A 72,089-nucleotide genomic window follows, 5' to 3' on the forward strand; every position below is an offset into this window, starting at 1 on the left:
GTAGCAATTTTAATGGCCAGTAGTGTATATTTATGTTCCACTTGTGATCTATAGTTAACAATGTTACTGTTATTTTCTAGATAAATTTTGTGAAAAGATAGTACAACCATGAGCGAGAAGTGTATGAGCTGCCATTGGAAAGTTAGTTCTGGGGTTCTAGCCAGCTGTTGTGACAGATGGTTACATTTGTGAGTATGTAGTGGCATGTGAATTGGGGAAGTAAATGGATTTCTTTAATGGTATTGCAAAGTATGTTCAAGGATAGGAAAACAGTTGTACAGGAAGGGACGATTGGAGCCCTTACGCCTGAACCTGATAGTGCTGGGAAGGTACTGATGAGGTGAAGACAGGTGGGAAGTGGTAGCAAGGAAAAGGGGTGTCAGAAAGGGAACAGTATCTGACTGGTTCATCATTGGTATAAGTAACAGATTTGCCTCTCTACCTCAGGTATGTGTGGAGGAGGCTCAAGTAGATGTAAGTGAAGTTAATACTCAATAGAATTTCACAGGAAACCAAGTAGGTGGAAAGTTCTGTTGTTAGGTAGTAGCCACAGAAGAGGTGTGGGCCAGATCTCGCAGGAAAAGTTAGGTGACAGATACCAGGTCTCAAGTTTCTTCAAATCCAATGCATGTCTTCGCCAAGTGATAGCAGATGTAGGATACTGTGCAAGGATTTTACAAAGCAGGATTATGTTGTAGTAGTGGGTGGAGTAGGAAACAGTATTGACAGGGATCAGGGCTACAGTATTGAGTATGGCAGGTAAAAATAGTATCTGCAATGAACCATACGAATGTTTGCTTGGTTCCTGCTTATCCTGCGAAATGACCAGCCCCAAATGAACATCTTTGTCAGGAGGTTCAATATGGAGTTAGATCAGTTGCTTCAGATGCCTGCTTTGTCCAGCATGGATTTAGTTCCTGTTAATACTATTGGTAGGTGGGACTTCACAAGGCATGGTCTACATCTCGATATGAAAGGGAAGGATAAATTGGCCAAGAGGATAGCAAAATCTTTAATGGGGAGGGGGAGGCACTGAAACTCAGGGGAGTACCTCTTACTTAGGATAAAATCAGTGTCCAATGATTCAACAATGAAAGAAATTAAGTTTCATGGAAAGCTCAGATTGGCAGGTCCTAGAGATGTTAAAATATCACATTCTCATAAAAGTACAGTGAAAAATAATGACAGTATATCACAAGTTCTCATAAAAATATGGTGAAGAATAATGTTATTATATTGCATCAGAACATCAGGGGATTGAAAAACAAAGTGGATGAGCTTCTTTTTTGTTTAGAAGATTTAGAAACGGAAGGTGTAATAGTGTACTATGCCTGTCAAAAGATATGGAGAAGGTAAATGTAGATGAATATAAGTTTTCGTCACATGTACTTAGGGACACTATGGAGAGAGGAGGAGTTGCCATAGATCTTAAAATTTGTTTTACTGTGAAAATGTTTGGAAACTAAAAAAATTTATATAGGGCAACACTCAGAAGCATGTGCCTGTGAGCTTAAACCACACAATGGTACTTTTATAATTGTTGTGTATAGGTCTCTATTGGGAAATTTTCAGCTATTTCCAAAAGTCTTCGATTCTTTGCTGTGTCATCTGTCAAAGAGAGGGAAACAAATTCTTGTTTGTGTGGATTTCAATGTAGATTTTCTGAAATGGCTGATAAAAAGAAAGACTTTGAAGTATTACTTGGTTCTTTCAATTTGACATCTGTTATTGATTTTCGTATACAGGTAGTACAGGAAACTAGCACACTGATAGATGATGTTTTTATAGACCAAGATAGCCTTAATTGGATAAAAACCTTTTCTGTTAAGAATGGTCTTTCTGATCATTATGAAAAGCTAGTTATAGCATATGACATAGCTTCATACAGTCATGCAAAAGAGTCTTCCAAAACAGTGCATTCAATTAAAGTTCAATTAAAGATTTAAGTAGAGCAAATTTTAGAGAAAGCTTCGAGTTAGACTGGAATGAGGTGTACAGGGAACATGATGCTAAAATTTAACCTTCTTTATGGTACCTTAGTGAGTATATTTCAAAACTGTTCCCCTAGGAAAATGGTGAAACATAATAGTAAGAAACCACCTAAAAAGCCATGACTTATTGAAGGGATAAAAATATCTTGTAAACAGAAAAGAGAAATGTGTTTTATAGCTAGAAGGAGTGATACCCAGAAACAGTCCAACATTATAAAAGCTACGACACTGTATCAAGAAAAGTTACCGAAAAGTCCAAAAGTCTGTTCATTATGTCTGAGATTAGCACCTCTGACAATAAAATTAAAATAATTTGGAATATTGTTAAAAAGGGAAGCCAGGCAACCGAGAGCACAGGAAGACCGTATTTCTATGAAACTCAATGAAGAGCTTGTCAAAATGTTTTTAAGTGTGATAGAGAAAATAGGATGCAGCTGCTCATTAGAAAAATGCAAATGGAAGAGACAATACCTATCCAATTTGATAAAACTGAAATTCAACCCACATCTCGTACTTAAATTAGGAGAATAATAATAAGTTCATTCAAAGTAAAAGCTTATGTAGAATTGATTCATTTCCAAGACCTTGTACTCAACAAATAAGTAGGATTCTTAGCCACATATGTAGTAGCTCACTGAAACAGGACATTTTTCTGGATAGACTGAAAAACGCTATTGTTAAACCATTGCACAAAAAGAGGAATAGGACCAATGCCAATAACCCCCTCCCAGTCTGTCTTCTCACAGTCTTATCCAAAATTTTTGAAAAAGTAATTTATTCAAAAGTAGCTTCACACGTTTCTACAAACTGAATACAAAAAACATGTCAGTTTGGTTTCCAGAAAGGCTTTTCAACAGAAAATGCTATGTATGCTTTCACTGATCAAATATTAAATGCTCTGAATAACTGAAATCACCCATTGGGATTTTTTGTGATTTCTCAATTGTTTTCACTGTGTGAATAATGAAATTCTTCTGAGTAAGATTAAGTACTGTAGTATGAGTGGGGCAGTGCACAAATGATTTCATTCATGTTTAACTACAAGAATGCAGAAGGTTGAAATTAATAGTACAGACAGTGAAAAAATCAGCTGAGTAACTGGGAAGGTATTAAGAAATCTGTCCCACAGGGTCCAGTCCTGGGTCTCTTACTGTTCTTGATATGTGTTAATCATTTACACACTTCATATTCATGAAGATGCAAAGCTGTTTCTTTTTGCTGGTGATACAAGTATAGTAATCACACCCAACAAAAAGGAATTAACTGCGGAAATTGTAAACAATGTCTTTCAGAAAATTATTATTGATTCTAGGCAAATGGACTCTTACTAAATTTTGGGAAAACATGGAATAAACACTTCTGTACAGTAAATGGCATAACACCATTGAGAAATATAAACTTTGAACAGAAGCGTGTTGCTAAGGCAGAATATCCAAAATCTGTGTGTGTGAGCACTGATGAGAAATTGAATTGGAAGAAACACATTTATGATCTGCTGAAATATTTGAGTTCAGCTACTGACACTGTTAGGGTACTGCAAACTTTCGTAATAAACACATCAGTAAATTAGCCTACTGTGTCAGTTTTCATTCACTACTTTCGTATGGAATCGTATTTTGTTGTAATTCATCATTAACAGAAAAAATATTCATAGCATAAAAGTGTGTAATCAGAATAATAGCCAGAGCCCACCCAAAATCAGCTTGTGGGCATTTGTTTAAGTAAACAGGGATATTTACAGTACCTTCACGATACGTGTACTCACCTACCATATTTGTTAGTGATAAGCCATCCCAGTTGAAAAATAATAGCAAAGTGAGTAGCTACGACGTTAGAAGAAAGTATGATCCATATTATTCAGGGTTAAATTATACTGCCACAAAAGTCGATTTTGCCGTCGCATTTCTAGCTTGGAAGGTTGAATGTGCTGTCAGGCAAAGGGTGGCATGTGTGCATGGAATGTTATGACATCGACGAGACCATGGCTGTCAGGCTGGTGCTGTTACCGCTATGTTGCCTTTGCTGCTGGCTGCCGCGGCGACGCGATCCATTGACACCAGTATCTCTCAGTTGATCGTGTCCATCAGGTTGAATAACATTTCATTGTGGCTGGTCACATGTAACAATCGTATGGCAGTATCATATGTCTGTAGTACAAAGTGTGTTTTACGGTTAATTGAAAACCGATAGTGTTAATATACCAATTCTTTGGTTTTCAGTACGCTAGAATGTTAGCTCTGGTGACCTCACAAGCAATTTTTAAATTCTCGTTCGGTGAAAAGTTTTGGGAACTGTTTTCAGTTGGTTTAGCTTTGGTGGTCATGCACATACATTGAAAATGTGAAATTAACTCTCGCTGCCATCCGAATTCTCATGGCCAGAGAAGCAGTCACAGGCACACTGCATTGCTACTAGTGTACGTGGGTGTTCACATCTAAATCTACCTTTACTGTGATTGTGGGCATATGTTATTTTCGTTGAAGAGTTCATTCACTGCAGAATCTACTATCAGATCTTATCTGTACTCCACAGTTTTAGAGCACAAAGATAAGTGATTACTTCACTAATTTTTCAGTCACTATTCTCAGAACCACTGCACATACATGACTTCATGAGTGTCACTCACAGGAGAGTCTACAATTGTCCTTTTCGATACAAATACTCCACTCCCAATGTCAAGTCATATTGTTCCCATCTCTCTGCACACCTTACATCCTACACATTTTATGTTGCCAAGTCCTATGTAGTTTTATCCCCAATGGATCAAAATTTCATTTTTATTAAATTCACTATACATAGTAGTTTTTCATTAATATTCACATCAAAATTTTAAAATCTTTATAATTATTTCTTTGATTCTCATGTATGACCAAGGACCTGTTACATACAAATTGGTTTTTGTATTCTTTTTTACTTTTAATATTTGTTTTAACTATACATATACACATATTCTTACAGTTACATTTACGAATCCATCAGGATATTATTGTTCATTCTCACATTTACCAAATCCCTACTCTTATGGGAATGATGAAAGCTGATACATGCAAAACGTACCATAGCCAGCTCACCTCGTTTCTAAACATGTTAAATTACGTATACATGAAAATAAACATAGAAAATGGCTTACTAACTACTTCCAAAATTCTGTCCTCTTATACATTTAAATGGTTTATGTACATATTTATTTATAGTTCCCTGCATTTGACTGCTATTTTACAGAAAATGCCTTTTTCATTAACTGCCTTGCTGGTTTTTCTCAATTGACAGCACCTAATTATGTTAATTTATGCCAGTACCTTGAGTCTGAGTTCATCAACTTCCATCTTTTATCTACAAATTAATGAGTTCACATCTTATTAGTCTTAACTGTGCATCTCAAACTTCACTCATTATGTGTGTCGCACCCAAAAACATTGCAACCAGTATGCCTGTTTACTTTTAGTTGTTGTGCTTCATGCACTAACTCCATAGTTTTTCGTATACTTATGTTTTGAGACATACGCTGCCTTAACTTGCATGAGAAAAATATTCATTAAATGGAGAAACATTAAATTTTTCTCACTTTATATACAACATAAGTAATGTAGTATGGCATGCCTAACTATTACTCTCACTTTTAGTATGTATACATACAGTAAAGTCATTATGTTTAGCAAAATATGTGCAGTAATTCTTGGTAAAGCATATACATGTTCACTTTTTGTTTTCTTTATAAGTGTCACTGACAAGGGAAATTCTGATGTATAAAGCTATACTATACTATAAAGTTTCATCTCTATTTTTAGAAATATGTCTGACTACAAATGTATCACACCATACAAAACACAAAAAGTCCCAGTGAGAATACAATCCTTTTATTTTTTTAGTGTGGGTACATTGTCAGGTAAGTCCTCCATGAAGAATTCTTAGCACTCTAAATGGCTCAGTATACATCAATTGTCACTTCTTGTTGTATTTCATCTTTAGTGAGGTTTTTGGATGAGTTCTAAGGAGTACCTTGTTCTCTACCTTAAATTCTTATGTTTTGTGTAACTCTTTGTCATGTGCTTTGCTTGTTTTATGAGTGCTCTTGGTCAGTGAAATCATGTTCTGCCTGATCTTTTCCTCTCAAGATTTGTCCTCTCACTGTAATGGTGACAACAGGTTTAACGATTTGTTGTTCACGAATTTTACCAAAACTATCTCTACTGCTGTTGTAGATGTGGAAATGTGTGGTGGTGTGGGGCGGCGGTGCATAAATTGTTATATTAATGTTTGAATGTTGAAACACTGCATTTCCTATTATTTAGAATGTTATTTATGCTGTCTTTCGCCTTTCTCAACACTGGCTCTCTAACGAAAATATTGGCAACCAGAAAGTGATTAGCAAAACGTGAAGCCTGTAATTAGAATTCGTAGTGCCCACTTCATCTGAGAATACACTTATAGTTACAGCTTACAGCTCTGAGGAATTAAGAGATTGTCCAGGATTTATAATCAAAAACGGTAGTGAAAAAAAAAACGTTCTGTATTCTGAAAGTCACAGATGAAAACAAAAGAATCCACACAATCTAACTAACAGAGCAGTTCAGAGTCTAATGCGCTGATGCAACTATAAATGTCCAAATTAAATGTTTAAATGAACGCTCGCCATAATTTGATGATTAGGTTCATCAAACGCCACGCTAAATAATGGTAGAATGTTTGTTCCGCGACGGCACGTGAAAATACGACAATACGCAAACAGAAGATCGATAATTAAAGTCAACCCAGAAGTAACACTTCACTCGACAATGATTTCATGGTTACGCGTATCTCGAATAACTTAATACGGCATCCGAGGCTGTTTGTAGCAATGATACCGACGCGACGCGACTCCCGACACATATGGCGTGTTATTCAGCATCTGGAGAGAACTGGGGCCTTCCTTCCTCGCGCAGCGTTCTTATATATAAAGCCGCGGTGCGGACGGCTAAGGGAACGCCTGATCAAATCGGCTCTCCCGACTAACCAATGGGCTAGTAATGCACCACTTTAAGTTACCTAATAAATCATAGCTTCTTTTGCTGATGGCCGATGAAGCTCTTAATTTATATGTACATTCAGCACGCAGGTAAGTATTGATAATAAAATTTTGACATGGCTAAGTTAAATATTTTGTGCGAGAGAATTAATTTAATTACACTGCACGCAGTAGACGAGCTCTGAACTGGCCCTTTGGAGATACACTATCGCTATAGTTTTATAGGTATTCAAATGAAACTTCTCACATCTTTATGGTGATAGCGGATCTCCATTCTACATAAATATAAACATCCTAGCCTTATTTATTAGCCTACTTAAGCTATCTTGCTTCCTTAAGTTTTGAGACGAAAACCAGAAAATCATGAATTTCGACTAAAATTTTAATTTGTGAAATCCAAAGTACTGTTTTATTAAATAATTATGAAAAATGAATCTAATTATAAATTTTGAATTCTCTAGCTCTTTTCTGTTGCGCCAATGACTTTTACAGAAAACGTCCAAATTTCGAAAATGGTTAAAGTTATCGAACTGATATTCAACACATATTAATTTAGTATTACTCCTGACATGCTAGAAATGTTTTACGTTATTTGCTTGATTTTTAAAGTATTGCGCAACATTTATGACGTCAGAGCTAGAACAGCGGACTGGCTGGCACACAATGGAAAGACTGATGTGAATTTATTACGGCATGAGTAGGCTGCTTCCCTACAGTGGGTTGCTGATTATTTGTTCAAATGTTGCTAGTTATTCTACCCACTTTGTTTATTTGGTCCTTCTTTGCATCAAACATACTTAATTCTGTGATCATTCTTTCTTGGGTTCTTCCTGGGTGAAATTTGGATATCAGAATTTATAAATTTTCCTATAGGAAAGGTATCAATTTTTTGTATGTGCAGTTGGATGCATTGTCAAACAGAAGCACTAATGGCTTGCCAAATGGAGGTTTGTAGCCACCTCCAATTCTTTTGATAATGGGAGTAGCTGTCACTGATATTGTGGTGTACATTCTGGCATATTTAGAAAACAAATCGTACATGACTGCCTTTGTGTTAGTGCTTGTTTTATTTCGAACCACCTGATGTCGATGTCTTGCATTCTTCCCCTGCTACACCGCCTGTCTAAATAATATAATGTGTGTTAAGCATTTCTAATTGCGTTTTTCTGAGCCATCAATCTTCTGACTGGTTTGCTGTGCCCCACCACGAATTTGTCTCCTGTGCCAACATTTTCATCTCAGTGTAGCACTTACAACCTACACCCTCAACTATTTGCTGGCTGTATTCCAATCTCTGTCTTCCTCTACGGTTTATACCCTCTAAAGCCCCGCTATTACCATATAAGTTATTCCCTGATATCTTAACAGATGTCCTATATCCTGTTCCTTCTTCTTGCCAATGTTTTCCATATATTCCTTTCCTCGCCAATTCTGTGGAGAACTTCCTCATTGGTTACCTTATCAGTCCACCTGATTTTCAACGTTTACCACCACATCTCAAATGTTTCGATCGTCTCCCATTCCGGTTTTCCCACAAACCATGTTTCACTACCATTCAGTGCTGTGTTCCAAAGGAACATTCTAATAAATTTCTTTTTCAAATTAAGAACTATATTTGATACCAGTAGACGTCTCTTGGCCAGGATGCCCCTTTCGCCTGTGATAGTCTGCTTTTTATTTCCTCCTTGTTCCATCTGTCACGGGTTATTTTGCTGCCTAGGTAGGAGAATTCCTTAACTTCATCTACTTCATCACCACCAATTTTTATATTAAGTTTCTCACTATTCTCGTTTCTGATATTTATCTTTACTTTCATCTTTGTTCGATTTACTCTTGATCAGTGTTCTGTACTTACGAGTCTATTCGTCTCATTCAACAGAACCTATAATTGTTCTTCGCTTTCACAGATGATAGCAATGTTATCAGCAAATCTCATCGCTGATGTCCTTTCACCTTGAATTTTAACCACTCTCTTGAAACTTTCTTTTATTTATGTAATTGGTTATTCGATGTGTAGACTGAACAGTAGGGGCAAAAGTTTACATTTCTTTCTTACACCTTCTTTTTCGAAGCGCTTCATTCTTTGTTTCCCAGTCTTATTGTTCCCTCTTGGTTCTTGTACATGTCCTATATTACTCGTCTCTCCCTATAGCTTACCCTTAATTTTTCAGAATTTCGAAAAGGTTGCGTCATTTCACACAGTCGAACGCTTTTTCCAGGTCGACAGATCCAATGAACGTGTCTTGATTTTTCTTCAGTCATACTTCCATTATGAAACACACTGTCAGAACTGCCTCTCTGGTACCTTTATCTTTCCTAAAGCCAAATAGATCGTCTTCTAACAGATCCTCAATTTACTTTTCCATTCGTCTATATATTATATGGATATATGAGTTGTTAAACTGATTGTGCGATAGTTCTCACTTGCCGACCGTCACAACCTTTGGAAATGTGTGGATGTTGTTTTTATGGAACTCTGGTTCTACATCACCAGCCTCATACATTCTACACGCCACTGTGAATAATTGTTTTTTTGCCGCTTCCTCCAATTATTCTAGAAATTTTGATGAAATGTTTTCTGTCCCTTCTGTTTATTAGATTTAAAGTTTTCCAGACCTCTTTTAAATTCTGATTCTACTTCTAGAGTCCGCCTGCTTAGCTGACCGGCAACGTTCTTGCCTCCCATGAAGCAGGCCCTGGTTCGATTCCCGGCTGGGTTGGAGATTTTCTCCACTCGTGAACTGGGTGTTGTGTTGTCATCATCATCATATCATCCTCATCATCGGCATGCAAGTCGCCCAATGTGGCATCGACTGAAATGACTTGCACTTGGTGGCCAAACCCGAATGGGGCCTCCCAACCAACAATGCCATACGATCATTTCATTTTTTTTCTGGTTCTGGATCGTCTCTCTCTTCCCTATCGATTCCTGTTTCTTCTTTTATCACGTCAGTAAAGAAGTTCCCTACCTCATATAGGCATTCAACATACTATTTCCACCTATTCACTCTCTCCACTCCATTTAACACTGGAATCTCCATTGTGCTCTTCATGTTACTGCCCTTTCTTTTAGTTTAACGAAGACTGTTTTGACTTTTCTATATACTGAGTCAGTCCTTCCAACAATCTTTTTTTTTCGATTTTTCATGCAGCCATTTCGCCTTAGCTTCCCTGCACTTCCTATTTATTTCATTCTTAAGTGGCTTGTATTTCTGTATTCCTGAATTGCCCTGAAGATATTTGTACTTCCTTCTTCCATCGATCAACTGAAGTGTGAAGAATTTCTTGTGTTACTCATGGTTTCCTCACAATAATCTTCCTTGTACTCATGTTTTTCTTTCCAGGTTCTGTGGTTGCTCTTTTCAGAGATGTCCATTCCTCTTCACCTGAATTGCCTACTGAGCTATTCATTACCACAGTATTCATAGCCTCAGAGAACTTCATCCATATCTTCTCATTCATTAGTACTTCAGTAGCCCAATTTTTTGTGCATTGAGTCATCCTGACTAGTCTCTTAAACTTCAGCCTTCAATGAAGCATACCTTAAAATTTGGCTCTTGTGCCACTATATATGTAAATTGTGGTAGACCTTAAGGTAATGCAGACAAAGCATCAGCTTTAACGTTATCTTTGCTGCTTATGTGTAATATATTAAAGTTGTTTCGCTGCAGTGATAACGACCAAATAGCTAAGCATGAGTGTAACAACTTACAACTGAGTAGGAAGCTTAAAGCTTAGTGATCACAGTATACTTTTATGTGTCTTCCATATAAGCGATAATGAGTCTTTTTTTTTAAATCCAGACCAGGCTATAGCTCTAATTCTGTGGCCGAATATGACCTTTCACATTCTGTTAACACCTTGCTGGAAAAAATTATTATGTGTACTTCAGATGTTCCATTTATTATAAAATTTGAAATAGACATGATCCAAGAACATGAAATGTCAGGAGCAAGACTCTTTGTTCATATTAGGTTTGTTTAGTGTTCTTGAAAGGTCAGGTGCCTTAAATCTGTTGAATGCTACCTGAAATTCCTATGACCTGTAACACGGAATATTATTTCTTAATACTCTTAATAAATTATCGTTGTTTAGTAGTTGCTGCGACACAACTCTTCTAAAGAATTAGTTGAGACTGAGGAAAACTTTCACTTGTTTCCTTGTTGATGATGGTGGAAAATTCTTAATGGCTTTGACTTCAGATTTTTCTAGATTAACGGTCACTCAGAAATGTAAAAATTTATGTAGCTTTCTTTCTATTAACTCCAGTTGCCCATCCCATGTAGATGTAGCTGTTAGCAAGTCATCTAGATAGATAGTTGCTTTGACCAACAATTCTGGTCCAATGCTGAAATAAAAACTCTATTGCTAAGGTTTAGGCCAAAGGGTGTACTATAAATTGCTACCTTATGCCTCCAAAAATAAACTTTGTGTATTTTCCAGAATTATCTGATAAAAGCATCTGCCATTGTGAGGTCTCAGACTGATATGAGTTAAATACCAAACCCCATGACATTTTTGGACATGCCCCTCGAGCATCTCAGGTCTGGGTTGTACAGGCGCAATTATTTTATTTATTTCCCATACATCTAATACTAAACACACTTGGCCATTTGGTTTGCCAATTGCCATTAGAGGACTACTTGTCTGATTTCTTTCTTTATGGCTTCACATTTCGTGTGTGTAGAGAAAATGTTGGAGATATAGGATGCAAAGTAGTCAGCTCTGCTCAGGTTGTTTGGTAAGGGATGGTTGTTCCAGAAGACTGGGTAGCGAGGGGTCAGGTTATTGGCAGTGAGTTAATGCAATACTTTGTAATACTTAGAAGACTTGTTGGGGAGAGTAGCATTGAGCTGGGCACATGTCTGGCGCCAGCTCCACTGTGTTTTGGCATTCAGTAAATTCCTGGTGTGTCTCTGTGTTTGTTGGTAGTGTTTGAGTGTATACTGGTCATAAGTCCACAAGTGATGGGTTTCTCAGACAAGGAGTAGGGCTTGTGGGGGAAGAATGGGGTGATGAGAACATGTGGTCTTTGTAGGAATGTGGGTGGATATAGCATCTGGCATGGTCTGCTGCAGGAAAGACATGGCATGAGGGATATTTTCAGGTTGCTGGAAGGTCAGGGAGTGGCTTCCAATCTAAGATTCTATGGATTTCCAGTAGGCATACTAGTTGGCACAGGAGTAATATTGGATAAGTTTTGGACAGAGATTGGGATGGGGTGCGTGGGGAAGAGATGGTGAGAAGTAAAGATAGGTGGTCACTTCCAGTCAGATTGAGGACTTCTTTAATGAGACATTCTAGGAGATTGGGAGATGCTAGGATGGCATCTGATATGGTGTTGTTTCTAGGACTGGTGTGGTGTGGGATGGGGACAGTGTCATCTACCAGGGAGTGTGTAAACTGACGCTACTGCTGGGCCTATGTAGGGGGTAGGGGATGTACTGTGGATGATGAGGACAGTGGCAGTATAGGTGGACCATATGATGTGGGCCAGGAACGCATAGGTGTCAGATGATTAGGTTGGATGTAGATAGCAGCACAGGTCATGACAGGGTTTCTGAAGAGGAGAGTAATTGTAGAATGATCAGTGGGAGTATTGTATAAAGGTTGTGGCAAAAATAGGATGTTGTTGCGATGGCAAATTGCAGGGGGAGAGGATTATCTGAATTGTGAAAGATACAGGGAGAGGTTCTGATGTTGTGATAGGCTTGGAGGAAAGTTTCATTCATGTTGAAGGTATGAACCTAGTGATGGGACAGGGTATGCATTAAAAGATGTTTTTTGGGGTAGGAAGTGGATTTTGTGATACAAGATGTTGTAGTGTGGGGAATAAGGGATAAGAGTGGTTTGTGTGAGTGAGGACTAGAGGATGCCGAGACTAGGGAGTCAAAGTCGATGAAGATGAAATGGATGTGTTTGTGGAAGGAGGTAGCTTGGGTGTAGAGATTGAAGATGGAGCAACGAGAAAGGCAGATTTGATGGAGCATTTGCGGTTGTTGAAGTGGGTGGATGCTTTGGAAGACGACTGTCATGAATTTTATACCTTCAGCAGCGTGAAGTGGGCACAGGGAACTGTGGGGGTGAATGAGTTTATCAGTGGAACAGGTGGGACAGAGACTTCAGATTTAGTTTGACTTTGCATTTCACAGAATAGCTGGGGCTTGTTTCTTTGCAGGTGTTGTAGGTAGGAGGGGAAGCAAGGTTGTGGCAATGTCTAAGAAAATGAGAGGCATTGCACTGCATACAGATGCATCGATTTTTACAATCTGCAGTCAAGTGATCACTTTAACGGAGGCACTTTTGGCAGCAGTAGGGTTGAGGATGGGATTTGAAAGGTTTGACCTTGTGATGTTGGTCATGTATTATGACTCCCTCTTTAAGTAAAAGATTTATAGTTGAGGCAGAGTTGGGGAAAACATGGGATAGGTGCGTGGGGCCAATTTCACTACTGATCTGAAGGGCTCTTCAGACTCCTAAATCCATGTAGTGTCCAGTTGAAATTCCACTTCATCATCCACAATCTCTAGATCAACCTTGGAAATCACTGGGCGAGCACACTGGACTTGCATTCTATAGGGAGACTGTTCAAATATGCATTCGGTAATCCTGATTTAGGTTTTCTGTGACTTCCCTAAATCGTTTCAGGCAAATTCTGGGATGGTTCATTTGGAAGAGCACAGCTGACTTCCTTCCCCATCCTCCCCTAATCTGATAGAACCGATGACCTCTCTATTTGGTCCTCTCCCCCTATATCAACTGACCAATCGACCCTGGAGAACACTGTGGTGAGGGTTGGAGGATGGCAGGAAGTTTAGAGTGGTCTGTTTTCTGACCAGGAGGTGGTGAGAGGTGCTAAGGAGGCTTTGAGACGAATGGTATTAAACAAAATTGTGGAAAGGAGGTCAAAATGAAAGTTAGGCATCAGAGACTTCAGTAAAACAAGTCTTTTCCTGGGCTGATTTGTTGGGTTTGGAAGTTTGGAATGTTTTTCCTGATTTCGTGAGTGAGGGATTTGGGTTTCGGGAATTTTGGGTCTGAGTTGGAGAAGAAAAAGGTATGAACGGCAGGGAAGATGTTGGAGGGTTAGGAGCTGTGTCCATACACTGCATGTTGCGGTTTTTTAGGTGTAGGGTGGGAGAGATATCGGTATTTTGGTGTTTTTTTGATTTCTTAGCAACTGTTGGAGGGAAGAACGGTAATGGGATTGCAGGGGTTGCGGCAGTATATGGTGTTGTTGCAGGTTACCTTGGTGTTGAGTAGGTCTTTCAGCATGGCTTGCATTTGATTGGAGCAATGAGGCTCTGGAAGGGTTGATTGTGATGTCATTTGTTGCTGCTGTTCCTTTGCGAGTTGTTAGATGTACAGCAGCGATAGATGTGGTGGCATTTTAGTCACAGCTGAAAGAAAAATGGTATGGAGATTTGGAAATGGAGAGATATTTATGTGTTGCTGTTGTGGTGTGAAAGGATATTGTAGGTGGGGATGGACAGATGTAGGGGGCTAGGCAGGATAACGTGCTCCATGTGGTGACAATGGGAGCAGGAAATGAGTTATCATGGAATGATCAAGATAGCAGTTCGTAGCTGGCAGTGTTGAGAGATGTGAGCGGACGCTGTAATGGCGCTGAGGATGATGATGACGAGTTGTGGTGGATGATGAGTCGGTAGCCAGCGATGAAATGTCTCTGATGAATGTCTCTGATGTGATAGGGAAGACAGCAGCGATGTTTGGAGTGATGTGGTGATGATGGAAAACTGATGAAGGTGCCAGCGACGAGAAGATGGAGGTGGTGAGAAGACTTCAGCAGTGGTGGTGGCAGTGAGACAGGAGTGGCGAGACGACTGTTATGGCATCAAGACGAATGACAATGGTCCACAGGGTGAGATGAGGATAAAGATACATGCACACACATAAGAAGACTCAAAGATACAACGTAGACACAGGCAACAGATCCTGATATGAAGAATAGGGGAGTACACCCACCAGCCCACACATGACAAGAAGGTGGGTGAGTGCCAGTTATTGATATGGCACCAGGGAGTCCTGACCTGCGGTTCTGAAACAAGTACTGGATCTTATGAAAGCAAAGACAGAAATAGTCAAACCTCTAGAGAAAATATAAGTCCTATATTTTGACAAGATTAATATAGATGGTCGCTTGTGCTACAACTCATCAAATGATGTCATTTTGGGACCTAACAAAAACGTTATGGTAATCATGGGTCATGGTTTTGTTGTCAACATGGAAACAGCCTGTATATTCTGATCTCGGTAGCAGAAAGACTGGTTACTTAATACAGAACATAACAAAGCAGCTGGAAGCAGCTGAAACCCAAACTGCAGCAGCAATCTGTAATATGGGAGGGAAGAACTCGAAGGACTGGAAAGGGCTCCGAGTTTCCACATCAAAAACCTATTTTCCAAACCCTATCGATCCAGTGAGAAGAGTGTGGATTCTTTGTGATGTCCTGTAATTTGCTTAAATTGCTTAGAAACCATGTTTCAAACACGTGATGTCTGTTATTTTTGACATGTCTGAAAGAACAGTCACAATTTCGACCCCACCAGCCATTATGAATCAATAAAGGCGAAGAGAAATTAATGACATTAGCTACCAGTAGGCATCGATTTAAATCAATGGGGAAAGTAGAAAATTTGTGCCACCAGGAGTGATGTGGTGATGATGGAAAACTGATGAAGGTGCCAGCGACTCCTAGTTATAGGCTGAATCAGTGACCACTGCACCATCGCAACTGCACAGATTACTCTAACACACCTCCCATCAGACCCAAATCCTCAACTTATCCACACTATCCTCATTACTTGTAGCATTTTGCCGATTCCCATAAGCGTTTGGGCATGGTGTGCATTCACACTGGAAGTGATCAATTGGTTGTCCTCACATTAATTATATATGTGGTGTCTGTCCCTTCAGACATGTCAGAAAAAATAGACAATACATATATAATAAGGTGAAGGCAACAAACTGATCACTTCAGTGCAGATACACACCATGCTCAAACTCTTTATGAGTCCCGCCAAAATGCCGTGAGTAATGAGTATAATGTGAAAATGGCACTATATCAGCTGTGTCTGGATAAGTTGAGTTTTTGAGTCTGACGGGAGGTATGATGGATAGTCCGTGTAGTTGCGATGACCACTGTGTCCAATGGTGCAGTGGTAAGCGTATCTGCCTAATAAGCAGGAGACCCGATTTCAGATCTCAATCTGGAACAAATTTTCAACCTCCCTCTTTGGTATAAGTCAATGCCCAAGCCCACTGGCAGGTAACATCATTAATTCCTTTGTTTCATCATTAATTCATGTTTTGGATGACGGAGTAACTCTGTTCAACATCATGACCTTCAACAAGATGCTTTTTGGAAATCTGTTAGCAACACAGAGCAGTGTTTCAAGCATCGTATACCACATTATGGAGACTCAAGTTGACAATGTTAAATTTCTGCTATCACAACCTGATAAAAAATTCAGTTGGGAAGGGCATACCACAGAATTGCTGCAACACCTAATTAAGACTGTATTTGCAATGCGAATGATGTCAAATGTAAAAGATATAAATCTAAAAAAACTTACATACTTTGCTTACTTTCATTCTATTATGTCATATGGGATCATATTCTGGAGTAACTCATCAAACTGAACAAAAGTTTCTATAATGCAAAAGCATGTAATAAGATTCATTTTTGATGTAAATTCAAGAACACAATGTATAAACCTTTTTGAGAAACCAGGTATTCTAACCATTGCTTCTCAGTATATTTAATCCTTAACGAAATTTGTTGCAAATAGCACGTCTCTATTTCCAACCAATAACTCAATACATAGTATCAATACTAGGAATAAGAACAATCTACATAGAGATTTAAAATCATTTATCTTGGTCCAAAAAGGGATCCAATATTCAGGAACACACATTTTCTTTAAATTGCCAGCAACCATTAAAAACTTGGTTTCAAATAAAGTACAGTTTAAACTGAGTTTGAAAGACTTTTTGATAGGCAATTCCTTCTATTCTGTAGATGAATATCTTAGCAGAGACTGTTAGACCAACTTAAGTAAAAATGTCTGTTACATTTCAGTTTTGACAGCATTTGGTCATAATAGCCAATATTAAGTATTTTGTGTATGATAAATTTATTAAAAATGTATAATTATGATTCATTCTTACAGTGAATTAATTCTGTAAATTTTAGCAGCTGCAGTTTACTATAATGTATTCACCTACTTTGACAAGCTCCTTACAAATGATCAGGGAAGTGAGTATTATATTCCAATGTTCTGGACTGATGACCTTGCTGTTTGCTCTATCCCCAAATCAACAATCAAATGTTCTATGTTTTTTATGTTATACTTTCTGACTTGTTCCCACCCACTAGAATCATCTCACTTTTGTGTCTATGAAATGAAAATTGAATCTAATATGAATCTAATCTATTCCTGATTATTTCGTACATGTTAGATTAGATTAGATTCAGTTTTCCTTCCATAAATCCAAAAATGGGTTGATTCTCGTGGGTACAGAACACGTCAGAAAATATAACATAAAAAACATAAAACTTTATTTGAATATAATACCTGCTACCTGGATCATTTGTCTGGAGATTCTCAAAATAGGTGAATACATTACAGTAAACTGGAACTGATAACACTTACAGAATTAATATACTGTCAGAATGAAACATTGTTATGCAGTTTAGTAAACTTATCATACACAAAATACCTGATCTTGACTGTTGTGAGCAAGTGCTGTCAAAAATGAAACCTAACAGACATTTCTACTTAAGCTTATCTAACTGTCCCGATTAAGATATTCATCTGTAGAGTAGAATAAGTTGTCTATCAAAACGTCTTTCAAACTCGGTTTAAACCGTGCTTTATCTGAAACCAAGTTTTTAATGGTTAACCACTAGCTGCACGAACCTCCCTCCCAGTATGCCTACCTGATTATTTCTAGTTGCCCTGGGCCTGTATTTTGCACATCGATAGTAAAATGTCAGACGCTTTTATATCAATGTTTCCAGGAGGAAGTTACCACCACCGACTTGTTATCAGTACAGACGTTTGGGATGTGCATGTGGTCATTTTATTTTGTAAATGAAAACACACACACACACACACTCCGAAAAATCTGTTCCTTTTCCCACCTTTTACATTGCATTACTAAAATCTGCACTTCTTCAGGTGAAACACATGGCCTCTTCCTAAGGACTACACAAGTGTATAGCCGACTGGTACATTTGTAACACGAAAGGGTTTCTGTCTCTCTTATACTCATAGCAAAGGCCTTCTCTATCACGTAGTAATGCCACCGAACAATTTGTCATTAATAATGCGTCCCTGAAAGCTCTCTATGGCGTTTTGTTTGTGCCCTAAACAGCAGTTCCGATTACGTTGTCATCAGTTATGACAATCGCATTGCATGCAAGCATTTAAATTAACATTTATGGCGTTGAAATAAGTAAAATATGTCTATATATACCGAAACAGAGGAAATATTCTAATATGTGAATATGTTTTGCGCCGGGTTATTGGTGCCTATAGCCATTGGAAAGAATTATAAATGAACTTGTTCGCTCTTCGAAGTGCGACTGTTCAGTTACATCACGACAATAAATTTTACTTGTCGCATTAGCTGTGGAGTCCACTGTTAGCAGTGGATCTTTGGCGTGTGGGTGAAGATGTAGGTTGTAAACAAATCGATATTCAAATACGACGTATAGCAGTGTAGTGTTATTAAAATGGAGTTTATTTAAGTTTGAGAGTGCTTTACCTGCCCATGAGAAGAGTATCAGTTCTGGTAATATAAGTAAATGTACGTAAATGTATATATTGTCCTGGAAAAGTATTTTGTCGGCGTTTGTTAGCTTTTGTTAGCGTGACCTGTGTAGAGTGGGAGGCTCAATTCATGTTTTTGAAAATAGTACCATTTATTAGCGATATATGTTCAATAAAAGTTGTTTCAACTCTTGCAGGAGTATCAAAATGCCCACGTACAGAGTTCAGAACCTTTATAACATATGTCTGAATAGCATTGTGTGTAATGTCAACTTTTGGTTGAAACTGAAGAAGGACCTTGACAAAAATGGGAATAAATACAGCCCATTTAGCGTCTTGCGTAAGTACTGAAAAAATTGTCTCTTAAGTCTCGTTATACGTTGTAGCGTAAATATGCGAAAAATTGCCTACCAATACTCGTACGTTGTAGCGTAAATATGCACGGTGAACACATCGTACCCGCTGTAAATGGTTTAAAGTCCTGGTAACAATAGAAATGTTTCACACTTAAGCGATTCTACTGGTAGTAAACTAAATGACAGAAATTTATATTTTGAGTTAAATATGGCGCCGAATGAGTATGTAGACTGTAAAACTTGCCAATTCTATAATTTACTCGTGCAATTTGTTAAACAATGAAGTTTTCCTCGGAGGCTGTGTTGTATTCAGAAAAAGTAGCTGACTTATTTTATAGAATATTCATGGAAAAAGACGCCATGTAATGACAATTTAATTAATGTGGGAGGATTAAAAGCAGGAAATTTATTTTATTCTGAACTATTGTTCAAATTTTATAAATCCACACATGTAGAACTACTTTAATCCAGCAGTATGCATGTTAAGAGTTTCTATTGACTAACGAATTTTTAAATCAGTATGTTGTCTTTGAAAGAGTAACCTTGATTAGGATGAATGCAGTATGGGGAGCTCTATGTACAATAAAGGGAAAAAGAAACAAATTATTATTATTATTATGCAGACTTGGTGTAATTTTGTGAGGTTATCCTTCTATTATTTTGTATATTTTACAATAAATTCCTCAAGAAATTGTTCTTATATCAGAATTTAAAGCTAAAGTTACATGTTGGAGCTCACACCCCTGAAATCCTGGTTGTGGCGACAGACTGATCTGTAGTGCAGCTCAAAGTCTTAATTAGGTTGGAATGTCACACTTTGGTACGTAGTTGGCCAAGCCAGCAAATGTGAGAGCAGAAGATTGGACTGTCGTAAAAAAATTGAGTAGTAGTTAAGCCTAAAGTTTGTGTGTGCCAGAGTGCAACAAGTTGTTGTGGACAATTGCATTACTGCCATATCAAGTGATACAATATTGTCTTTATATTGGACACAAAAATCGGAAGCAAAAGCAATGTCTAAATCTCTCAAAATACTCGGTACTCTGTTGTCAGATAAGTGGATTCCATCATGATAAGATACAACCACGTACAGAGTATTACATGGCTTCAGTTTTGATTTTATTTAAGTTTCGGTTTCGGGAGGCAAAAACTACCTCCTCCCTCTCTCCCTGACATTCCCCTCCATCCCAAAATGTCATTGGCAGTACTGAAATTTTGTTGCATTGCAGGTAAGTATTAACAAGTAAAATGAATATTAATAATACCCCTGTTAGTTACAGAAAGTGTAGGCTGGTAAGGCATAAATCTGTGGAGTGCGAGGACCTCATTATTGATATTTGCTTTAAATGGTTTATATAGTCCAAATATTGCTAACTGCCCAACTAAGCACCTGCCAATAAACAATCGTCTTTATGCTAGGATTGCAGAAGCTTCAGATTCCACCTGTCTTTGACCCATAGCATCATCAGTACGGCAGCTTCAACATGCACCAAATGACGACAATTATAGAACTACACACACACACACACACACACACGCCAACAAACGTGGACAAAAATAAAAACGCCACAATAACATCTACACCAAAAATAAGGTGAAACTAAACAGGATATCCATGGAAAATTGGGCGGGGACAAGCTAAACGTACAACAAGAAAAACAAATAACATAAAAAAATTTAAATTACAACATTCCGCTACACTAATTAAACCACATGAATCAGACATTTCCCTTGAGCTATATAGCTCAACCATAGCTATCGACACCAAAAAATCAGCATCTACAACTCGGAAAAGTGGAACCAACAACTCAAAAACCGAAATATCCCATAATCATTACATCGGTTAAAACACAACCAACCTACCATCACAATTGCTAGAAAATAAAATCAAACAAAAATTACTTACCAACAAAAGCATCCGGCAATACAACCTAGGATACACACGCGAGCTCACACACACACACACACACACACACACACACACACACACACACACACTGACAACGCCACATATTCATGTCCTTGGTCCGAGTCATTGGAACTCTCGTCAACCGCATGTTGTTGCCACAAATGTGACATAACATATTCAGCAATAAGACTGTGTCAGACATAATATCGTCACCCATCTCAGATTGTAATGAAACACTTGGGAACTTCACTGTCCTAACCATACCTAACAAAAAATCAATAAAAGTAATCAGACTTCTTTCCGCACAACAAACACCAAACTAATCAAACCTAACAAAAACGCTTAACACATAAACAAAAAACCTTAGTAACTCACTGAAAACACTTCCACAACCCAAGCTACCGCAACAAGTACCTAAACTCAAAACCAAGTTAGCGCGATGACAGCCAAAACTCAAATAAACCCTATACCACATGTTAAACTCAGTATGTCCACATCCACCACCACAAGGCAGATAAAACAATATAACATCTACAAACGCAACCAACTCATAAACTCCATGCCTTAGTTATGTCGCACACCACACCAGTATTACGTCACAGGTTAAGGGGACACAGTCGCGAGGGAACTCCCATAAGGAATCAATGCTAAAACGAGCAAACGTCAGGTACACTTTCTGAAGTAACTAATGGAGATAAAGTCCTGAAACTTTTACAGTGTACAGCTGAAGCACCATTCTCAAATCACACAAAAAATGATTAATGTATTTTATATATTTCATGAGTAATCTTTTTTTGTTCTATAAGACAAAAAATTAAAACTTCTCTAAAAACACCTTGGAGCTTGTAAATCTGTTCTTTTCATCACTACTGGTCTATTTTTTTATCTAATTAATCATCGTTGTATTAACAAGAGATACTGTGGGTCTGATGTCTGTAGCAGTCATAGTTTCTGAGAAAAGTGTACCAGAAGGTCAAAAATTGTAGTTTTGAGAAAAATGGTATTAAAGTTTTACGTGCAAGAAAGTAATGTACAATGTCATACAGACACACTTTTAAAACATTCCAGGGCTATACTGTGGCTCAGCTTCTTGATCTTTATCTTCTTTTCTTTGATATTCTGGCCTCCTTGGTAGCATTTCCTGCAGAAATATCAGCATAACAGATACGGTCCATGTCAATCTTTTTCAGTCCCCTTTCAGTATTGATACCATCCTTTGTTGCCAAGAGTCTTAATACATCAGTCTTCTTTGACACATCAGCATTGAAGCACATCACTGCATCATGAGCACCAAATTTTAGTTTTTCTTTTTTAACGAAAACAGTTTTTGGTAGACTTGTCCAGATGACAGAATTCAAACTTTCATTTGGGTTTTGAGTTTTTCCATGGAGACACTTTTTCAAGAGCACCTGTTGGCTAAGATCTCTGAAAATGGGTTTCACAGCTAGCACGATTTTTTCGGGAATTGAATGTTTGTGCTTGTAGCTGGAAGATGTAGCTGGGTTGTTGAATTTGCACCAGCTGTCAGGTCGCCATGGGCAAAGGTTATGTTGTGGTTCCTCATCTGTTGAAATTTTATGAAAGAATATAGCCCAGATGGCTCTCCTCATTGCTTCTACATTGTTGCAGTTATTTCTAATGGTCATACCATAATAAGTCTGGATCCTGTCTATTTCAGCCTTTGTCAGGCCCCCCTTTACCACCTAACATTTTTTCCTTACATATCTTTAGAAGTCGTGATCCCATTCTTTTCTGTACATGTCCTATACATTCCAGTTTATTAATTTTGACTCTAGGCCCATAAGGTTTATCTTCTACCACTTTCTGATAAGCCTTACTGTCCCCGTCCCCAAGATAGACCTTTTGAAAATGTTAGCAACACCAGCCACTTCCATGACTCCACTAGTACCATCATAGTCCTTTTTCCACAGACGTTGTATAGTGGGATTTTTGCTGCAGATGTCACAGAACTAAGTAATTATTTCAATATCCAGAACATTCCCAGTATCGAAAGAAGTTGCTGACACAATGCCGTTTAGGGATGTATGCCCACATTTCTGCCAACTGCCATCAAAACCAGCAGAAATTTGCCTTGGGTCAGATTTCGTATCATTCAACTGAACTGCTTCTTTGGCTGCTTTCAACATTGTAGATTCACTTACCTCAACTACGACTGCACCAATAGTCTTGTTGTAAACATCAAACTTTCTTGGAGGTGGAGGAATGTTCATCACTGCACAAAGAACAGCACCTGCACTTCGCCATTTTCCAATAGATCTAAGTGCATACACTAATCTTATATTGTTTTCATACAATCTGCTTCTTGTTACGTGGGATGACATTGTATTGGCAGTACAGCTACATTCCAAACATGTCAAAACTGAATTACAAACAATTCCCTTGGTTTTCACCACATCTTCGTGCAAAGTAATATTTCCACCACAGTTTTTACAATTTGTGTGTTTTTCGATAAGTTCACGTGATAACCTCATGGAGATCAGAATGTTTGTGTCAGTAACAACAGAAACATTGTCCACACCACATATTGCATTGTCATGCATTTGAGAGGCACTTGGAAAACCGGCAGCACCTAGAAGCTTCTTGCTTGAAGCACTGAAACTCACACTGACTTCACTTTCAATATTATTTTCTGCCCTCTGTTCAAAACTAGCAGTTTCGTGGTTTATTTTTACATATTTATTTCCACGAAACTTAGGCTTATATCCAAACTTCCTTATTCTACTCATTGTGTTATACCGTTTCACAAAATCATTACATTTGTATCGCCAAAATGTAAACAACTAAGATGAAGAAACTGACAAACGATAGTCGACAATGCAGACAGGCTGGCAAACATTAGAATAACAATTCTCTCTTGCAACCCAAATAAAGAGTATTTATATCCGTGGAACATAAATGATTGTTGTACTATAGTCAATGCTGACTACTACACAAGACACAGCAAAAATGGACGTGGCGCTAGTTACCATGCTTCATGAACAAATTAATAACTCCAAATCTAATAATCAGATTTGTATGAAACAAACGGCATTTTGTAGCCAAATAATTGGAGCATAGATTAAGATTTAAAAAAATTCGATTTTTTTAGCCTGTTTGCGACTGTGTCCCCTTAAAGCAGACTGGTGGAATTGCATGCTTCCGTTGGCTGATCTGATTTTATTATTAAATCTAAACCAAATGTATTGTAGCACCAGTATATTTAGTTAATTGATTTCAGATTCTCATGTGCAATTGTTCATTAATGGAAATTACCCATCTGCCTGATCTTGCAGTATATTGATCTTTAAAAAGGGTATCATTCAGAGGCAATAAGAAGCTTGAAGGTCTGAGAAAGTAATTTTCGCTGTATCAAAACAAAAATTCACTTGAGAAAGCTATAGACTTACAGAGAGATGGGATGGATACCGAGTCCATACCTTCATGAGGCGAAAACATCTCCCCCCACCCCCATGACAGTCTCAATCCCCCCCCCCCCCCTCCAAAATGTCATTGGCAGTGCTGAAATTTGCCTCTTGCAAGTAAGCATTAGCAGTAAATATGGTTTTTTGTAGTTTTATGAGAAAGTAATATGGCAGTCTAATTACCAGTTACGTAAACAAGGTCAACTCTTTCTTCAACAGTTGATACATTGACTGCTAAAAACTAGTAATGGTAGAAATTGAAACATTATTTTAAGTAAATGAATTAGCTTACACAGTATCACAGTGAATCACATAAAATATAACAATCTCCACAAAAATAGTTGAATATGAATATCTCTTTAAAATGCATTATTTTAAACTTTGTGACTAGAAATTCAAACTGATAAGCTGTCAAAGCTGATACAGGTAACTACTTGATCATAATGTTTGAAAAACACCATACTAATTTAACCATGGCTTTTAAATAATTAAATACTGAATTAGAATTTGACCACATATCAAAGTCCCTGGTTAAAGAAAAGGGCACTTACCAATGTGAATATATCCGTGTTAATTCCATAGTACTACTATTTCAATTACAACTCAAAATACATAACTAAAATTGTTCCTTCTGGTCCAAGGATAGAAAAAAAGGGTTCCCAGTGCTTGGCTGCTGTATTTTGAATTGGTAGAAATTGAAAGCCTTTGGAATGCCAGTGTTATCGTACTTTCTACTGCAAACATTAGCAATGAAACAATAGTGTTACCTAATAGTGTTGTGTTGTCATTTGTAAATGGTGGTGTCAGTTTCTTTGTGTTGAAATGAGTGAAGAAGTAGCTCTTGCACAGTTGTGGGCAATAAATGCAGGTACACAAACTACTTATGCAGTTATTACACAATACTGATACAGTTGCATAGTTATTCTAATTTTAATAACAAAATTCATAAACTGAAAGATGGCCTGGCTTGTCCAACTTGGTAGCAGGCATCTATGTTAATAATTTAGAGAAATCATTTTTCTTAGTCATGAAGTATGTTAATACCTATATGAAACAATATAAATTCCAGGATGGAATATCAACAATGTAGGAAAAGGATTGCTACTTGCCATAAAAATGACACATTAAGTTGCAGACAGGCACAGTTAAGTCACAAATTAGATTTTGGCTACAGCTTTTGTCAGAAAAAGGAAGAGAAATACCATTCATTCACACAAGTAAGCACACCTCATGTGCACATGGCCACCAACTCAAGCAGGTGTTGGCAATCATGGGTGTCCAAGCTGCTGGAGTTGGCGGTCATGTGTGCCTGAGGTTTGTATGCTTGTTTTAGCACCTATATGGTCTATTATAATGAATATCTACAAGATACAATAACATTTCTTGTTGGCACAAACAATAACAATGGTAGGACAGTGATCAGTCCCAGGGGGAAAAAAGCTGGTGACAATAAACATATAACTGATGTGATTCATTAACACATCTTGACATCCATACTAATGCCAAATAACAGGCAATAAAATTTATTTTGTGTGAAGATAATACGTGACTTACAAAGCTGAAGACTATCTAACTTCTTAGGCTATGCTGCTGTGGTGCATTCTCTAGTTGTCAGAAGAAATGTTTTCTTAGGTTGGTACAGAGAACAGACTCTCTCTGCCAGGGGGGCATTAAGCTGCTCTGGATGCTGTACAGATATGTTAGGAAATTGGAACAATGTTCATGAATCAGCATATCATATTAAAAATACAGTCAATTGGAATGTTGAAGTGTCCATCCCACATTCTCCAGCGCAACTGGTGACGCCTTTTGTTCCCTGTTACTGATGAGTGTTGTTCTAAAGACAAATGAAGGTAGTGGACAGCATAGCAAGGAGACAAAGAACCACACAAGTGACACAAATCTCACCTGAAGTATTACATAACTTCTTGATGAACTGCACAGGTCATGAAAAACCTGCTACACTGGAAATAGATAAAAATAACTTGTAAGTTATTTCAAGTGGACTGTTGTTAGTTGCCACATTGTATACTGAATTTTATGCAAACTTGATGACTCACATAGTGAGGATATCTTTTGGGTTTGTCAGACTTATTCAAAAACATAATGATATTAACTTATGGTGGCTCCTGACTTAACTTACAAACTGCATGTTTAAAGTTAGAAAAGTCCCTGATAACATGAAATCCACAGTTCTTGTCCCAGTTTATTATTCTCATAATATGTATAGTCACAGAACACTGTGTGAAAGAGCAACCAAGTAACTACTTTGAGAATAATAATCTAATCTCTTTGTTCTATGACTGTAAGACAATGTACTATTGAAGCTGTGAAGTCTGTAGTTACAGATTTTCTCTGATGTTTCAAAAGCTGTTCATTTGCCCATGTTGTGCTACTTGATCTGAGTAAAGAATTTGACACTGTATCACATGGTAGCCTAATATTTAAATTTGAAAATCATGACTTCAAGGAGGACCAACTCTCATTAATCAAATGGTATTTTAGACAGGAAATGAGTTGTCACAGTAAATAATTGTAGATCGAATTCTGTACCAGTTACTATGGTGGTAATGTATGCTGATGACACAACCCTAGTAATAACTGTGGTGTCACCACCAGACACCACACTTGCTAGGTGGTAGCCTTTAAATCGGCCGCGGTCCGTTAGTATATGTCGGACCCGCGTGTCGCCACTATCAGTGACTGCAGACCGAGCGCCGCCACACGGCAGGTCTAGAGAGATTTCCTAGCACTCACCCCAGTTGTACAGCCGACTTTGCTAGCGATGGTTCACTGACAAATTACGCTCTCATTTGTCGAGACGATAGTTAGCATAGCCTTCAGCTACGTCATTTGCTACGACCTAGCAAGGCGCCATTACCAGTCACTATTGATGCTGTAAAACATGTACCGTCAAGAGCGATGTTCACCAATTATGGATTAAACTTAAGTATTTCAGAACCTACGTACGTTTTTGGCTATTCTCATTTCCGTGTCCTGTTCCAGACCTCACGCCAGCCTGCGTGAGCTTAAACGCGTGCCTTTCGGCTTCCTCCTAGTGGATTGGCTGTCTTGCCAATCCACAACAATAACTAACCCCAATATATGTAAAGTGAAAAGGGATACAGTGACAAGTCTGCACTATGGTGACATAAAAATAAAAGCAAAACTGAAACTTAATACTTTTTCACCTAAACTGTCTCTATAAATACTAATTTTTTGTATAAACTGACTGAAAAAGTAAATGAGTGTGAATCTCTCAGACTACTAGGAATCAATTTGGACCCATAATTGAAATGGAATGCAGACCCAGAGAAATTGTGCATAAACAATCACAAATGATTTTCTTATTGTGCAAATTAAAAGCCTTTGTTAGTGAAGAACAGCTTCTGTCTGAATATTGTGCTTTCTTACAATCTCACTTAACAAATACAAATATTGTATGGGACAACTATTATGGTGGTAAAACATTGTTTATGTCGCAAAAGCAAAAGAGCAGTGATAAAAATAACAGGCATTACAGACTGAGATTCATTCCAACCAGAACTAAAAATACTAACTGCACCTTCCCTATGTATTAAAGCTTGCCATGCCTCATTGAAAAGCAGCCAGGCTCTTTTAACAAACAGAAGTGCCACCCACTTTTGTGGAACAAGAAATAGGAGTAATATAGATTTAGAATAACTTAGATTATGTAAGTACCAATATAGTAGCAAATATACTGGCTTGAAGTTGTACAACAAACTACCTCTGATAGAGATCGACAGCATAGTTATTTTGAGAGATGTCTACTGAACCTATTAACAGTTATGTTTATGAGTTAGAAAGAAACTATACTGGTATTCAAAATATAAATAATTATTTTTAATGTAAAATCTAAATGTAATGTGTAATTTTTAATGCAAAATCTTATTATTGTACAATTATCAGTAGCTGTATCATGCACATGATGAATAAATATGAAATACAGCTTGTGATGCAATACTTGGATCTGGTAATATTCTTAAACCATTTTTGGTGCCTCTCTCTACCATTGGTAATAACACCCTTCTGGAGGTGCTATAGCTTTCTGCACTGGCAGTGGCTTTTACCATGTGAAGGCCTATTATTCTACTTCGTGGAATAATGTTCTCGAATAGCTATGTGGTCCAGAAAAGCTTGTGTATTTTTTAAATTTATTTCACATATTGTTACTGAAGTTCCTCCTTGGCTACAAAACTCAGAGTACAGTTCGCCACAGCTCTGCAGCATTTTAAGAGCAAGACATAGGGATTTGACAGTCTGCTTTAGTTTTATGTAGCCTGTGTATGACCCAAGCAAAATTATGTACACTTGTCGGTGTGTATTGTAATCAATTTAGGCCTATGTCAAAATATTTCTTTACTGTCATATGATTAGGCCACAAACAACTTGATTCACAATCACTGTGTAAAACCATGTGAACTATTGTTTTCCATCAAAACCCAGCTCCTGAAGCATACAAAGTGTACTTCATCCTGCATTCATCTGCAGAATACATCACTCACTGTCTCACTTTGATTGAAGTTTTATAAATCTTCAGGAAACAGTGTCACTTGAGATCAATACAAGGGATTGCTACTCGGAAGTGGTTTTTTTAAATGTTGGTATTGTCCGTCAAACAAAGCTTTAAAACTTGTCTTGGCTTTGACCAACATTCATAATCAATTTGGATTTGCAAGTTTTGAGACAGAATGCATTCTTTAAGTAGGTTTCAATTGATTGTCATGCATAACATTTTACATAAAATGCATTTATTTCGCAAACTGTACAACATAGTCTTCTCCATGTAGAGCCTCTTCACCATTTATGCATTGCTTCAAATTCTGGTGAGAGCCACTGCTGCTCCACTCTAATGTTCTGGTGACTTTTAAGTGTGGGTGTGGGTTATACTGGTTTATTTCCTCAAATCACCTTCCACTTCTTTATGAGGTGACTTATTTGGAATTTTGCAGCCCCTCTTCTTTACAGGATAGTCGGCTGCTGGAAAATCTCTTATCTTCATCTCCGTTGAATAGCGCTAGGCACAGCAACTTTTAAACCTCTTTCTACGTATAAAATGAGTAGACATACAAGCTTTCCTTCTTGTCAGTTAACAATGTATTTGATTTTCATGCGGAACATAATTCACACTTTCTACATACATATGCAACTTTCTGTAAGTGTCTCATACTGTTGAACATTAGAAATAAAATGAGTTATAGTTAAAAGAAAGTTGGCTTGACTACCATGACTTTCTTAAAATGAGTCAGAAAATACGTCTTGGCTCTACCAAGGCTGAGTCAAGATTCTACAAGAGTACTTTTTCAACTGTTCTTGTTTCGAATAAAAATAGTCAATGACACACAATAAGCACAAAGCAGCATAAAAACTCCATGGTTCTTTCTTACATACACATTAAAACCTCTGTGGATTGGCCAACAGGTACTTGTCGGTGCTGTTCGACTGCCGCATCTGTTTCCTTCCCGTGGCTGATTTTAAACCTGCACACACAAACATGTGACATGCACTAGGTGGAATTTTACCATCCCAAACTCGTATCTAGAATATTGTGTGTTGGAGATGGTAGAAAGCTGAGTGGTTCTAGAATTTACACAGAACTTCTCAAATCACCTCACCACCCCTAATCTCCATCCCGCCCCCTCTCCCCCTCCTTTTAACTATACACAACATTGAACAGAATTCATTATATAGTTTGATAAGAGATAAAATATAGCTTTAAATGAGGACTTTCCTCTTATTTTAGTTAAGAGATGAACATGGGCAGTTTTAGGGCAAAATTTGAGTTGTGTTGTATAGTGTCCAGCTCAGCCAGGCACACTCCTTTGCTGCAGTGACCTATCAATTGCCACTGGACTTCCTTCATCACTTAAAGTATGCTTCAGAAATCACCAAATGTTAATGGAATCTGTGGGGAGGGGAAGAGGACATTTAAAATATTGTAATGATTGTAAGCACACATGGATCAAAAGATTTTAATAAGGGTACTACAGACTGTAGTATATGTGAGGCCTCCTGAAAAAACACTTCTCTCAGCAACAAAAAATCTCTAGTTGTAATATTGTCTGATGAGTTATGGCTTCTCTTTGGTTTAACACCATGAGCCACTTTTTGGCAAAGTGGAACCCCTACGACTACATACAGTTTAGATAAATGGCAGGCAATATATCGTCTTTAAATTTTGGCCCTTTATTGTCTTGTCTCCAGTTACAAAAGGTACGCAATGTCAGTTACTGTGATGGCTGCAACTGTTAATTAGAATGAAACAAATATATAATTGTGTGGTAATTTTTTTCCATGTGTTCACTTGTTATAATCTTAAAACATAAGCACTGTAATAAAAAATAAATAAAAAAAGTGAAATGTGAGAAGTAATTAGAGTTATTTCAGTTTCAGCAGCCGACGTTCACTATCAATTGGGTACTGTATATAGCCCAAATGTTATTGAGTGAAGGTGTTGCGCGGCAGTGTGTCCTTTTTAAATTATTCACCAGCTCTGAACTTTCTGAAAAATTAGGCAACAATTGACTGAAAAAAGGGTATAAAACACAATAGTAGACAAATGGAGAGCCTTGCAAGGTATTACGTGGAAAGACAAACTTCCAGTTAAAATCATTGGATAACACATGAGACACTTGATCTAATTTTCGAAAGAAGAAACCAAAACTGCAGCAAATGAAGCAAGCGAAAAGGAACACCGACATTTAAAATGTGAGATTGACAGAACATGCAAACTGTCAGAACAACAATGGGTAGATAAGAAATGCAGGGATGCAGAAGCATGCTTACCTTGGGGAATCATAGGTGCCACATACAGGAAGATTAAAGAGACATTTGGAGGACAGAGCTGCGGTATGAATACCAAGAGCTCAGACAGCAAACCAGTACTAAGCAAAGAAGGGGAACTGAAAGGTGTAAGGAATATATGGCGGGGCTCTACAAGGGAAATTAATTTGTAGACAGTATTACAGAAAGAGAAGAGGACATAGATGAAGAGTTTGGAGATAGGATACTGCGAGAAGAATTTGACTGAACATTCGCGAGAAGAATTTGACTGAACATTCAGAGAAACAATGCCCTTAGTGTAGATGACAATACGTTATAATTATTGAGATATTTGGGAGAGCCAGCTGTGACAAAACTATTCCATGTGTTGTGCAGTATGTATGGGACAGGGCAAAATACCCTCACAATTGAAGAAGAATGTAATAATTCTAATTCCAAAGAAGGTATGTGCTGACAGTTGTGACTGCCACAGAACTATTTTAATAAATTATGTTCTCCAGCACTGATGTGTGAGTTGTTCAACAAACTTCCAGAGCACTGTATTGACAATGAATAATTCACCACCAGAAGTCATCCATTTTGTTTACCATGCTTCCAGAAGAGACAGGACCTATTGCTTTCTGTGATGTAGTTGTAAATAATTTGTGCTCAACAAAAATGAGTGTTGTTGAAAAAGTAAACAGAAACCAACCCTAGAAGAAATTTTGAGAGGGAATCAAAAGTTCAGGAAGAAGCAGTAAAATTTTTGAGGTTTGTTGGTATCATAAGTTTTTTTAGAGACAGAAAAGGACTCAGAAAATTGGTTGCATGAAAAGGATAGTGCCTAGAAAAGAGGTTATAAGATGAGCATCAACAAAAGTAAAACAAGGGCATTGTAATATAGTCTAATTGAATCAGGTAATGCTGAAGGTAGTAGACTAGGAAGTAGTAGGTGGGTTGTGCTACTTGGTCAACAAAATAACTGATGATGACCAAGGCCTTTCTAAAAATAAAAGAAGAAGAAGGAAGTGTTGACGTATATTATAAATCTTCTGAAGATACTTGTCTTGAGTGTAGCCTTGTGCAGAACTGAAACATGGCTTGAAACATGGTGCTACAAGAGAATGCTTAAGGTTATATGGGTAAATGGAGTAACTAATGAGCACACACTGAATCATATTTGGGGAAGAAAGAAATTTATGGCACAACTTTACTAAAAGACGGGACTGGTTGACAGGAGTGCATGTAGACCAGTCTTCAGACTAAAGATCACAACAACATACAGGCATTGCCTGTTAATTTGAATTTGATTTACAGATGTCAGAAAACCGTACAAGAGTGAAAATACACATCACAAGTTAAAATAGCATCAAATATTTTTAGAACAAGTCTTGCTTTCAGAGTGTGTGTGTGTGTGTGTGTGTGTGTGTGTGTGTTCATCTGCTATTCCTCACTGTGTAACATATAGCTTAGTGCATAGTCTTGTCCATTCCTCAAACACATGTATGGGATGATTTTCAAGCAACTGTCTGTACGAAGAGATCTGTTGAAGCATATGTACAGAACATGGATAGTTAAAGTCCATGCAGCAGGGATTAAAAATTATTGGTGTGGTTGTGGCAAATACCTACAAAGTTTGTTAAGAAGTGTTCAGTGTTCTTGGGCGTGCCAGTTGTCCATCCCCAATTTCAGCTGTGGACTATTTTCTTTAGGTGATAATGAATTCACAAGATATTTCAAAATATTTCTCAATGAATACTTCCAAGTGATTGGTTCAGTGATTCTTTTCTTGTGCAACCAACTGGTTGTAAAGAGCAACCAGCCTCTCTTTTGACTGTATAGTTTTCAGTGTATGTTTAGATTTTAGACACATGTATCGTTGAACAAGTCCGGGGTCAGAGAAAGACGTAGATACAAAAGAATGCCTTACCAGGGTGGTTTTTTGCTCATTTTAAGATTTCCTATATCCATGTTTTTATAACGTAGTCACCATCAAATTGCATAACAGAACTAGAAACACACAGAAACAAACACATACCTCACGTGGCTAATTTGATAAAAAAAATTAAATAATTGCCAGCAAACTGAACTGAGATTTCCTAAAAATATGATTTGAATCATGGAACTGCATTAAATAAGGGCAGTATACCACAAACATTGTGTCCTGGAAAATCATAAGAGATAAACCATAAGTGAAAAAGCTTCCATACACATCTGAAGGTTGACATCTTGTTAGTGCAACCATTCTGTTCTACAGTTGGCTGTTCATTTCAGTTCCGTTTCATTATCACAACCTCTCATCTTATTCATGAATTCCAAATAATTCGTCCTAGGGCACGGATGGACAACCAGTGGCCCATGGGCCAGATCTGGCCCACGATTGACTTCAATCTTGCCCACAGAAGGAATTTGTGAGGGAGAGAGTGAGGTATTTCAGAATTTTGCAACGGAAATTTTTGAGAAGGCTATTGTAAAAATGTCGTAAGTAAAGAAAGTTGGGGTGAACAAAAGCGAATGTACTGTCAAAAATACAGGTGTTGAGGCATAATTTGTTAGCATGCCATGTTGAGAAATGGGTAGTGCTATTTATATCATTACTCCATAAATATTGTCATGGACATTATGTTTTGATTTCATGTGCAAAGAGCATTGTTAATGTGTTATGTGACGAGACGGCCCTCAAGCTCGAGTAAGTATGTGAATCAGGCCCATGGGTCACCAAGGGTTGCCCATGCCCTTGCCCATCCTCTTCCTTTCTTTCTCAGAACTTTCCCTTCAAGAATATTTATGATGAGAGTGTTGTGTGATGACATTTCCAGTACATTTCATTTGTCTCTCTTCATTTCCTTTAATAATCTGCTCTCTTCATTTACTTCCCATAAGATGGGTTTCGTTTTCCTTCATGTACCATTTGTTTTTCTCATTGTCCACCTTATCCACATTTCAGAAGCAGAAGATTCAAGTTGATTCCTTTCCAATTTACCGAGCCCAATTTTCACTTCTGTAGAGCAGTGTGCTCCACAAAAATCATTTTGCAATGGATTTTCTATCTGTGTTCATATATTTTCTAGTTAAAATGTTTTTCTTAGACATAAATGCATGTTTTACCAATCCAATACTACTTTTTACTCCCATTAAGCATACTTTGTCCTCTGGACTATAGTGCAAAGACAACAAAATTGTTTCCCCTGATTATTTCTGAATCACTTCTGGTGCAATCATTTTTTATGTTAGCTTTAACTTCTCCTAAATTTTTCTTTGCCCCACCATTACTTTTGCTTACCATTTGTTCACTTCTAATTCCCATATTTTAAGGGTATCTGATAGCACATGTGGCATTCAAACGTTCATAACGGGTGGCAGGGACAAAGAATCCAGTGAAATTTTTTTAAGTGCTTTATCTGAAAACTACCTTGAGCAGTTAAACAGAGAACCGACTCATGGCGATAACATATTAGACCTTCTGGTGACAAACAGACCCGAACTATTTGAAACAGTTAACGCGGAACAGGGAATCAGCGATCATGAAGCGGTTACTGCATCGATGATTTCAGCCGTAAATAGAAATATTAAAAAAGGTAGGAAGATTTTTCTGTTTAGCAAAAGTGACAAAAAGCAGATTACAGAGTACCTGATGGCTCAACACAAAAGTTTTGTCTCAAGTACAGATAGTGTTGAGGATCAGTGGACAAAGTTCAAAACCATCGTACAATATGCGTTAGATGAGTATGTGCCAAGCAAGATCATAAGAGATGGAAAAGAGCCACCGTGGTACAACAACCGAGTTAGCAAACTGCTGCGGAAGCAAAGGGAACTTCACAGCAAACATAAACATAGCCAAAGCCTTGCAGACAAACAAAAATTACGCGGAGCGAAATGTAGTGTGAGGAGGGCTATGCGAGAGGCATTCAGTGAATTCGAAAGTAAAGTTCTATGTACTGACTTGGCAGAAAATCCTAAGAAATTTTGGTCTTATGTCAAAACAAAATGTCCAGACACTCTGTGACCGAAATGGTACTGAAACAGAGGATGACAGACTAAAGGCCGAAATACTAAATGTCTTTTTCCAAAGCTGTTTCACAGAGGAAGACTGCACTGTAGTTCCTTCTCTAGATTGTCGCACAGATGACAAAATGGTAGATATCAAAATAGATGACAGAGGGATAGAGAAACAATTAAAATCGCTCATAAGAGGAAAGGCCGCTGTACCTGATGGGATACCAGTTCGATTTTACACAGAGTACGCGAAGGAACTTCCCCCCCCCCCCCCCCCCCCCTTCTTGTAGCGGTGTACCGTAGGTCTATAGAAGTGTGTAGCGTTCCAAAGGATTGGAAAAGGGCACAGGTCATCCCCGTTTTCAAGAAGGGATGTCGAACAGATGTGCAGAACTATAGACCTATATCTCTAATGTCGATCAGTTGTAGAATTTTGGAACACACATTATGTTCGTGTATAATGACTTTCATGGAGGCTAGAAATCTACTCTGTGGGAATCAGCATGGGTTTCGAAAAAGATGGCCGTGTGAAACCCAGCTCACACTATTCGTCCACAAGACTCGGAGGGCCATAGACACGGGTTCACAGGTAGATGCCGTGTTTCTTGACTTCAGCAAGGTGTTCGATACAGTTCCCCACAGTTGTTTAATGAACAAAGTAAGAACGTATTGACTATCAGACCAATTATGTGATTGGATTGAAGAGTTCCTAGATAACAGAATGCAGCATGTCATTCTCAATGGAGAGAAGTCTTCCGAAGTAAGAGTGATTTCAGGTGTGCCACAGGGGAGTGTCATAGGACCGTTGCTATTCACAATATACATAAATGACCTTGTGGATGACATCGGAAGTTCACTGAGGGTTTTTGCAGATGATGCTGTGGTGTATTGAGATGTTGTAACAATGGAAAATTGTACTGAAATGCAGGAGGATCTGCAGCGAATTGACGCATGGTGCAGGGAATGGCAATTGAATCTCAATGTAGACAAGTGTAATGTGCTGCAAATACATAGAAAGATAGATCCCTTATCATTTAGCTACAAAATAGCAGGCCAGCAACTGTAAGCAGTTAATTGCATAAATTATCTGGGAGTACGCATTAGGAGTGATTTAAAATGGAATGATCATATAAAGTTGATCGTTGGTAAAGCAGATGCCAGACTGAGATTTATTGGAAGAATCCTAAGGAAATGCAATCCGAAAACAAAGGAAGTAGGTTACAGTACGCTTGTTCGCCCACTGCTTGAATACTGCTCGGCAGTGTGGAATCTGTACCAGATAGGGTTGATAGAAGAGATAGAGAAGATCCAACGGAGAGCAGCGCACTTCATTACAGGATCATTTAGTAATCGCGAAAGTGTTACGGAGGTGATAGATAAACTCCAGTGGAAGACTCTGCAGGAGAGACGCTCAAAAGCTCTGTACTGGCTTTTGTTAAAGTTTCGAGAACATACCTTCACTGAAGAGTCAAGCAGTATATTGCTCCCTCCTACGTATATCTCGCGAAGAGACCATGAGGATAAAATCAGAGAGATTAGAGCCCATACAGAAGCATACTGACAATCCTCCTTTCCACGAACAATACGAGACTGGAATCAAAGAGAGAACCGATAGAGGTACTCAAGGTACCCTCCGCCACACACCGTGAGGTGGCTTGCGGAGTATGGCTGTAGATGTAGATGCAGATTCTACTCATTTTGTTGTCAGAGTTGCAGCTATCACAGTGTCATCAGTGAACCAAACACAGTGCTTCCTTACACAATTGGCTTGTATTCCCTTTGTTTTCTCCTTCATGATCTGAATAGCTTCCTTCGTGAAGAAATTATGTGTGAGCAACATACATGAATGGGTGTTTATGTTAACAGAGATGCACACATGTAGCTGCCAGAAATGATATGAAAGTAAATTGTACAAAGTCTTCAGCTGCTTTCAGTTTGAATATTTCTCCCCAGCCTGCAGTACTTCACTTTTTTTTTTTTTTTTTTTTTTTTTTTAATGAACATGCTAAGGGTTGATTTGGCTACCCATATCATCCCTTTTAGAATAATTTTATTAGTTTGATTTTCGTGGATTAGAGGGACCAGTGATCTAGCAGTTTGATCCCTTAAAGCCATCAGTCAAATCTGTATTCTACACTTTGTAAAGAAGAGCAAAGACTAATTAGCTGAGCAATGTTATCAGTTGAAACATATATGATGTGCACTTTTAAATAAATTTTTGAATCTTTTTACCTCAGTCAGTAAAAATGGAACCCTTATAGGGTCACTTTGTTGTCCATCTGTTCTGTTCAGACATCTTTTATGTATTAACTTGAAATTTATGTCAAATACGAAGGTCTACAGTGCCTTGGCAGAGTAAAAAATTTAAGCTTCTGAGTCCATGCGATCAAAAGATACAGCCATTTACATCACATATTTAGATAATCTCAAACTCACTAATCAAAATCTATCACTGCCCACCACGATGCTTGATGCAGCCTAGTGGTGTTGTGGGCATGTGACACAGTAACAAAAGTATGTAAATGGAGGAGAGAATGACGGGGGATCACCCTAGCGAAGATATGGGCTGCAAATAGGGAAATCCATTTTGATAAGTGACTTTGACAAAGGTCAAATTATTATTATGCAGAGCATATGAATATATCTCAAAAACAGTAAAGCTGGTCGAAATGTTCACATGCTACTGTGAGCATGTACAGAAAGAGTTAGCGCATTGGAACTACTCTTCACGAACATGGGGTTTGGAGGCTTGTCTGCTGTACAAAGTAGGATAAATGGCGATCTGTGGTATCTCTGCCAAAAGAGCACATTGCTAGTGTGTACCGTTTGTCATACGAGGGGGGGGAGACCGAAAAGTAACAGGAATTGTGCTGATGTGGAGGGGGGGGGGGGGGGAGTGGCAGAACCCAGTGTTCGACCAGGTGTCTTTTTACCGTCACACCACCTGAGACAATGTGCAAAGTTGTGTTGCTATGAGTGCATTGGCTTGTCTGTGAGAGTTTTTTTGGTAAAATAACTTTTCCATTTCAGCGAACATTTTGTTTCCTGTTGTAGAAATTGGCCGCGGAAACTACTGTAATGCTTAAGATTGCTTATGGGGATGCTGTACTAAGCAAAACCAGCCTCTACGAGTGGTTTTCATGTTTTGAAAATGGAGAAATGTCAGTTTAAGACCAACCCCGTTCAGGGCGCCACTGAACATCAAGTGATGAAAATGTTGATAAAATCAATGTCCTCGTTCATGAAGACCGTTGCCGAACCATTAATCAGCTCTGTGAGATGTCTGGAATATCATGCAGTTCAATTCAGAGGATTTTATCTGAAGATTTGCACATGAGAAGGGGTGCAGTCAAATTTGTCCCTCACCTCCTCGCCTTCTCACAGAGGAGCAAAGGGAGTATAGACTTCAGTCATGCTTTGAGCTTCAAAATCAGCTCAAAGGAGACCCTGAATTATTTCCAAGCTGATTAGTGGTGATGGATCGTGGTGCTGCAGATACAACCCCGAAACAAAGCAGCAATCAAAGCAGTGGAAGACAAATGACCTCCCAAAAAACCTCACCAAGCGAAGTCAAACATCAAGACAATGCTCATTTGTTTCTTTGATTGCAGAGATGTTGTGCACGCAGAGTTTGTTCCCCTGGGTCAAACTGTCAACCAGGTATTCTACTTGGAGGTTTTGAAAAGTGTGAGGGAGAGTATCCAGAAGAAAAGGGCAGATCTTTGGCACACAGGCAAATGGTTCTCATCACCATGTGCTGGCCCACACTGCCTCTCCATAAAGCAGTTTTTGACCAAAAACTACATGGCACCCATTGTCCACCCCCCCCCCAACCCCCCCAACCCCTCTCCCCTACTCATCGGATCTAGTCTACTGTGATTTCTTTTTGTTCCCCAGACTCGAAAAGGACTTGAAAGGAAAACGTTTTGCGACTGTGGATGAGGTAAAACAGATATTGCTGGAAGGCATAAAGAACATCCTGATAAGTGAATTTAAAAACTGTTTTGGACAATGGAAAGATCATTTGAAGAAGCGTGTTGTGGTCAATGAAGAATAATTCGAAGGTGATAAAAATATTAAGAAATAAAGACATTATGACAAATTTCCCATGATTTTCTCCTCCCCCCCCCCCCCCCGCCCCCCGCACATTGTTGAAAATTGAGCTCTGCAGCAGACCACTGCTGTGTGTTCATATTTTGACCCAAAGACATCAACAATTTCGATTGCAGTGGGCACGGGACCATCGGGATTCAACCATTGATCAATCAAAACATGTTGGGTGTTCTGGTAAATCACATTTTTGCTACACTATGTGGTTGTCCCTACAAATGCTGTCATTGAGGTGAACAGTGGCTCAGAATGTGCAGTGTGCCACAGACGCATGCTTGTAGGACCAGTATTATGCTATGGGAGACATTCTCATGCACTTGCATAGGTACTGTGGTAGTAATTCAAGACACACAGACAGCTGCGAACCACCTGCATCCCTTCATGCGTGATTTCTCCCCCAACGGCGAGGTCATCTTTCACCAGTACAACTGTGTGTGCCCCAGAGCCAGAACCATGCTGCAGTGGTTTGAGGAGCATTATAGTGAACTCACGATGTTGATGTCTTGGTGACAAAATTCACCTGATGTAAATCCTGTGAAACACATCTGGGTTGCTGTAAAATGCCGTTACCACATACACAAATCAGCGGCCCATTATTAACACGAATTACATGACCTGTGTGTAGACATCTTGTGTAGACACCTAATGCAACATACCTACACTGACCTACCAACAAACTGTCAGATCCCTGATATGCAGAATCAGTGATGTATTTCATTCCAAAGACAGACAAACAAGCTATTAAGCAGGTGGTGACAATGTTTTGGCTCACACAATGTTTTGGCTCATCTGTGTATTTGCATGTCAGCCTTGGTTGTCTAACAGTAAAGCGTGTACCTGGAAACCGAGAGGTTGAGGAACTGAATTTTGGTCATGCCTTAGATTTTTCAGTCTTCGTTTCCCCTGGGTAAGTTAGGGAAATACAAGTCACCAAAATAGTGTCTAACTGAAAGACTTGTACCATGCCACTGAGCCACACAAAATTATTATTATTATTATTATTGTTGCTATTATCATCATCCTCCTCCTTAATAAACATAATTAAGTTTGTACAGAACTCTTAGAGCACCTATTCACACTTGTGCGGTATTCTCTCTCTCTCTCTCTCTCTCTCTCTAGCACAAAGCTGCAAGAGCTGCACTACATATTAACTGACAGCTGTTTCCATTTGCTAATAGTCCACTCCAGTTTCAGCTGTGGACCACTTCCTTTACTTGCAGTGACATGAATGCACAATATATTTCAAAATATTTTGTGCTGTTGGAATTCTTCACCGAATTTCTTGCCATGCATCTTCAAGTGATTAGCTCCTTGTTTCTTACCTGCTTTGAACTACTTCGTGTAAAGAGCAATCAGCCTCTCTGTTGATTCTGTCTTGGAGGATGGGGATGACACCATCCACATCAAACTAATTATAACAATAACAGAACTTTCATTCTGTTCAGAGAGCATCAGAAGTGCTAAAACACGCACAAATTTTAAGTTCTCTGTCCTAATAGTCTTTGCAGAAGTGAAGCACTATAAACTTCTAAGTTGTATCAATATATAATCCATCTTCATTGTGATTTAATTCAATAATGAAGTAACAGTGCAATTGGAACTGAAGGAATTCTTCCCTATGGAACTGATTATTATTAATGATTTCTAAGAAACTGCTAAGTACGTATTAGATGTATATGTCTGAGACACAAAGAGAAATCAGTGGTAGCAGAGCACAGCCTAAATGAAACATTTGTTTGATTTTGATAAAACTATGTTGTTGTGCCAAACCATTGGTTATTAGGACAGAATAATAAAGGAATCAATTGAAGTAATCTCGTTAATGATGAGGGCTATCAATCTGCAAGCTGTGTGCAGCTCTCTGGCACTCACACTCAAGAGCAGGGGTGCCCCTCGTTTATAAATATGGCAACATCTGCAGGATCTTGACACTTCAGCAGAAGATGATGAATATGATTCTCATTGAGACACAATGGTATTTAACTTCGCCACCCAGTTAGGAACCAGAGAAATTTTCAACAAATCTAAGATGGTGACACTAAAGTGTTACCCAGACAGGAATGTTGTTGTCATTGTCTTGGTTTTGATATTGCGGAGTTCATCAGTATTTGCCAAGTGGCATATCTCATTGCTAATTGAAGCCTGAACTATATTTCATTTCAGAACAGATTTGTCCATCTTAAGATAAATCAATCTGCTTTGCAAATTGCTTTACATCTTTTCCTCACTGATCCCTGTTCTTCCTCTATTATCATTATGAAATTTATCAGGAATTCAGTTGCCTGTTACATCACTGCAACACATTGGGCCTGTTCACATAGCTGAAGGCTCTAATACTCATTTGTGTAGTGGAGCTCAACTCAGAAGTTACTGGTTTGAGTACTGGCAGTAAATAATGTTCATCCCTATTATTGGCGAGGGGAGGGGAGGGGAGGGTCATGGTGTACAGTTAAGGATTACCATACTCAGTGCCAATGTCCTGGGTTATATTCTCAACATCTCCAAAGTCTCTCACGGAAGGAAGGCATGTGACACTGTTGGTGGTGATCTGTCCATTGTAAGGAGATGCTAAGCTTGGCATTGCTCTTAGTCTCGGTACTATTGAAGAGGAGTTTTCTATGTACTAGTATTTGATGTCATCCTCTTCTTTCTTTCAACATGATACGGTGCCAACATGACTCTACAATCCGTACACACCCATTACAGTTGACTGAACTTTACAGATATACTTATACATAACTCTCTCAATTTGCAAAATGAAGATGCCATTGACCACTGTGAAAGAAAAAAGTTTCCAGTTGGGGTGCTGAACTTAACCCTCGGTCTCCCATCCAACCATTCCATATAAAATAATTAACCAAGAAAGCCCACAGTGTACAAGGAGAACATTCACTGGCAATCTCTACAACTGAACTGTCAAGTATATTTCATAGTGGAATGATGAAAATACATAATATAATGTAATTAAGTGTCTGACTATAGATTATTGAAGGGTTGCTAAACTTTTGGCCACAGTCCTACTTCAGATATAACGTGCAAAGATGTGAAAAACATTTTTTTGGTTATGACTTCTATTACTGGAGGCAAGTAATAATTGAACTAACAGTGAGAAAGTTGACAAATATGGAGGAAAGGAGATGTTAGGACTGGGAAACTGAAACTATTCAGATGGGAAGGAGGAGGATATGGTGCTGTTTAGAAGTGGAGACAAATCAGAGGACGGCTAGTAGATGTTAAATTGAAATAAATTTCAGATAAAATGATTAACCAAAAATAAGGGAGGTTGAAGCAGCATAAAGATGACCACAATCAACTGACAGATGTACACGTTGCACAAACATTATAATTTCTGCTATTCTAAAAGATCTTTTAAAATTGTGATCTTTATCAGCTGGTTTCTACACTGAGATTGTAAGAGGAGATTAAACTTTCCTCTCAAAGCATAGATGAATTGACAAGACACAAGCAGTAAGAATAGTAATGAGTGACGCTGTTTTGCACATGCATGTTTAATAGCTTTTATTCATTGTTGTTGTAAATTTTTACTTGTTATAAAATGAATTCCCTGCAATGACGTATACACAGCATGACAGGAGGTGGTCATTGGTCATTCATTAAAATTTAACACAAACATTTTTGTCATTAAATTGATTCTGTATTGGTGTGACTATTGTTTGTGAAATGTAGAAATTCCACTGATGTCAGCTTCTACCGCATTTAAGCTGGTGGTTGGGTTCACCCAGTCAGTGAGCTCAGCAAGTAAAATTAAGCCCTAAATATGGATTCCAAAAGTAAAAACAAAAAGGGTCAAATTTTGTAAGATTAGAGTAAGAAGGTCATACAGTTTACCTACCAGTACTAAACAGACTTCTAGTGAAATGTCTGGTCCAGAAAGATTTTTGTTGTTGTTATGATTCCAAGAGTTCTTATTGGCAAATTCAACAGTTTTGTTAGAATGTGCTACATTGTCAGATGTTCATAGAGGCATGTAATTAATATGAATAAAAGTGACCCCTGAAATATTGTATCCCGGCTAAGACACAAGTTGAAAATATGGTCACTATTTTTTTATTTACTTAAATTTGCCATATTTCGTGACAGTACCTTTTCCGTTAGACGTTTGCAAGGCGATATTAGTCTTGGCTTCAGTTGTCTAAGTATGATTCCACAATGCATCTTTGTCGGCTGCAGAAAAGACGTGGTTCAAAGTGTTTGCCTCATTTTGGTGTTTCAAATACCATTTCTTCAAATGTAGTTTCTTTTTTTATGGTTAATACAAAAAAAAATAGTAACATAATTCAAAATTATTTATGATGGCGACCTTCACATTGTTCTTCCGTCAACACGCACCAAGAGTTAGCTGCCGACTGGCTATAGTCAAAGACGACTCCAGCGTTCAAGATATTTTACACAACACACAAGCTTCCACTTGTAATCAGTCTCTTTGCTATTCTTAGATACATGTACTAATAGTAATAAATATGCTTTCACTCTCAAAAACATAAGTAAATTAACATATAATAAGGCAAATTACAATAAATTCTGACAAAAAGTATAAAAAAATTTACAATTTGGTATCGACAAATACAGTAAAAAAATAACATCTCCCAGATCCATTACACCCCCTTCTAGCTTTCTTTTTATTTAAAAAAAAATAAAGATGAAAGCCTATATTTCACTAGAAGGTGCATCCTCTTAATCATAATTTATGCAAGCAGAGGCACTGAGCTTAAAAAAATTCCAGATGAATGTAATTAATGATTTGTGATATTACATTTGTGCTGCAGTATTACATTTGTTAGATTATTTTCCTCCTTTGTCTTGTAGCTGCATCATTGGAGCAAGAACTGCTGGACACTTATGTGCGCATTCATAGTTTACCTGACAGGTATAACTTCTGGCTGGAGCATCAGGAAAAGTGGAGACTGTTTATAACTGAACACATCAGTAGACTTGCAATAACAGATTACACAGAGAAGGCAAGCCTCCTCCATATTGCTGCAACATGTAGGGTGAGTAAACTGTAATAATGTGTGTATATTTTGGATTGTAATATTTCTGGAAGTGATTGTTATCTGCTTATGTTTTAGTGTAGTCAAATGTAACGTATCAATGTATATTAAATGCTATATTTAATTTTTTGGGCTTGTTATTCTCACATGTCACTATTTACTGAGTTCTGTCTAATTTCAATAAATCATAACCATTTTAAATTTTGTTGCAGAACCTGAAGTACCTTGACATCAAGAATGTATATGAAGCTCTCCCATGTCTCAAAACAATAGCACCTTGTTTGAAAACGGTTGTTTCACTTAACTTTGTGACAATGGCACATATTAACAGCACCACACTGAAGTATATCCGGAGTCATTGCCCAAATCTCAGGTATAGTTCCTTCTCATGTTTATTGTGTTTTAATGCAATATCAGTTATAAAATAATATATATTAACAGTAACACATTTTCCCTGAATTTCAGGTTTCTTGGATTACGATCATGTGTCCTCAATGACAAAGCATTGGGGCATCTGAAGCATATAAATACTCTCACAGAGCTCGACATAAGGGACACAGAGGTTACAGCATCAGGCATATGTCTTGTTTTAAAACACAACCCTCAGCTGCGTAGCTTACATCATCCAGAGGTAGTGCGTGGGCTCTATAAAATGCATTCCTCTCGAACTTGGTTGGTACGTGTAGAGTCGAGTCTCTTGTCTTCTACTATGATGTCATATCAGTTGAGAGACATTGAGTTTGAGATATCAAAGAAGGATAATCCTGGAATGTTAGCTGTAGTTGTTTCATCTTGTCCAGCTATAGAAAGAGTCCGTGTTGAAGTTGATGCTAGTGCTCCAGCTGACTCACTCGCACCTTTAGCGAAACTTCAATATTTGACAGAGCTAGATGTCCAGTGCTGTGGTGACAGTACACACAAAGGGTGGGATGACCCTGCTTCAGCTGCTATAAATCTGTTTGCTTGTAGTATTGTGCCAATCTTAGAAGCTCGTGGCAGAAACCTGTATGCTTTCACAATGGAGGGAATTGTTTCTGTTGATATGCAGCTGATTGAACACCTCTGCCCTAATTTAGTAAGCTTAGGTTTATACTACAACTCTTATTTTGAAGAATCATTTATTATCCCTGAAGATTTGACTCTTTCAAAGCCATTTCCTGGGCTTCGCAGACTTCTATTTGGCTCTAATTCTGGAGACAGTGATTTTCCATCAGAATATTTGGAATGGCTGCTGTCAAATCAAGATTTGGAAGAACTTTCTCTCTCTGGCTCACCTCTTTTTAATATTGAGTTATTCAATAACGCATTTGCAAATTCTTCTGCGTATCCAAACTTACGTCGTCTTGAATTAGATTACTGCAATGTGACCGCCGATGTTATAATAGAGTTTTTATATCATTGTGGTCGTAAATCATTACGAGAGCTCAGTATTTGTGGCCCATTTGTAAGAGAACAAGCAGCACCATCTCTTTGTTATATACTCTGCGAAAAATTGGATGTTCAACTTGAGGCATACTTTTATTCATTTGTGAAACTGAAAAAGAGACTAATTCGATACAAGCAGGATCTCACTTGCATCAGGTAATGTATACTATCACTCTGTTTTCATCTGTGCTAGTTTATGAATATAATGTAGTTCTAGAAAAGCAAGTGTTTCATATTAAATTTTAATAACTACGTAATTTATATAAGTGCTGTAGAAATATTCTGTAAACTACTTCCTATTTTTCTAAGTAAGTTTTTAAAAAATAAGAGTAGAGTGGAGAATTTACAATAAGCAACATACTGTTACAGTTATTTTATTGGTTTCATTCTCTTTCAGTTGGATCTTCAGGAAATAGCATTAGACTTTGTATATTTATTTATTTTGACTTAATGAGTGTAAAGATAAAATAAACATATAACATACGCCAATTTAATCTTGCATTGTTTCAGTTCAGAATTGGACATGATATCACTTCACAACAATTTCGACCATTGCCGTTTGATAGAGTTTATTGATCCTAACTGATGCAGTGGTGAGTCTTGCAATTATTAATTTGTTGTTTGTACTAGTCGTTACCAAAAGAGTGACTGTGAGATAAATGTTAAAGATTTGTCAAGGAAGTTACATACCCTTCTCTGTGATTATGGAATGTGAACATATCATTCTTTTCCTAAGCCAAAGAAATATCATTTTCAGTTAGATCATAAATTACATATTAGTATGAATTATCCAGAAATCATACATCCATTGAAATATTTGAAATCATTTTTTAGTTTTGCCAAAGATGTTACTAGTCTCTCTATTGAACAAAATGTTTCAATTCATATTAAAATAGTAATTCCACTATTAAAAATTTTGTACTTTATAAGTAACTGGATGGTTAAAATTATTTGTTATTTTTATATTGTGAACATTTGAACATTTTGTCAACTATTTTGACCAGGGAAAATATTAAGATATTTAGCTTCCTTAAACAACTCGTGTATATCAACTCAGTCTGATGTAGAATTGTCACGAGTTCAAATACTTCTGATATATGTGTTTGAAACACTTTCTTCTTCCAAAGTATGAATATTGCAAGTTTATATGCACATCTATACAACTGTATAAATTCATTCCCTGCATATGAATTTGGTGAAGAGGCTATTAAATCTCAACCATACACTAGATAATATTTATGTAAGAAGGAAATGTGCACCATTTGGAATTGTGGCCAAAGTATCAAGATAGTGTCCTATTCACTGCGAATTTAGTTTTTCAACAGTTCCCACCTCATCTACCAAAAGAATGTCCACATTTAAATGTGAACTCAACTAATGCAGTGTTTTACATGACCATGCTCAATTTTGATAATCCTAATTACTGCTTCATGCACATAATTTGGATCCAACTCATATTTTAAACAGTCAGGATTCCAAGTGGGACAGTGTTTGTGTTTGACAAAAATATGTGCAGTATTCTAAAACTACTTACATATTGCAGTTGCGCAGTGTATTTTTTGGAGTACTGTGCCAGTACGCGCAGCATTTCGATTATAGACTTTCGTGTCATTATTCACGAGTTTCTATTTAGGGAATTGTATGTTCAGCATCAGACTGATGTTGTTGTTATAGAACGTAGCATCAGTAAATGTAATGGAATATTTGTATCCTGGTAGTACCTAAATGTGGCTGTATAATTGTGCAGTTTTATTGATATTTGAATCTCTGCTAAATGTAAAAATTTTAGCTGAAATGAAAGATAGAAAGAAAGAAAGAATCCAGGGAGAATAAACACTTGTAGCACTACTTCATTTGAGATCTTGGGAAACAGATAATTTGCAGAAAAGTGATATGTCAGCAGGTGAAATATGCAAATATCTGTTTACTCATAAGCTCATGAAGAGTAAATGTGTTTTTGATGCTTGTTATGACTATTCTCTTTTATCTTTTATGAAAATGAGCACTGTATAACAAAAATTGTAGCACAAAGTGGACTATGTATGTCAGATTTTGTTTAAAATATAATAGTGTATCTAAATATTTATTGATGTAAACTTGTTGTTATGAAAATGTCAACTTGATGTTCAGTGTGTAATGGAATGTAGTTACCAAACAAGAAAATAAGTAGTTGTAGAGAGCTGTCCATTGGTGTTATATCTGAAATACCGTATCTTACATACAGTTGGAGATATGCTTAAAAATGAAACAAAAAAATACTGTTGTCATTATGTTTTGAAGTCTTACTTGTTGTATCAAGTTAAGCTGCAAATGTAGTCAGTAAAAAGAAATAAATTCCTAATTATTCCTGTAAACAACTTCAGGTGGGCTGTTGTACCTTGATGGGAAACTATAATTAAAAACATTTGTCTTAAGTGTAATATTCTTCATATGCAACACAGCTGGGAATGTATTATAATTTTCCAGTTCTTCAGTGTCCTGTTTATAATATGATTATTTATAAACTGAAAATTTGCTTTACTTTTATTATTATTATTATTGTTGTTGTTGTGTGTTCAGTGGATTTGTGAAATATTCACACTTGAGTTTGTGAGCACAGCTGCTCATCTCCATGTAATTTGGTCTATATGTGCAATGTGCACATACATCCACAAATTATCACTCAATGGTGATAGTTCAAATATTCATTTCTGGTAGTGATTGGTTGTTGGAGACAAACCACAATAGTTTACCATTTCTTTTGTGGGCAAAACATTACAGCTCCTAGTCATATATGTAATTAAGGGGTATAAGATTGATTTGTAAAACCTGTGGTTCCACGTTGTACAATGCTGTTCAATAAAAAGTAGAGTACTTTTTAGCACTTGTACTGTGTTACAGTGAAAAACTTACCGTCATGTGCATCAAGCTAGTATGTGCTATTTAGCAACCTGCTTTGTTGTTCAGAAGTCCGCAGAGAAGTTGGGTAGCTGTTGATAATGTTTTTTTCAGGAGATGAGTTCAGTAATATGTTTGTGGTTGTGTTTTGTGGTCATCTTCATGGTGACAGTTAAAGAGAAGACATTCCTGTTGAATTTTACACTTTATTATTAATAGTTTCTGCTACATTATACTAATATTTCATGCTAAAATGTATTATTAATGTTTGTGTCGAGGACCAAAGTCTTTGAAAATGGTTCTGTAGTATGTAGTATTATCTGGTAAGATGCTCTGAGCAAATCTGGTCTTTACAACACGGTGTGTCATGAAAATGTTGGTTTTGGTGTTTTTGTTATGAAACACAACTTCACCAGGAACATGGTGCTGTTATGACACTTAGAACTATTTCTTTATCTTTTAATATGGGAGTGGATGGTATTGACTATTATTGTGTGGTTGAAATTTATTTTTTGTTTTTGTTTTTCTTAGTGATTAGATATACTTCCAACTGACTGTACGACATACTTTGATTTCATGTCTTTGCTTTTCATCATCATCATCCTTTTTTACTATTTTGTTGACTATGTTGAACACACAAAACGTTGTTACAACCCTGTGAATATCGTGTTAAAGATGAATTTTGAGAAAAGAATTCTGTGAGACCAAAAAGTCACAGATTTACATAAAAATATGTTAAGTGACATATCCTATTCATAAATTTGCTTGACCATGATCCTTTTAGGGCCTTTCTGGCATGATTAAGAAAAGGTATAATATTGATCAACATGGATATTCACTGAAGCACATCATTTATGTGCTGAATGCATCTTGTATTTTATTTGAAAATGTAAACAAATACAATCTCCATACAGTTCTTTGTGATCTCATGAAAGTAACCAGTAAATTTCAGACCAAACACTGCTGATAACAGTTGCAAATAAATGATTCCAGTGTATTAAAAAGAAATGATAGCACCAGGTTCTTTGAATAGACAGACAATTTTCACAATGTAATTTTGTGATTTTCAGTTGCAGTGAGAATGTATTGAGCAGTTATAAATACTTGCCTGGGGAAGAGTGACACTGCCTCATTTAATCTCCTTCCTCCACGTGCTCTCCCAAAATCCATTCCTGTCATATCTGGCATCACCATCTCTCCTCTTTGTTGTAACAGATCTGAAAGTATATAGTTGCTTTTTTCATATATTTTAATATAATTTTATACTTTATAAGAAAGCTGTTTCAATAGCAATATTTTTTGACTTGCATTTTATTTTATGCAATTTTTCTTGCACTTACGTGGTTAACAGATGGAATAAGATAGACTTTGTTGTATTTCTCATTCATTTTGGCAACAGCCAAAGATGTTATCCATGAAACTGATATTCAGTGTTTTATTTTCCTTTATTTTTCATGCGAGACACACTATGTGCTTGTGCTAAAGTTAGTAACTGTTGTCTCATGTGTCAGTATAGTGTATGATAATTTATATTTTTGTATAAAGTGGTCTTACATTTGTTTTATAAGGCAGCTGATAGATGAGTGATTTGCTTAGTGATACTTAAGCTTGTGCTTTCAAAACATTTGATCTCACTTTTGTCATTGTCACCTTTTCAGCTATTTCTTTGTAATCTTTCTTTTTTTGTATCAGGTCTAAAGTTGTGCTGTTAACAATGTGCATCATTTAACTCTGTAATGTATTTTACCATCTTGAATGCAAATGCAGCTGCAGCTTGATGGAATTTTTCGAGACCTTTCCATTGTTATGTGCAATCTCTTGTAATTGTATTATTTGTTTATGGTCTGATTATTTGATAGATGTTACCATATGATAAAAACATTTATTTCAATAAAATATTAGTTATACACATTACAAGTGTGGAATATATGGTAGCACTGTGGCACTTCCTGTGGTGACTATGTTAAAATGACGCATGTGATTTTTAAAATGCCTAAAATTATGAAACAAAATTTGTTTGAGTACTATGCTTCTGTTCACAGACACAATATTGATGCTTCAATGGAATAATTTGTGTTAGGGAAGATTATCATCACCATTGTTTAAAAGTCCTCTTTTTTATTCATTTTGTGTATTATTATGCCTCGTAAGCTTTGTATACAGTAATTGACCATCATAGATGGCAAATAACTGTGGTACTAGGAAAAACAACCATTCATCATGTAAAAGATGCATTTAACACCTAATAGTCACATAAATATGATGATGCTTGCTCTAGCTCAACCATTGAACTCTCATACATATTGTGCATATATGAAAAACACCCACACCCACACACACACACACACACACACACACACACACACACACACACACACACGGTCTCCTCAGTACAGAAGCGTTTGTACATATACATGCGAATTTTTGAGAGAGAGTCTAGTCACGCAACATAAAGGAAGTGTACATGAACTACAAGTTTCATTGTGATTGATTGTGTCGAGGAAATAGTGAGCAAACTGGGCTTGTGTTGCACAATCAGTAACAAAATGTGCCATGCTATGTAGTCACTTTTCAGTACAATAAGTTTATTTTACTTTTTCGTATATTTATTCCAACAAGTGTTAGAAATTCAAGCTACATGGAGCCATTTCTTGAAAAAGTTTTCTTTTTGTGTGTGTTCTAAGGTGCTCTCATGTATATTTACAAATTTAGCCTAATTACATGCTTAAAATGCTGTATATAAATGTATGTGGTGCTTCATAAAATCTTAAATTGCTCATTTGTAGTGTTTCGTCTTATACACCAAAACTAACTCTATTGTACTGTGTATACCTTATTTTTTCCTCTTTTTTGCCTCAAACCTGTTTAATGTTGGCAGCCCTTACCAATCTTAAGATGAAAACTGGGAGTTGTTTTCAAGACCCATGTTGTTAGAGAATGCTTATATCAAGTGAAAGTGAATGTTGCATTTTGTAGTTTCCTTTATTGTTGCAAATGAAAAACCAGTTTTATTTTGTTGCAGTTAGCTGCAATTTGTTATAAATATTGACCATTAATGTTGAAAAACTGTAATTCACGTGTAAATGTTGCAGTATGATGGTTCTGCTGTGTTATTGTTGTTTTTAAATAGCAAGGCCTTCACTAATGGCCATAGTAATTTGTGTCATTTCTATTATTCAGTCACTGTGATATAATGTGTGAGCTTATTCTTATTTAAGTGAATGGTCATTCGTTATATAACAAGGCTGGAAGTATAATGCTACAGTTATTGTAATATATATGTGCTGCTTACAACATATTGCTGTAATATTACCAATTAATAAATATCTTCAAGTATATTCACACTTCTGTTTGTAATATTGTAGTCATTTGAAAAGGAATAAAGAAAACAGTAATCATTCATGTAAGTTAAGTGACAATACACTCTGCAGAGAGGTGTGAAATAATGTCTGCTGTCCTCTGATGACTGGTGTTAGAGAATTAATCACAACCTTAGATTCCCTTATTTATCCCTTGAATGATGTGCTACAGTGTCTAAGGTATTACATTTAAATTTGCAAGGAACCAAATCCTGGGCATCCTACAGGAGCCCTTACTTGACTCTGCAAGGGGGGGGGAGTCAGAACTTGCGCTTTGAAACCATTCTGTTTTGAGAGTATTAAATGTTAGTAAGTCTTGTTTATAAATGACACTAAGTTAGTTAGATATTTACATGTACCATAGATAATTTGAATGACTCTTTTTGTCAAAATAATGTGGAAAGAGCCAGTACAGCATATATATACATAATTATTGTTGACATTAATGAAAACATGTTTTTAGTCCTACTCATGGTTCTACACTGAAAAAGTTTTTTTCTAGCTACCAATTTTTAAATAAAAATTCACCCAGGAGAAAAAATTTTAGGTTAGATTTAAAATTTTTTGGGCGCTTCCTGTCAGACTTTTATGCTGTTGGGCAGATTATCAAAGTTTTGTTGCTGCACGTTGAACTCCTTTCTGAGCCACTGACAGCTTTAATAATGTGTAATAAAGATCATTTTCCCGTCTAGCGTTATAGGTGAGGATTGAACTATTCTTCTCAAATTGTGATGGATTATTTATGATGAATTTTATTAAAAAATAGTTGCTCTTCTCACTTTTGTGCAATCCGTAATTTCTTTCTAAGTCATGAGCTGCACAAGACAATTATTCCATAAGACATTATTGAGTGGAACTATGCAAAATGTCAGGAGGTAATTTTTCTGTTTCCAACATTAACACTTTATATGAAGACCAAAAGGAACTGAATTTAATTCTTTGAGAAGCTCAGTAATATGCTTCATCCAGTTCAACATTTCAACAGTACCTCAACCCAAAAATCTGGAGCATTATACCCTATTTACTGACCCCTGCTTTATATTACATCAGTTGTTGGTACTATTCTTATTTATTGTAGAGAATTGAATGTATTTTTTTTTTTTTCAAAATTCATGGCGAGTCTTTTTCTGAGAACCATTTAATAATTCTTTGGCAATCCTCATTTATAATCTCTTCTTTTGCTTTTTCTCTAATGGGATTTATTATAACACTAGTATCATCTGCGAAAAGTGCCAATTCTGCTTGTTGAATGTTAAGTGGAAGATCATTCATATGTATAAGGAGGAGGAGTGGAGCCAAAATTGAACTCTGTGGGACTCCCTTTGTGATTACTCCACAGTCACTATAATTTTCTACCCGTCCAACGTTGTTTGAATTATTCTGCACAACTTTTTGCATTATGTGCATTATGTATGATTCAAACTAGTTGTATGTAAAGCCATTGATTCCATAAACCTTGAGTTTTTTAAGAGTGTCACATGATCCACACAACCAGATGCCTTGGCCAATTAAAAAAAAAACCAGCACCTGATGATATTTTATTATCTGAGGCATGTACTATTTTATGAGTGAATGTACCAATAGCATTCTTAGTCAAGCAGCCATTCTGGAAACCAAAGTGTGGTATGCTAAGTAAATTGTTCCTGCTTACGTGCAAAACTACTCTTGAGTACATTATTTTTTTTAATACAAGCTTGTGTCTGTATATGTGTGGATGGATATGTGTGTGTGTGTGCGAGTATATACCCGTCCTTTTTTCCCCCTAAGGTAAGTCTTTCCGCTCCCGGGATTGGAATGACTCCTTACCCTCTCCCTTGAAACTCACATCCTTTCGTCTTTCCCTCTCCTTCCCTCTTTCCTGATGAGGCACCAGTTTGTTGCGAAAGCTTGAATTTTGTGTGTATGTTTGTGTTTGTTTGTGTGTCTGTCGACCTGCCAGCACTTTCATTTGGTAAGTCACATCATCTTTGTTTTTAGATATATTATTATCTCTTTATATACACTTACGGGGAAAAAAAAAATTCAAAACCTCAATAAGGAGTTGTACAACATAAACAAAAGTTGGTAGGTGTGTTTCTACAAATGAATGATGATGCCTATCCAAATATCGTGCCATTTACATAAGAGTGGCACTAGTAGTGCCACTATAAGGATGAAAATTAAGGTTTGCTTTAAATACCCACTGTATCAGTCTTGAGCATTAGTACTTTTGGACCGAGCGAGGTGGCGCAGTGGTTAGCACACTGGACTCGCATTCGGGAGGACGACGGTTCAATCCCGTGTCCGGCCATCCTGATTTAGGTTTTCTGTGATTTCCCTAAATCGCTCCAGGTAAATGCCGGGATGGTTCCTTTGAAAGGGCATGGCCAACTTCCTTCCCCGTCCTTCCCTAATCCGATGAGACCGATGACTTCGCTGTTTGGTCTCTTTCCCCAAATAACCCAACTAGTACTTTTGAGATTTGATGTGGTGAGTTGATGTTAGTCAAGAATGCCTTTAAGATGACAAAAACACCATTAACAGCTCACTTAGTTTGAACAATGTCATGTAATAGGGCTATGAGAAGCTGGATGTATCTTCTGGGATACTGCAGAAAGACTTGGCAGGAATGTAGCCACTGTACATGATTGCTGACTGTGATGGTCATTAGAATGTACGATCATAAAAAGACCAGGATCTGGATGGCCACGTGGCACTACCAAGAGAGAAGACCATCGTGTTCGGTGTATAGTTCTGGTGCATTGTACTGCATCTGGAGCAGCAATCTGAGCAGCAGTTGGCACCACAGTGACACAATGAACTGTTTACAAATTGTTTACTTCAAGGAAAGCTCCAAGCCAGGTGCCCTGTAGCATTCATTCCACTGACACCAAACCGTTTCAGTTCTGTCTAGTGAGAGGTCATTGGAAGGTAGATGAAGATCTGTTGTTTTTTGTGATGAGTGCTGGTTATGCCTCAGCACCAGTGATGACCATGTGTTGGTTAGAAGGACCATTGAGGGCCTACACCCAACCTGTGTGCTTGCTAAACACACTGGACCTACAACTGGAGTGCGATTTTGTGTGACAGCAGGAGCACTCTTGTGAACATCCCACACACTCTGCCTGCAATTTTGTTCATCAGTGCCGGCCGAAGTGGCACGGTCGCAGGTTCGAATCCTGCCACGGGCATGGATGTTTGTGATGTCCGTAGGTTAGTTAGGTTTAACTGGTTCTAAGTTCTAGGGGACTAATGACCTCAGAAGTTGAGTCCCATAGTGCTCAGAGCCATTTGAACCATTTTGTTCATCAGTCTGATAATTTGATCTGTGTGCTTCCATTCAGTAATAGCATTCCATGGGGTGTTTTCCAACAGGGTAACATTTGGCCATATACCTCTGTCTTAACACAATATGCTCTGCAGAGTATTATACATTGTGGGAGAGGCAGTGATCAATGTCATACAAATATTTACTATTAAAAACAGTCTTGATCACGATTTATTTATCAAGGTGACCGGTTTCGACCACTACTGTGGTCACCTTCAGACCATTGAGTAGGAACCTCTTTCTGTTGGAGAATTGGAAAGAGGTTCCTCCAACAGAAAGAGGTTCCTACTCAATGGTCTGAAGATTTATTTATCAAGGTGACCGGTTTCGACCACTACTGTGGTCGAAATCGGTCACCTTGATGAATAAATCGTGATCAAGACTGTTTTTAATAGTAAAAAAAAAAAAGTATTAACATGTTGCCTTGGCCTGCTTGATCACCAGATTTCTCTCTCAATCGAGCTCATAAGGGAGATCATCAGACACGACTCTTACTGCCATCCGCAACCAGCATTAACCGTCCCTGTATTGACCGATCAGATGCAACAGGCATGAAGTCTACATCCCACGAACTAACATCTGGGAACTGTACCACACAATGCGTGTCTGTCTGAACACTATCTGTGAAAATGTTATCTGTCAGTGTCCTATCATCTTGCTGCAAATAAGTTGGGAAACTGACTCCTTAAATTAGACTGAAACACCCAAATAATATTTCTGATTTATTTTTCTTGCCCATGTCTAAGAAATACACATTGATATCTCTACAAACTACTAACTGTTTCTTCGTGTCTGACATGTAGCTCAATAAAGCATATAGATTTCTCCTAAATTGCAACTCCTGATTTTTTCATGTTGACCCTACACGACAATAACTCCTGATACATAACCTTTCCATCTCTGTGGTTACATGGTGTTCAGAGAGGTGCAGAACATGTATCAATTTGGAATTTGCTACATCTTTGAGGCATACATGAAGCTCATGTATCTTGTTTTTCAACACCCTAATGTTCTGATCAAACAAATTAATTTTATTTTTCTAGAAAACTGTTACATATGTTATGGTCCTGCTCTACTCTAATTTCTTTCAGTATTGTCTGTCTGTACTCTGACTCTAAGCTAAAAAATGTGCCTCCTTCCTTGACTCTGTAAACACAGGGATTTTGTCTTGAGTGCTTGTGGGCCCCCTTTAAACTTTCTGCTAGATGCTCATTTAATCTTTCCTTACCCCTCGTGTTCAGGTGCAAGCTATTATTTGTGCCCATCCAGCTCCTAATTGTAGCAACAGGTGCGGCACAGGTAAGAGACTTTATTTCAGTCAAAAGCAATCTGCTCAGCTCTTGCTACCCCAGCTTATAGCCATATACAGTAATATCAGTGAAGTTTTTCTACTAAACCAGGAGGTTTTTGCATCTTCATAAGATATTGTTCTTCCAACCGAAATACTCAGCAGTCTGTCAACTGGTTTGTGTCACCAATTCTGTATGTATCATCATTTAAATTGTAACCAGGTAATAATTTTCTAATATTATATTCCGAATGATTTTCAGCAGTTGCAAATAACAGCCGACTTTTAAACAGATATAAGTACAAACACATGTCTCGAGCAGATACTTGGCTCATACTGAAATCTAAAGTCTTAACAAGAGTGCGGAATATATTTTTTTATTGACAGTGTTGTAAATGACTCTCATGATGTAATGAGTCTGAGGTCCTCCTTGGCAATCTATATGGCATTGTTAGCTTCATGCAGCACCTGCTGTGACGTAGTGATGTCTGCTGATGAACTCCATCTACCACACATTGCGCTATGAGTACCTCAAACAAATAATAAAATAAAAAACAAATATTTGTACCAATACATGATATCATATACAGGGTGCCTGTAATTAAGAGGTCCAGTTTCAAAACACTATAGAAAGAGAACCACTGTTCAGAATGATGTCAAATTTGAACAGCATACTAATGATGTAGGGGAAACTTAAAAAAATTAATGAAAATATGACCAATAGGTGGCCCTGTGAGTGTCAGAATATGCATACCAACAGATCCGCACCACACGGCTGTTTCTCAGTGTGCATCTGAGAGACAACCAACATGAAGGATCGCACATTGTTGGTAAAATCTCTTTTATAATAATGGTGTCAGTGCATCAGCAGTCCTGCAGAAGCTCTGGACACTCAAGGATATGAAAAAGGGTGTTGGTCTGATGTCTGCTAAAGGTCTGGAGAAAATGATTACAAAATTCATAAAGGCAGGTTCTTTCGAAATGCAGTTTGGCAGAGGGAGGAATGTAGTTGATCCAGTACCTGTTGAAGGTGTGGCCACAGCATTGCAGGAGGGGTCGAGTGGTGGTGCGCAAACATGCAGTGCACAGGGAATTGCCCGAATGTTGAACATTACTGTGAGTTTGGTGCATAAAATCCTATACTTGTTGCATGTTGTTGTTGTTGTTGTTGTTGTTGTTGTTGTGGTCTTCAGTCCTGAGACTGGTTTGATGCAGCTCTCCATGCTACTCTATCCTGTGCAAGCTCCTTCATCTCCCAGTACCTATTGCAACCTACATCCTTCTGAATCTGCTTAGTGTATTGATCTCTTGGTCTCCCTCTACGATTTTACCCTCCACGCTGCCCTCCAATGCTAAATTTGTGATCCCTTGATGCCTCAAAACATGTCCTACCAACCGATCCCTTCTTCTAGTCAAGTTGTGCCACAAACTTCTCTTCTCCCCAATCCTATTCAATACCTCCTCATTAGTTACGTGATCTACCCACCTTATCTTCAGCATTCTTCTGTAGCACCACATTTCGAAAGCTTCTATTCTCTTCTTGTCCAAACTGGTTATCGTCCATGTTTCACTTCCATACATGGCTACACTCCTTACAAATACTTTCAGAAACGACTTCCTGACACTTAAATCTATACTAGATGTTAACAAATTTCTCTTCTTCAGAAACGGTTTCCTTGCCATTGCCAGTCTACATTTTATATCCTCTCTACTTCGACCATCATCAGTTATTTTACTCCCTAAATAGCAAAACTCCTTTACTACTTTAAGTGTCTCATTTCCTAATCTAATCCCCTCAGCATCACCCGATTTAATTTGACTACATTCCATACTTGTTGCATAAAATCCAACAAAACATTTTGCCTCTCTGTCCTTACAAAATCGCCCATGTTCAGGAGTTTTCTTCCTGCTGACCTGCCAAAAAGACAAACATTCACTCTGAAATTTCTTGTTGATGTGGAAGTGGACAATGAATGGTCATGGAACATACTGTGGACAGGTGAAGCCCATTTACATCTCCACCGACATACCAATTTGGAGAACTGCAGAATATGGGGAATGGAAAATCCACATGCAAATCAACCATTACCATTTCATTTTGCAAACGTGACTGTATCGAGTGGGCTGACAGCCTTGTTTATTGTAGGGCCAAGGTTTTTCAATGAAATGAGTCATGCATGTCCATTATCTGTACCGTTACTGATAAACACTATGAACATCTTTTGCTGAGCATCATCATTCCAACTTTTCAACAGCATGGATTAGAGGATAGGACTATTTTTATGCAAGATGGCATTCCTCCGCAAAATTCACAGTCAGGGAAGCTGCTGCTTTGGAGGAGGCATTTTGGAACTGCAGCCATTTCCTTACAGCCTGGCTGTCCAGATCACCTGATATTGTGTGACTTCTTGTAGTGGGGTTATTTGTAAGATGATGTGTTCAGAGCTCCAATTACGAACATAGCTGAACCGAAGGCATGCAATGCGCCATGTGTTCTAAACGTGACCCCCAACCGTGTTATGGAACATGCTGTTTCTTGATTTCAACTTGTGACAGAAAATGGTGGACAGCATACTGAACATGTTTTGTGGCAGTCTCACAACAATTAGAAACTGATGTCATTTTCCTTTTTATGCAGTTTTGGACCCAAGACAATTAAAAACTAATGGAATTTTATGCAGTTTTTGGCGCATGGCAATTAAAACCCAATGTCATTTTGCTTTTTATGTGGTTTTTGGCCTCAGGACAGTTAAAAACTGATTTTTCCCATCTGATGTGATACAATCTTGCCGTGATGGGTGGGCTTACATAGTTAACAGTGCCACAACTGTTGAATGCTGAACTTTTGTAGTCATGCACATTGAACAATACAGATGAGGTAATGTACAAATCAAACCATAGCCGTTGTATTGTAATTAATTTGTCATTTGTAGCCAACCTCATTTATGCTGACACACTTACATTGCAGTCTATTGGTAAAGCCCCCCCCCCCCTCCCCCCTCCCATGGCATTTTCCTGTACTTGTGCTGTTCAAATTTGATGTTATTCGGAGCAGTAATTCTCTTTATTTCTATAGCATTTTTAAACTGGAACTTCTAATTACGGACACTCTGTACATATATATGATATCTTTCTGTAGTATTTAACTATCATAAAAATTGTAACAAAGTTGGTTGTAGACACACTTGCTCATTTATAGATGACGAGGGTACAGAAAATTTTGCAGCTTATGTTTATGGAAAAAATTCCACATTTAATTGAGCTAAGTTTACCCTCACAGGGTCTTCCCCATAACAGCCTCACATTAACTTACCCCATTTGGAAATGTATATAATTAAAGTTAGAAAACAACTTCCTTTCATGAAACTACTGTTCCATTACACAACTTCAGCACAGTGTGGTAAAATGCCTAAAAGAAGCAACTGTAAAAACTTTTGACATTATATGAAGGGGCCATCAGTTAGGATATGTTCGAAAGCTAGATCAAATCTGCTTGATTTATAACAGTCTTGCCGGGATAGCCATGTGTGTTAAAGTGCTACTTCCAGGATGGGAGGTGCGCCAGCCCTGGATCAAATCAGTATGATGAAGGGCAGTGTGCTAGCCAGCTTGGATGTGGTTTTTAGGTAGTTCTCCACATCCCACTATGTGAATACCAAGCTGGTACCCAAGTTTTGCCTCAGTTACACAACTTGCAAACATGTAGAAAACTTCTGCTCACGTTCACATGAGTAACACTACATACAGATAGTTGGGTACATGTACTCCAACCCAGGGGGTAACAAGGTGGCAACAGGAAGGGCATCTGGCTACCTCAGCATATCGATTGCAACAAGGCAGCCTGACACCATGTGCCTGCCAGTGGCCAGACACTCTGTTCAAAGCAGTTTATCTTCAGACAGTGTATAAAGATGGAAAAAAGTTCCAAATGTTAAATATGATATTATAACTGAGTTCCTGTACACTAGAACTGTGCATTAAGAAATACACATTAACGCGAAGTACTGCATTATATACAACAGTGAGGTGTGTGGCTGCCTCCAAGCACATGGTGTTAGGCTTGAACCTCTGCTGTGTCTGCCAGACGCCTCTTAGCAATCAATGTGTTAAGGTAACCATGCCAGATCCGTTACTAACCATGCCGATTCTGTACTAACTCAGGAAAAGGGCACAAGGAAAAGAAGTATCATTTTGTAACAATTACATCTGCATTCAGCAAGTCACTGTATGTTGTGTGGCAGAGGGTACGTGTCGTAATCATTACCCTCCATGCTCCTTATATTTTCCTGTTCTATTTGACTGTCATGTGTGGCAATAAAGAATGATACCTGGCAATAAATATGTAAATTTCTCTTGATTTGCCCTCATGAGCATTATGCAAGATTTTAGCTTGGTGAAAGTAATGTGTCCTCGATTTACATTGAAACGTGGGCTGTCATAATTTTGAGTTTAAAGTTTAGTGCAATGCATAGTAAATCTACCACAATCCCTGTGACTAGGTGCATGTGTTATTTTCTACCTTAAAACACTCCAGACAAATACTCCTATAGACTTGGCATTCACCACCGATTCCAGGCATTGATCACTGATTGTGCAGTTGAGTGGTATTGGGTACCTGGATGCAACAACATGATCAGTGAACAGCCTTAGGAAACTATTGATGTTGTGCGCCATGTTGTTTACATATAAGGCTTTTTCAAATGTGTAGGAGTGATAGAGCATGCCATGAGGAACAACTTTTGTTTGAGACAAAATGTTTGTTAATCCTTCCTGGTGACTCGTAGCATCTTTTATCACTGAGTGTGCCCATGAGAGGTAGTGGAGCATAGGGATTCTGCAACATGATTAGGATGTCACTTGTTCCGTGTAAAAGCGGGGATGGGAAAAACCAAACAGTTAAAACTGATTCCTGTATCATAGTTCCAAATAACTGGTATTTTTGGTATTTATTTGATCTTGGTTATAATAGGTATTTTTATTGACAACTGGGTATAAAACTAATACACCAATTTACCATAGCAGTGATGATAAAACTTTTGGTTTGTAAATAAATAGTCTGGTAGGAAATGCTGAGTCTTCTGTAAGATTGATATCATCTTTGAATAATACTGTTGAAAGGAGTCAACTTACAGATAAAGACATAGAATGAGTATTTATGAATGGATTGGACGATAAATATTGGGCAGTGGATTAATTCATTATCGAAAATTTTGCTTTTGTCACTGAATTATTTCTGGTAAATTTCACATTTTTTCTACTAACGAAATAGTTATTTGAATTTTTTGAAAGATGCATTTTTCAGTTTTGGCAGTAAAAAATTAATTGTATTCAAATACCTATTAAAAAGCATAGATATACTCTATTGGCCATTAAAATTGCTACACCAAGAAGAAATGCAGATGTTAAATGGGGTGTTCATTGGACAAATATATTATATTAGAACTGATATGTGATTACATTTTCACGCAATTTGTGTGCATAGATCCTGAGAAATCAGTACCCAGAACAACCACCTCTGGCCATAATAACGGCCTTGATACACCTGGCCATGGAGTCTAACAGAGCTTGGATGGCGTGTACAGGTACAGCTGCCCATGCAGCTTCAACACGTTACCACAGTTCATCAAGAGTAGTGACTGGCATATTGTGACGAGCCAGTTGCTCGGCCACCATTGACCAGATGTTTTCAATTGGTGAGAGATCTGGAGAATGTGCTGGCAAGGGCAGCAGTCGAACATTTTCCGTATCCAGAAAGGCCCGTACAGGACCTGCTACATGCGGTCGTGCATTATCCTGCTGAAATGTAGGGTTTCGCAGGGATCGAATGAAGGGTAGAGCCACGGGCCGTAACACATCTGAAATGTAACGTCCACTGTTCAAAGTGCCATCAATGCGAACAAGAGGTGACCGAGACTTGTAACCAATGGCACCCCACACCATCATGAAGGGTGATACGCCAGTATGGCGATGACAAATACACGCTTCCAATGTGCGTTCACCGCGATGTCGTCAAACACGGATGCGACCATCATGATGCTGTAAACAGAACCTGGACTCATCCGAAAAAATGACGTTTTGCCGTTTGTGCACCCAGGTTCATCGTTGAGTACACCATCGCAGGCGCACCTGTCTGTGATGCAGCGTCAAGGGTAACCACAGCCATGACCTCCGAGCTGATAGTCCCTGCTGCTGCAAACGTCGTCGAACTGTTCGTGCAGATGGTTGTTGTCCTGCAAACATCGCCATCTGTTGACTCAGGGATTGAGACGTGGCTGCACGATCCGTTACAGCCATGCGGACAAGATGCCTGTCATCTCGACTGCTAGTGATACAGGCCGTTGGGACCCAGCACAGCATTCTGTATTACCCTCCTGAACCCACCGATTTCATATTCTGCTAACAGTCACTGGATCTCGACCAATGCGAGCAGCAATGTCGCGATACGATAAACTGCAATCGCGATAGGCTACAATCCGACCTTTATCGAAGTAGGAAACATGATGGCACGCATTTCTCCTCCTTACATCAGGCATCACAACAACGTTTCATCAGGCAACGCCAGTCAACTGCTGTTTGTATATGGGAAATCGGTTGGAAACTTTCCTCATGTCAGCACGTTGTAGGTGTCGCCACCGGCGCCAACCTTGTGTGAATGCTCTGAAAAGCTAATCATTTGCATATCACAGCATCTTCTTCCTGTCGGTTAAATTTCGCATCTGTAGCACGTCATCTTTGTGGTGTAGCAATTTTAATGGCCAGTAGTGTATATTTGACTAATAAACACATTTTTCATTTGAAATAATTAAAGAAAAAGAGTTCTGCAAATTTTACCCAAAAGTTAATTAAATGTGTGTCTTTTGTATGAAATAATAAAAGAGAAAGGGAGTTATGGCAACAGTAATAAATTACAATCTTAACAATTCATTCATAATTTACAATAAAAATAGAAAGTTGCTTATCTGCTGTCTCTGACTATATAACATGCCTTTATCTGCTTGTAGCCCTTGGAAATGGTTTTCCCCCATTAGCACTGACTATTTGTAATTTCCAAATAGTGGCATGGTCCTTGTTACAAAATTATTTTTGAGCAGAGATTTAAAAAATTGGAAACAGGAGGAGAATACTGGTGAATTACTGCAGTACTAGCCCCCTCATTACTTTTCGAGAAAAGGAGAAAACATTACCTGTTTTGGCAAACTGCCTATTGGCTTCTGTCTCGGGTTCTTCGGCCGATGTTCATCTGATGATTTTACTGACGTTTCGCCAGCACAAGTGGCTGGCATTGTCAAAGCTTCACCCTCCATTGCCTGTGGTGAACTGGAGCTGAGCTCACAGCCGCAGACTATATGTACAGGGTGCGCCAACGTCCGAGGGCTTCTGCGCAGTCGTTTCCGGTGTGGTTCTTCTCTTGCTACCTGCTATGGTCGTTTGCTGCAGTACGGGAAGCCAGCATCCGTTTATCTTAAGGCTTTCCTCTTTCTTGTTGAAACTGTTCGTGTGTTTTTGTATTTCTACAGCTTCTCGGACCAAGCAGTGTGTGAGTGCTTCTCTACAGCTAGAACTTCCGTGTCGGCAAATTTTATTACATGGTCGGTCCCACTCAGTGCATGCTCTGTCACGGCTGATTTCTACACCTGCCCCAACCTACAATGTCACCACCTTTCATAACAGAGCAAGATTCTGGTATAGTGGCAGGTCTGAAAGACTTCATGTCTCTTCCTTACGCCTTTCATTGTCTTACAAGGGAACCTCCCCATCGCACCCCCCTCAGATTTAGTTATAAGTTGGCACAGTGGATAGGCCTTGAAAAACTGAACACAGATCAATCGAGAAAACAGGAAGAAGTTGCGTGGAACTATGAGAAAAATTAGTAAAATGTACAAACTGAGTAGTCCATGCTAAGATATGCAACATCAAGGACAATGGGAGGCAAGTAGCGCCGTGGTCCCGTTGTTAGCGAGAGCAGCTACGGAACGAGAGGTCATAGGTTCAAGTCTTCCCTCGAGTGAAAAGTTTAATTTTTTATTTTCACTTTATGTGACAAACTCTTATGTTTTCATCACTTTTTTTGGAGTGATTATCACATCCACAAGAAAACCTAAATCGGGCAAGGTAGAAGAATCTTTTTACGCATTCGCTAAGTGTACAAGTTAGGTGGACTGACAACATATCCTGTCATGTGACGCACATGCTGTCACCAATTTCGTATAGAATGTATCAGATGTGTTTTCCTGTGGAGGAATCGGTTGACCTATGACCTTGTGATCAAATGTTTACGGTAACCATTGGAGAGGCACGTCCTTTCGTCTACTAATCGCACGGTTTTGCGGTGCGGTCGCAAAACACAGACACTAAACTTATTACAGTGAACAGAGATGTCAATGAACTAACGGACAGATCATAACTTTGTGAAAATAAAGAAAGTAAAATTTTCAGTCAAGGGAAGACTTGAACCTAGGACCTCTCATTCCGTAGCTACTCACGCTAACCACGGGACCACAGCGTTCCTAGGCTTACATGCTCCTTGATGTTGCCTATGTTGCACATGGACTACTCAGTTTGTATATTTTACTAATTTTTTTCATAGTTCCACACAACTTCTTCCTGTTTTCTTGATTGATCTGTGTTCAGTTTTTCAAGGCCTATCCACTGTGCCAACTTATAACTAAATCTGAGGGGGGTGCGATGGGGAGGTTCCCTTGTTAGCACTACGTTCAAAAATAGTAGATTTTAGGATTGCATCCAGAAGTAACTCATGTAGAGACAATAAACTCATGTAAAGCACTAGTGGAGTATTTCAAAAGAGATGGACTTTCGGAATCACTCAAACAAGAGGTTGAAGTCATCTGGAACACTTTGCCAGATATGCTGGTTTCAATACATAATACTATGATCAAGGTTAAGTAGTTACACCCACGAAAAGAGTTGAGTAAACTTCAGAATGTAGATGAGCAAGCCACAAATGAGCTTATTATGTTCCTCAGGCTATTCAAAGAAGTTATAATAATCTAGAATGAGACAACTATCCAGCCCTTCCTTTGGTTTCTCTGGAGGTGTACACTTCTGGATGATCACATGAGTCGTGATGAAACAGATAGTGATGCCATGGCAATACTTACAATAAATTAAGATGCAGAAGTTACTTGAATAGTAGGAATGGTAAGATTAAACAGCACTTGCTCGACAGGATCATAACATTTTGGGTCCCCATATCATGACCTTTGATTCTGAGCACTCAAGACAGAGACATAGTTTTCAAAGAGGTCAGTACTAGTGTGTAAACATTTCAGGTGAGTAAATAGCTATATATGCTATTATGCTATGATCTTGAAACATGATTAAGAGTGAATGTTGCTACAGATTATGATTCTGTTCTTTCTAGATACTTGTAATTCACCTGAAAGTACATCAGGGTGCATTCATTGAAATTCCAGAGGTGTGCGAGAAGTCTGGACCATGAGGACAAACACCACAAAGTATTGTTGTGTCTCTCCATCTCTGCTACCAAAAAGACTGCAGAGACAGAAATTGATTTTCTTGGATGGTGGAAGGAACATGAAAAGCCAGTGCCTTCTCTGGCATGTGTAGCTAAGAGCACAAGTCGTCTGGACACTAATGTTTCAGATGACATTTTATTGGTTCTTAGTAACAGTGATCTGTTGAATACTTTTGACTTAGGTTAACTGATGCTGATACTACTCAGAAATTAAAGTAATAAAATTATATAATGTTGTCTAAATTGAATGATCATTTTGAATGATCTAGAAATGCCTAGATGACAGACCATCATCTTTCAGGAATTTCTTAAAGTTCTGATAACAAACGACAAAGAGCTGCTGTATTACTCGTAAGCATTGTTAAATGATGCCAGGTTGGTTTCAGAAAACACAGCTAGGAACAGGCATTTTGCAATATCTATGTTTGCACAAAATAAGAGAGAAAAGTAATGAGACTGATTTTTTATCTACCAAAGTTTTTGTTTCGCAAACAACTTTATTTTCCCCTCTAAACTAGTTTCCTGGCAGCTATACACTGGCAGAGTCTTCGTAGCAGCGTTCAAAGGTTTCTTCTGGTAGGGCCTTTAAGCTTTAAAATGTCAGCCACATCTCTTGAATGTTCTCCAAAGTCCAAAAATGACGTCCTTTTAAGACATTTTTCAATTCCAGGAAAAGAAAAAGTCACAGTGACTCATATCAGGTGAATAGGGGGGCTGTGAGAAACAGAAATGCCTTTTGAGGTAGAAGTCGCTGTGTGGCATGGAGTGTTGTCATAATATAGCATCCAGATATCTGCAGTGTCCAGTCTCAGTTGATTCACTCTTTACCTGAGCCTTTCAAGGACATCTTTATAAAACACTTGGTTGGCATTTGTCCTGGAGGAACAGTCTCACAAGAGCATGCACACGTTCGAAATTTTCATCAGTTTTTGAAGTTGAAGGTCTCTGTGAGCAAGGTTCAACGTCAAGGTGTTCTCAGTCTTCAAAAATGATTTGTGCCATCAAGATACTTGTGCTCTTGATAAGGAATGTTCCTCATAGCCATATTTCAACTTTTCAAAAGTTCACCCTCTTGGATTCCCAAAGTTTAACACAAAACTTGATGGCCTAACATTACTCTAAATTCTGGTGTTCCATTTTCATAATGCACAACAAACACAAAACTTCATCATGGCTCTCGAAAATCATGTGACGGCTGTACGGAGCTGTAACTTGGACTCAGCATGTGGAAGGAATGAACACACCAACCTATACAAGTAGTACAACATAGCGTTGTCAGATCGCTCGCAATGTTGTTAGTCTCATTACTTTTCCCATACCCCTCATATGTCAACATAATTGTTAGACTTTTTCTGGACAGAGAGCATATATTAAAATAATTTACAGTTATCTTTGAAAAAGTTTTAGTGACCCACACACAAATGATATTCACTGTTAACAAGTCAGTATTAGGAGATAACTAGCGACCCCCACTCGTAGGACTATATATCTAAAACCAGACAACGCATCTGGCTTAGCAGTACACAAATCTTCCACATGAATCAGTCTATCTATTAGTGAAAACCATATCAAAATCCCTACAGTAAGGTCCTGTGATCATCCTTCATGTATAGACAGAAAAATAAGATGTGAACTTTATTTTATAATGTGCATAGATAATGGTCACACACAACCGTTGTGTGTGTAGTGGGAATGCCATGAGTCCTCAGTTATATTCGTGCACTCGTGTGCTCACTCTACTTTCTATGCTGTTAAGAGTCCACTTGTACCCGACAAGACTCAGGTGACGTGTTAACGGTTATAAATGGGCAGCACAGAGACTGGCGAGTGGAGTCTCCCAGCATACGGAGATAGTGAGTTGGAGAATCATCATAGGACCCACTGCTGAGTATTAAGCAAGTTTGCGGTGCTCATTTCTGATCTGTAGTATGTGCCACTAGATGTCTACACAAGAGTCTCACAATTCCTGTAAATTGAGTCAGTGGTTTGTGGGTGCAGAGTGCAGAGTTGGCACCCGATAGCATCCCAGATGTGTTCCATTGGGTTCAGACCAGGCAAACTTGTTGGCCAAGACATCAACATGAGTTCACTACCATGCTCTTCAAACCACTGTAGCTATATTCTAGCCTTGTGACATGGGCACTTATTCTCCTGAAAGATCCCATCACCATCACATCAAGCATGAAGGGATGCAGGTGGTCTGTAATAATGTTTACGTAGGCCAAAGCCCATGTGAATGCTCCCGCCCGTCCCCCTCTTAGCATGATAGTGCCACCATTGACCTAGATCTGTGGCACAGTGCAGGGTTCAAGCAGCTGTTCACCAGGATGAGAGTGTATCTGAACATGACTACCGATCTGGTGTGACAGGAAACATGATTTATCCGACCCAGTGACACATTTCTATTGATCCACAGCCTGACTGCGATGATCTCATGCCACCTGCAATCATAATTGATGATTCTACAACTAAAATGACACAATTCTAGAGTCTTTACTGGTCTGGTACAGTATGATTTTGTGTACACAGACTGAAGCAGCGAGTGAAAATTTGTACCAAGGCCAGGAATCAAACCTGGGTCTCCTGCTTGTAGGCAGGTGCATTAGCCACTAAGCCACCTTGGCACAGTGGTTCACACACCAACACGGATTACCTTGGTGCACCTCAGTCCTCTATCCAAATTCTCACTGTCACCCCAGTCTATTTTAAATTACCCCTTAAACACAAACACAATTGTTGAGGCTCTCCATGTCATAGAATAGTACCTCTACATTGAATGTAAATGGGGGATCCAGCCTGAAACCAGGAGCATTTACTTATACAAATGAAATGTTGCAATTCCAGAGACCTTACTGGTCTCATATAGGTATGATTTTATGTATATGGACTGAAGTGGGGGCCATAAAACTGAAAGAGCCGAGGCCATGGCTTGCAGATGAAAAAGAGCAATCTATTGTGAGGGCTTTTATCCCTTATGTCAACAACATATCTATGAAAATTGGCAGAATACTCCATAAACAAAGCATCAGGTGTGTATTTCATGCACCACCTTATTGGGGGTCAGTTAAGGACAACCAAGAACTAAAAAAAGCAGGAGCTACTGTACCCCATGTCATTGCAAGAAAATGTCATAGGTCAGACCATCTATACGATACAGGAAAGAAGTGTCACACAGATAAGGAATAATCAAGTCAACTGCGGTGGAGCACTATCTCTTCAGTGAACATAGTATTACGTAGAGCAGCACCAATTTAAAAAAAAAAAAAAAAAACACATTCTCACAGTCTAAGATTGTGTTTTAAAACTACAGATACACAAAAAGCTCAGCTGACAAGTAAAGACAGCGGTTTCCAACTAAGTAAAACTGGGGGTCCAGCCCTGAGCATGCTCAAACCACAGCCTATGGGTATATCCACACAAGCCATGCTAATTGAAGAGCTTAATCCACACCAAGTGGATGTATCTCCTCCAGATTAACTCCCCCCCCCCCCCTCTGCCTCCCTCCTGCAGTATCAGAGGCTAAAATAGACCTGTGAGAACTCCTGCCTGTTGTAAGAAATGACTAAAAGAGTCCTATACCTAGTCGAATTTCCACTTTAAGAAATCAGCAGAAAAAAAAATCCTGGCATTTGTTTTAAGTAATGTAGGGAATTCTGTATGTCTGGACAGGGATTTGAAAAAAACGTCAATAATGCCAGCCCAGTGTGCTTAGCCCTGCTCGATAACTTGGCTATTATCAGTACAATAAGTATTTGCTCACATCACAACCTCTCAGTCAACCTTTTTGGCTTAATTACTGATGATCCCCTTTTAGGGTTTGACCTCCACTTTTCTAAATTTCACAGAAGTGCAGGCTGTTGGGGAAGGATATTGCAGTGGATTTATGTTGACACCTGAAATCCAATGCGGTGGTCAGTCCGTTGTGGGAGGGTCATCATGTATTCTCACAGTTTGACCTTCTGAAAATGCAGAGATCACACTGCTGATGCCTGCCCTGTAACCTCCCTGTGTATGCCAAGGAGTAGGTGCCTGGCTGACACAGGTCTCAGGGCTCTGTCTATTGTGCTAGGTAGCCTTTGCTGTGGTGGGTGGTCCCCAAGGGAGAGCCTCCAATTGGTGTGAGTGGCATCAGGGCAAACAGTCCACTGGATTAGACTTATCCATACTGATAGCCATTGCGTCATGGTCATCTCAGCAGATAGGAAACAAGATTTCAGTGCACTTTGGCAGCACAGTGGGATGATAGTCAGCTAACAAGAAATGGAGGTAGACTATGCTTTTCTTGGTATGCTCTAGAATTGAAGGAGAGTATTTTGCAACAATGAAGTTACTGTTTTTTGTTGAAAATATTAAATATAGGCTGGAGATGGTGCTGCAATAGCAAAAATATCAACTGGATGTATGTTGATCAAAATTTTGAATACTAACCAAACTTCAAGCCTATAACAATCCTGGGGATATGCCAGTTACCATCTCTCTTTAAACACATGAAGTACGGCACACTAACCTAATTTGGCACAAATTACATTTTGTTAATCACATTCAAAGAAGACATACGGAAGGTGGACACTGGAGCTTTCTTGCTGGCCTTCAATGGAAATGTTTTCCCTTTGAAAGGTAGGTCATAGTTTATGGGTGTGATGTCAAACACTATTTCCCATCACCTATGAGATGCTTTATGTGCCTGCAGTTTGGAAAAATGTCCTCCAACTGTATGAATGAACCGACTTGTGGGTGTGTTGAATGATAATGCACAAGGTCAGGCCTTATGAATAGTGCACTATGTGTGTAAAGTGCTCAGAATGCTATCCCCATTGTTCACTGATATGTTCAGTTTTTAAGAAGAAGAAGAAAATATAGGAGCATAAAACATTTGCCTGCCTGTCATATCAAGATGCCAAGAAAAAGTATGAATGACTCTACCCAGTTAATGTGATGTCACTGTGCAAAAATCTGCACCTAGCATGAAGACGACTAGGTGAGGGCATCAGCTTCCTCAGATCCACAGTAGTGGTGGCAACAACCCCACTGCCACAGCAGAAGACACTTTGTTCTCCCCTGGCATCACCAGTGAAGAGGACACCTGCCAACATGCCTACCTTCCAGGATGAAACATACTAGCAATGCAACACCTACCAGTGGCTGAGAGGGCCATAGAAAAGGCCAGTCACCTTCCATCCCAAATGTCAAGACAGAAAACTTCTTGCAGAAACTGAAAGCTCACTGGAAATAAAAAAGATAAATTCAAAAATGAAACCAGATTCTGCTGTTCCAGTTAGTCAAGTCGTGAACTCCAATGTAGAACCACATTCAGATGGAGCACAACTCAACAGCAAAGTAACTCATTCTCCCCTTAATCCCTTTCCTGTAAGCAGCCATCTGTCATCAGATGGCTGCTTACTTTGCAGTCAGTATGGCAATTGAGACACGATTCTCAGAAACCCAATTTCTTTATGTTAGAAATTACAAATTACTGAAAAAATTGCATTAATGTCAACAGGTGTCTGGAAGAATCTATAGGCTCTTATGTCCAGAGACTGCCAATGATTTGATGTTATTAAACATTGCATTAAAAGCTGTGGCAGTCCATGTCCACCTATCAGTTAAGGAAACAGTTTGTAATGTTGATCTATCCCCAGATAGGTATACACCATATCACGAGCTGGTGGAACTAGCATCATGTACTTTTGTAAAGTCAGAGCTGTGCATTCTGACCCCCACTTTATGAAGGTAACCACTTACTTGAAGTTGTTGAAAATTTTAAATTTTAGGACTTTTATTTGACGATAAGTTAAAGTAGTTACCACACATGTCAGCTAAAACTGCATGAGGAAACTTAATACTCTCAGATGTTTCAGCAACACCTATTGGTGAACAGACCACACAGTTATTCTATGATTCTACAAAGCTTTGACCTTATCACGCCCAGACTATTAATGTGTTGCTCGTCAGCACCA

The 72,089-nt window shown here is 38.2% G+C and overlaps 1 protein-coding gene across 2 annotated transcripts; it reads left to right on the top strand.

The window, feature by feature from the left end:
* Positions 1–18,681: 18,681 nt before the first annotated feature.
* On the top strand, positions 18,682–46,640 carry LOC126259841 (uncharacterized). 2 transcript variants are annotated; one of them, XM_049956897.1, is made up of 6 exons: positions 18,682–18,832; positions 18,993–19,135; positions 44,196–44,380; positions 44,593–44,753; positions 44,846–45,961; positions 46,316–46,640. In XM_049956897.1, coding segments are annotated over exons 1-6 (1,683 nt in total). In that variant the 5' UTR covers positions 18,682–18,830; the 3' UTR covers positions 46,392–46,640. The 2 variants fall into 2 exon arrangements, with proteins under 2 accessions (XP_049812854.1, XP_049812855.1); XM_049956898.1 differs by having other exon boundaries at positions 46,321–46,640.
* The last annotated feature ends 25,449 nt before the right edge of the window (positions 46,641–72,089 follow it).

This window comes from Schistocerca nitens, chromosome 5, assembly GCF_023898315.1.
Source record: "Schistocerca nitens isolate TAMUIC-IGC-003100 chromosome 5, iqSchNite1.1, whole genome shotgun sequence".
Taxonomy (NCBI): Eukaryota; Metazoa; Arthropoda; class Insecta; order Orthoptera; family Acrididae; genus Schistocerca; species Schistocerca nitens.

Excerpts from the sequence above, each read along its gene's own strand:
- LOC126259841 (XM_049956897.1), top strand. Across the intron at positions 44,381-44,592 it reads ATATTGCTGCAACATGTAGG|AACCTGAAGTACCTTGACAT; the intron begins GTGAGTAAACTG and ends ATTTTGTTGCAG. Across the intron at positions 45,962-46,315 it reads CAGGATCTCACTTGCATCAG|TTCAGAATTGGACATGATAT; the intron begins GTAATGTATACT and ends GCATTGTTTCAG.